At 45.3% G+C, this 72,089-nt stretch overlaps 1 long non-coding RNA gene across 1 annotated transcript; it reads left to right on the plus strand.

The window, feature by feature from the left end:
* Nucleotides 1-2,995: 2,995 nt before the first annotated feature.
* Nucleotides 2,996-55,651, plus strand: LOC133023318 (uncharacterized). The gene is made up of 4 exons (XR_009683047.1): nucleotides 2,996-3,522; nucleotides 38,364-38,427; nucleotides 52,482-52,546; nucleotides 54,844-55,651. It is a non-coding gene; the product is annotated as an uncharacterized LOC133023318 (long non-coding RNA).
* The last annotated feature ends 16,438 nt before the right edge of the window (nucleotides 55,652-72,089 follow it).

Raw genomic sequence — 72,089 nt, forward strand, 5'->3', positions numbered from 1 at the left:
GATAATTACCTCTTACTTACGAGATAATTACCTCCACTAATGCTTTAAATCAGCCCAGATTAATGAATAATGAGCCTCGGGAGAACTTTTGTGCAGGAAGAGGTCAACACAGTGAACCAGATATAAATGTCTAACCTTCCTTTTCTTCCATTCCCCCCTTTTTCTTTTCCTTAAAAAGAAAAAAAAAAGAATCCTTCACACAGCAGCGGTGGCTTAGGAATGTGAGACAGGAATGCTGTTCAGTTACTATAAAGGGGGTTTGATCAGTGAAAACAATGTCTTTGTGTTTCCATCCCCAGCTCTAGTCACGCAATGCTGTGTGCGCAAACCTCCAGCAACTGCTCAGCCCCAACACACAAGAAAGCCATCAAGTACCTGCAATTGACAGAATCGCGTGCAATTCAGGTACTCCTGGATTGTGCTGGCGCCGGGCCAAGGCGGAGCGAAGGAAAAGGCGGAGTGGAGCTTCACCTGCCTGAGAGCAGAGCAGTCAGAGTGGTGTGGAAGGTAAAGAAACAAACTGCTATCATTTGGATTATTGAAAAATATTGTGACAACACCCAGAACCGATGTGACATAAAAGCTGATCGAATATAGTTTTATGTAAGTTCTTTCCCCGAAAATAAAGGCTACTATTTTTCTTATTGGTTTAGTCTTGTTTGACAGACTATTTGGTTTCAGTGTATTTATAAAAGTGCATCAATTTATCAATGTGTAGGCTCAGTGGGGTTTGTATATATATGCAGCCGTGTTCCAGAATCTGTCTGTCCTGTATCAAGGGGATTTCGTGGATTTCAAATTTTAATTTCGACTCTTTTTTCCACTCTGAAAGCAGTTTGTGCTGATGCTTGAAAAGTGCTGTATAGATATGTATGCTATTATCACAATATTATTACTTGTTTAATGTTATGATTATGAGTTTACCTCCATATTATGTCAGCGTTTTCGTCAATTAAAGACTGTATTGCAGGCTGTACATACAAAGCTAAAAATATGTTTTTTCCTAAATATTATGAAATTTAGATATTCTTTTATAACCGTCTTAACACATGGTAAATCCAACAATTATATATATTTACTTCTACTACTTAAAATCATAAACTAACACTTAACAGAACTTTTTTATACAAGAAATGCAGCTTAAATACACACATTATAAAAATGTTAAAATGTAATTCAAATAAGAAGAGAGCATATTTTTAATAAACATAAGAACATGTTATAGTGTGCAATTAATGATCATAAACCTTATTTTCATCTCTCAGTCTATTCCTTTGGGTCTGCACTCCATTCCTGGGAGTCCAGCCCGGGTTTTGTGGTTTCAGCAGCGCTATGATCCCAGAAATACAAGCAAGCCTGGAGGTGGTTAGGACATGAAAGTGAGGTAAGAAAGACAAGAGATTCATTCATGGGAAGGTGATTCAAGGCACCGACATCCCTGTATCTGTGCTCAGCGACAGATGATCATTATTACTCACTCCTGCCGCTCACACAGGGCTCACACGCAACCCAGGCATCAAACTGACAGATGACAAGTGATTGAACCAAGATGATACCAGCTTATATACATAATAACTTACCTAGCTGGTAATACTACTACAACTTCTAATAATAATAATAATAAGACTAACTATACTTTTATTTACTCTTTGATGGCAAAAGTTATACACAACTTTTAACTATTACTTTAACGTCACTTTATTGTATTTTCAGGTAATTATATATGTTTGGTCTATATGTGGAGATCTATGTATAATCATTCCAGATAATGCGTTTTTTTTTTTGTTTTTTTTTATTCTGTAATACTTTTCTCCAGTTCAAAACTCTTTGGCACCAAGATGATACCAGCTTATATACATAATAACTTACCTAGCTGGTAATACTACTACAACTTCAAATAATAATAATAATAATAAGACTTACTATAATTTTATTTACTCTTTGATGGCAAAAGTTATACACAACTTTTAACTATTACTTTAACGTCACTTCATTGTATTTTCAGGTAATTATATATATGTTGTCTATATGTGGAGATCTATGTATAATCATTCCAGATAACGCTTTTTTTGTATTTTTTTTTTTTTTCTATAATACTTTTCTCCAGTCCAAAACTCTTTGGCACCAAGATGATACCAGCTAATATACATAATAACTTACCTAGCTGGTAATACTACTACTCCTTCTAATAATAATAATAATAATAAGAAGACTTACTATAATTTATTAACTCTTTGATGGCAAAAGTTGTACACAACTTTTAACTATTACTTTAACGTCACTTTATTGTATTTTCAGGTAATTACATATATGTTGTCTATATGTGGAGATCAATGTATAATTCGTACATTGCACTGACTGTTACTTTGTTTTTTATACTGTATTATCCTGCCTATAGTGTATTCATATTTATATATATTTATATTTTCAGCCTGCTCATAGTGTATTCATCGTCCTTATATCTTTCAATTCCTGTTAATTCCTGTTAATACTGTTATATTCCATATATATTTCTACTGTACAGATCCTATTTATTACATTTTCACTTTAATATGCACAATACTCTGCACTTTACTGCCTTTTTTTGCACTTCTGGTTAGACGCTAAACTGCATTTCGTTGCATATGTACTTGTACTGTGCAATGACAATAAAGTTGAATCTAATCTAATCTAATCTAATAATCATTCCAGGTAACGCGTTTTTTGTATTTTTTTTATTCTGTAATACTTTTTCTCCAGTCCAAAACTCTTTGGTTTGGCAGCAAACTAAAAAAAAAAAGAACTCCATGTACCGTCATGCCTTGCGCGTCTACGTTGGAGCAGAGAGCAGCATGTGCAGCAGCGCTCGGCTCCAACTATGGCTCAGTGCTGCTCGGGCTCTCCACGGGAGCGCACCGCCAGAGGAGCTGGGACCGGCACCGCACTGGAGCATCAGGAGGGGGGGGGGCTGGGACCATCACCGCACTGGATCATCAGGAGGGGGGGGCTGAGACCATCACCGCACTGGAGCATTAAGAAGGAGCACTCACTTTTTCTTTTTAAACTCTGGGAAATAACCGCTCGGAGCTTTCTGCCTGATTTGCCCAAATCCTTTTACGCACAGGCTCCCCGGACGCATCCGGAGGGATTACGCGCTGACCTTTACAGCCCTGACCCGTGTGGAGTTAATATTGTTATCGGTAGAACTTGTTCACAATGGAACCGGATGATGGATTCTACAGTCCGGACCCGGGTCTTCTTGTTGGATGTAAGGGAATCAAGTGCCGGGATGAGCGGTGTGTGCTCCTCCTGCTGCCCGGTGCCTGCTGCTGGACACGCTGCGTGGACTCTCCAGTCTCCTGGGATACTTCACCAGTGTCATACATGGACCAACACCATGATATTCTAATGGAAAATACTTTCTGGTGGATTTGAGGTACACTATCCTGGAGTATACTTGTTTTTTTTGGGGAGGGGGAGTGATGCTCAACAGATGTGCAGCAAATGTGGATAATGAGGGGACGCGATCAACTCATCCAGCAGGTTTGTGAGAAACAAAAAATCATACTTCTACCTCATGACAGTGAGATGTTGAGAACTGACTCAGGTTATGTTGGAAATCAATTTGTGTAATGAAGGGTTGTCCCAATGTGCAGCATGTGATCAGTGTGTTTTTTTCCCAAAGGGGTCCCAGTGAGGAATACATTCATTTCACTATTATCTTTTAGTTGTTGGTTTTTACCAGGGGTTGTTTTGACCAGAGTTTCTCTCCCTACACGCCCATCTGGCCACTTTACTATTACATTACAATCAAAGTTCTCCCATGAGAATAAGGTGGATCTTGTATCTACAGTCTGGGTCTGAGTAGAACCTGTGTCTGAGGTGAAGTTTGGTGTGAAAGTCAATCCTCTGCTGGGTGTGCTCCACATTCAGGTTCACCTGTTCACTGCTCCGTTACTCCCTGGGCTCATTAGGCGCTCTCATCTCTCTCTCACTGACTCCAACTGTCTCAGTTGTGTCATTGCCTGACCCCAGCAGCCCAATCCCACCCATTCAACACGTTTCACCACACCTGCAGTGCAAAGTGTCTCCGCAGCCCCCCCCCCCCAGTTCACAGAGACCTGACCTGTCCTGAGTCGTGAAAGTCCAGGTGCGAGTCCATAAATGAACAGTGTGGATACAGTGTTCCACAGAAAGCAAACCTGTACTCCAGCCACCTCTCGTACAGTGACTCCATTCAGGTGAGAGCAAAATCTGTTTGGGCTCAGGGAGACCTGTCATTACTGCGAGCTGCTCTCATACCTGGCACACTCACAGATCCAACCTGCTCTGTGGTTGATACAGTGGAAGCTTTAGATTTTCTCCTGGAGCTGCCCAGGGCCGGTGGAAGCTGCAGGTGCACGCCACCGTATCCACTGAACCTTTCCAGGGTGAGGTTCTTTATCAGAGAAGTGTTTGTACCTGCACATCCATCTTTAATGAGCACACATGTGACATAATGGCATAGATAGATAGATAGATAGATAGATAGATAGATTACTTTATTCATCCCCGAAGGGAAATTAAGTTGTCATAGCAGCCGGTATATTTGAATACAATAAAATTCAATACAATACAATACAATAAAATTAAAAATATTGAGGTAGAAAGAATAAAAAAACAGAAGCACAAGATAAAATACAATAAAATAGGTAGATAAGGTGCAGTGGCAAGATGATGGTAATAGTACTGGTGATATGATGGTAATGGTATTGTTAGACAGTATATAAGAATAGTACAGTATATATAGTATATAATATAACATATTATATATATTTATATATGATAGTAATTATACCAATATAAAAGCAGTATATGGTAATGGCAGCAACAGTATATATAATAATAATGGTGATATAATAATAGTAATTCACAGTAGGTGTGTGTTCATGCAAGTTATCTGATGAAGCTTCCTCCTCCTCCTCCTCCTCTTCCTCCTCCGGGGCACCTTCCTCTTCCTTCACTCGACCCCATCCACTACCTCCGCTCAAAGAATTCCAGCTATTGTTGGGCGCAGGGGGGACAGAGCCCCACTATATGTCTGTGCACAGGGCAGAGCACAGACCCAGGCACCCACCCCCCCCTCCAGCTCCAGCCCGGCAACCCCCCCCCCCCCACACACACCCCCTCCATTAAAAAAATCTTCCCCAAACAAGACCCCCTTTCTCCACTGAAGAGGGACCCTCTGTCTAATGCCAAGTGACTCTCATGGCCAGCATTGACGGTGGGACACTTGCTTCACAAAAGGAGCTGAAGTGTCAAATAAACTCGGTCAGAGCCCCCGACACACAAGAATTCCTTTATCTGGCGCCCTGGGAGGCAGACAAAGACGGACTTTGTGTCAGTGACCAGGCCTTGACTAAAGACTGGGCCCTTTTCTTTTCTTTTTTTTCCCCTTAACTCCTCTTCTCACAACTTCTGCCTCTTCTTCCTCCTCCTCCTTTTGTCATCCGAACGGCCGAGCGGGAGCATGTCTGTTGACGTGACCCCCGGCCGGCTCGCCTGGCATCTGTCCTGCACATGGCCGACATCACCTCCTGGGCCGCGTTAGCTCCTCCACACAAACACAGACGCAACCCCGAGCACGAACACGCCCACTTGCGTGCACCGGCGGCTCTTCAAAAGCTGCCGTGACATTTCCGTAAGGACGTAATTGCCTTTTTTTTTTTTTTTCATACTTTCTGTTTACGTCCTGGTCCACAGCTGAGAAGAGTGGAGCAGGAATTTCTCACAGGGCTGAATGTGCTGGCGCTGCCGTCATATGATCTGCTTGTGGTGAACCACAGCAGAGAGCCACACACACACACACCGGGGTCAGACTCACTTAACCACCCTGTGTTTACTCCACTCAACATTTCCGAGGAACTTTCGAATTCAGGTTCTGCTCTATTGTCTGATTCCTGTTGTTGCAGACACTTTTTCTGAGAGCCAGTTTCCATTCCCCCCTTGCTCTGTCACCTGGATGAACCGGGTCACGCACACTTCAGACTAAACAGAGTCACACGTTTCCCTCCTCACCTGAGGTGCTAATTCAGGGATTCTCTGGAGCTCTTTAGCTTGGCTCTTATATAAAACCCCAGACTGGATGAGAGAGCCCCCAAACTGCTGGAAAAATGACCTCATCCAGTGTTGAGGCCTCAGAGCTGCACCGCCGAGACCATGCTCTGTGGCCCGGAGCCCGAGGAGCTGGGCCCGGCCCCCCGGTGATGGACGTGTGCACCAGGCCCCCAGGTCTGCTAACACACGCCTGCTGCCCGGAGAGCAGTGGTCCCCGGCACAGTGGTGAAGGTAAACAGATCAGGTTGCTGTGGTGCAGCGTGTTAATGGCGTGTTTATGGGCTTAGGGTTGAGTGGTGATTCATCATGTCTCAACTCAACGCTCACCTCTGGTCCCTGGGTCTGGATGGAGCTCCGTATCTGGCCTGTGTGTGTGTGTGTGTGTGTGTGTGTGTGTGTGTGTGTGTGTGTGTGTGTGTGTGTGTGTGTGTGTGTGTGTGTGTGTGTGTGTGTGTGTGTGTGTGTGTGTGTGTGTGTGTGTGTGTGTGTGTGTGTGTGTGCGTTTAATTGACCTTGCACACAGGTGACAAACGCCGTCTGACCAGCCAGCCGCGACCTCCCGGTGACCTGTGTCTCGATGTCACGACCGTTTCCGAACCAGGGGGGTGGAGGAGGAGGGAGTGGAGGTGGGGGTGGGAGTGGGGGGGGTAAATGGTAAAAGCAAGAGAAACATTTATTGTGCATTAATTACACCCTGTTTTTCTAGCAAATGTGCCGTCAGCATTACCTCATCAGGTCCGCGGGGCACTAAGCTCAAATCGCAGGAGAGTATCCCCCCCCCGACCCCCCCGACCCCCCCCAACCTGATCGTTAGTGTCCGATAACCTTTTAATGAGCTCCATGAGAAATGTCCAAAAAAAGAAAATGCTGTTGTGTATCCCTTCATATAGAGCAGCATTTACACCCAGGGCTCTGTGTGTGTGTGTGTGTGTGTTTCTCAGTGTGTGTGTGTGTGTGTTTCTCTGTGTGTGTGTGTGTGTGTGTGTGTGTGTGTGTGTGTGTGTGTGTGTGTGTGTGTGTTTCTCTGTGTGTGTGTGTGTGTGTGTGATTTAGAAACGGGCTCTAAAAGTTTGTCTGAACAGGAGAACTGTCATTTATTAGTAGTGCAGGAACAATGGGGAGCTTGTCTCCGGGGGTGGTGGGGGGGCCAGAGGGGGGGTGGGGGCCAGAGGGGGGGGCCAGAGGGGGCCGGTGGAGCCATGGGGAGGGTGGCCTGAGATTGGGCAGCAGCCTCCGACCCAAGAACAAGCCCCTGTCTGATGGAGAGAACTGCTGACCCTTCCTGAGTAAAATGGCACCTTTGTTTCCGAGGTGTATGTGTTTGTGCCTGTGTGTTTATGTGTGCGGGGGGGGGGGGGGGGGGGGGGAAGGAGAGCGGGTTTGAAAAGCTGGGAGCACAGTGTAAAGTGTTTTTTTTTTTTCTCTCTCTCTCTCTCTCTCTCTCTCTCTCTCTCTCTCTCTCTCTCAGCACTTTGGTTATTCTGTGCTAGCTCCAGGTTTTGCTTGATAGATTCTTAGAGTATTCGCCCCTTAGGAAAAAAACTGAAAGAAAGAATATTGGCGGCAAATAATCAAAGTCGTCCTCCTCCTCTTCAAATGTGTTGAAGGTCAATTTTACAGCATTCACTCAAATCAATGTGCTCTGTGAGTGTGTGTGTACGCCGCAGTCCTCGGTGACCCCCTCTTCAGATTGTAATTAGCCATTTTGAGTTTCTCCTCCTCCTCCTTTCCTCCTGGTCTGTGCAGCATGTGAACAATTGTCTCTCCCTCTAATGATGCTCATGAGGGAGAGAAAACCGACGGGAGGCGAGAGGAGGAGTAAACGCTGGTGGTTTAATGGCAGCAGATTGATGATTTCCTCCAGGGGAAACCGCAGCTTAGTGGGCGAGTGTGTGAGTGTGTGTGTGTGTGTGTGTGTTACTCTGTGAGGAGTTATCAGGAAGTTGGGAGTTGAACATGAGGGATTCTTCAGAGTGACGCCTCTTCACCCGGTGCTTACTCCTTATGAACCATAACCATGCACACATCCTCTGACTTTCATTTAATATCCTGCTATCCTCTCTGCCCTTGACCTCCCTGGGTGAGCGTAGCCAGTGGGAAAGAGAGCACACAGGGGCGATGGAGAGCACAGGGAGGTGAAGGAGGGACGGGTGGAGAGGAGAGGAGAGGGTCTTGTCCTCATCGTGCCCTCGTCCACACAGGGAGGGTAAACAGTGAATACACACAGCGCAGCACAGGAGCATCTCTGTCGGCCCGGATGCCAACAGACGGAGAGAGAGAGAGAGAGAGAGAGAGACAGCACTTCATTCATGCCACCACCGCAGGACGGCTGCCTGCACCACCCACCTCACTGTGAGGACACTATGGATTCTGCAGGACAGCAGAGGTGCTTAGAATAGTCCCAAAGTGAGACGTGCAGAAAGGAGCTCAGGGTTTTTTTTCCCACGCACAAAACAAAGAAGGTGTATGAGATTTCAAGCAACCTCCCCTGGATTTGGGATCTTTTTTGTGTGTGTGTGTGTGTGTTTGCATAAGCGGAAGACAGGTGTGTGTTCAGGGTGGATCCTCAGGGTGTTTCCTGCCTCGCACGCACAAAAATCAAAATAATCTCCAGCGCTTCAGATGCCAGACATTCCTCCCTTGTTCTCCGTCCGTCTCCTACTGACCTCACTTGTTCTTTTCACACGTTTTTGGAGGGAAAATTCCTCCCTTTTGTGCTCAGGTCTCAAAAAAATGTCACATTCCACCGAACCTGTGACAACACTGGGTCCTTTACTCTCGCTGGGTGTGTGTCCCCATGGCAGCGTCACTGGGTTTCCAGCCGGTCACACCTCCACAAGTAAGCCATCCTCATTCAGGAGTTCGGGCCTTCTCTCTTTTTTTTTTCTCCTCCTCCTCCTCCTCATTCGATCCACTCTTTCACTCCTCTTCCCTTTTCTTTTCTTCCTCGGTGGGGAGGATAAAGGACACATTTTCAGTGTGAAGAGGAGCGTGAAATTTTCCTGTGTGACCTCCCCGGGACACGGCGGGACCACCAGGGCTCCTCCAGTTGACTGTGTGTGTGTGGATATGTGTGTGTCCAATCCTGCGCTTGTGTGGGACATCCGTGTGACACTGACAGCTTTTCAGTGCTGGTTTTTATTTGGCTTGTTTAAAAGGGAACTGAATGAGGCCCGGTTGCTCTTCTCTTCACGTAAAAAGTCCAATTAAGCTGGATTGTTAGGAGTCCTGACGTTTAGAAGGTTGCTCCCGGGTTGAAGGCGGTCCTCGGTGTCTCTGACCAGACGCTTAGATAAGCATTCAGGACCAAAGTGCTGTGATGACAGCCTCGTGTCTGGACAGCCTCCAGTCGTTTCAGCTGTCATCACAGGGCATCACTCGTCTCCCACTGAGAGACAGGCAGCCATGTTTCCCTGTGAGCTGTGGCTGATTGGATTGTGAGGTTTAAATCATCATGACTGACTGATTGGCTGCACCAATTCGATTTTTTAACATTATAGTCTTTTATATATATTTTTTTCCTCTAAAATGATTTATTGTGGCTTTGGGAGACTGTTGGTGTTGCAGTGCAGCCTCTGGTTGAAATGTGAAAACGACTGCGCTTATTTTTAACACTCTGCTGCGCCCTTGTGGACAGCGTGTGCAATAACAGAATAATAGTTTGCTGTGCTGCAGTTCCTCCTGTGTCCACTTAAGATTTGTGGTGCTAATGATGCTCCTTAGTTGGGACATGGGGAAAGTTTATGATAATAATCACCTATAGTAATAAAGAAGATAAGAGGAAGCTATTCTAATTTAAATTCGATTGTCCAGCAGTATTGAATATTGAATTGAATACAAACAGAGACACTGTTACTAAACTGCATTAAAACTACACCTCTTAATTATTTTCAGTGATTTTAAACTTATAACTAACCTGGAAAAAAATCTGAAATTAAACAGAATCTTACTGTATGTCTACATGGGCCACCATTGGGATCAGTGTACTCCTTTCATTTACACATGTGATGTGAGCTATCTTTCCAACCTTGACATTTGAAATGCAGATTTTATCCTGATAAACAAATACAGATAGATTAAAATCCAAGAAACTGGCAGGCAGCATCTACAGTAACACAAATCTGCAGTAGATGGGCTTTTCAAAATTAAAAAATGACACATAATACAATATAACATATAACATATAACATAGTAAAATGTTAATTTATCTAACGCATTTCCAATTATACTGAACAATTCATCAGTGTATTTAAAGTGGATTCAGTCTTCAGGATTTTTAAATTTGGAAAACAGTAGCGCTCTAGATTGGTTTAATACCACACTCTGGAAATTATGAACACACAACATGTGCTTTACTGCATGTTACCACTAGAGGTCGGTATTCTGCACTTCTGAAACATTACACTCACTGTAGGTCACATTACAGCACAGTACAATATAGTGGGATCTGGAAGATGTATATTTTATCTCCTCTTCAACATGTCTATTCTAACTTTTCTGTCATTTTATGCGCAAGCTTCAAAATCCTTAAAATGTTTTCATATTATTTTAGTAGTAGTTCTTAAAGTTTATCTTGCAGAGCACTCACTCGCTATATAAACTAACAGTATAATAATTATTTTGTATTATAATTATATATTTTCCTCCGTGGGGTGAAAGATATTGTGTTATTTCACCTGCTTTACACTGGATGAAGTCATAGACCATATTTAATTGAAAACCTTCTTAGATCAAATTGTTTTCATGTTCTTACCTTTTTATCCGTTTAGTTTTTTCTTCGTTTGACATCACAGCAGAGCTTACTTCTTTTATAGGTGTGTGCCGTATTATTATAGTTCACCTTGCTATGCACTAGGTGTCTCTCTTGCATAAGACTGTGTGAACATTATCCTCTACAGTTCATAGAGCTGTTGAGTTTGACACTTTTTCTTTCTTTGACGTCCACAGTGATGATATATTTATAAACGCCTCGACAGCATGTGTTCATGTCTTTAACTTTTCACTGTTTAAAATAAACACGTTAAATAGGAAATTTGTGGAATCTAGTAAAAGACACATCTCTCCTTTGCTAAAATCGTTTTTTACAAATTGCTTAATGCACGTGTATGACATATTTATAAATGAATACGTTGAGTCCAACTGTTTTTAATCTCAAAGTACGTACAAGGCATTTCTGTTTGACTCTCTGGTGGAGAAAGTATTGGTCTTTTATTTTACCACTAGATGGCAATGTGTAGTCACGAGACAAGCGGCTTCCCTGAGGAAAGCAAAACTGACTTTGCATGTGAGTAACCCTGTGATCTCTGGAGTAATGGATGCACACCGGCATTATTATCTCCTTATTGCCCCTCATTCTAGCTCATCTACCTTTGAAGATCAAAGCAGCCGTGTGCCTCTGTGTGTACCGACAGCCGTAAACCCAGAGTGAACTTCAATAAAGCCAACTGTTCACTTTGTACATCTGTCGCTAACCCTTTGCAGGGGCCTTACGAGATGAAATGCTGTTGAACCGAGAGAGTCAACTGTTGTGCACGGAGAGGTTACGCAAGAGCTTTCAGAATAATATCAGCAAAGTTGGGGATATTTATATTTCAGCGAGTGAAAAAGCAGCAAACAACTTTCCGCATCCAGTTTGTTTGTGTTGTTTGACTCATGGCGAGAAGACTTGGCAAGTGCTGCAGCTCTTTGTTGGTTCTCCTCCTCCTCTGCGAGCGTTGCACACACCGCAGAGCAGAATGAATAAATACACCGGTGACATGTTTAAGGAACAGGTGGGGCCGTGTGTGTTTGTGTGACAATAATACAAACTTCGTGTCAGATGCAGTTCAGTTCCTGCAGGTGTTCTGTATACGTGCGTTTGAGCTCTCAACTAAATCAGGTGTTAGTTTAGCACATTATGTCGTGGCCCAAGTGGTAAATCTTAATAACTGTTGTTTCTTGTTTCATGCATTTTACTGAACTAACTAATCTGCCAAAAAAAATCAAATAACTTCTCTGCCTTCAGATCTGTAGGTGAACCTGCAGCCTGTGTCGAAATATGATTTTGATTCATCCGCGTCAAATAAAATTCCTTTTGCATATTCATCCGTTTCTTTTAAGTTGGTCATTTTGGAAGATCCCGTCTTCCGAAACCTGTCAGTGTGTTGAATACATTGTTGAACTCGGACCAGTTTGCCTTCAACAAATCAAATGTGAGAGTATGCAGTTATTCAGGTTCCTGTCAGTTGCAGATCATGGGAACGTGTCTTGATGGGAAGAAGTCGTCGTCCTAAGAGAATTGTTCAGTTGTGTGTTGTGTGAACCGGTGCACATGTTGTGAACTCGATGGGCGTGGTACTGTTGCATCATGTTGCATTTAAGTTACAAGGTGAATTATGGCACAGCGTAACTTTAGTGCATTTGTTTATCAGTCCTGTGTGTGTGTGTGTGTGTGTGTGTGTGTGTATGTCAAGTTGTCCCCAATCTACCGCTAATCAGATTTCTCCTTAAGGGGACTTTAACCACCTTAAAGATCCGTGCTACAAAGTTGTGCGCGCACAAACAGAGGCACGGACCTTCTGTATAACCTTTGTCATATTTCAAACTCTCTGCACAGTTCCTCTGAATCCCTCGTATCTGCTCCTCGCTCAGAACCAAAATCAAATTTCGACCTGTGGCCTTATCAGAGCTGTTGGCCACATGCTTCTGCTCATGTTCCTTTTTTTTCATCTTTCTTTCTTTCTTTCCATTTCATTTCTATTTATTCTCAGTGAAAGTGCAAGCTTGCACTGCCCACGGTTTACTTTCAGCCCTTTGTGCAGAGCTTGTTGACATTAGCACCTGCGTCAAATCTCATTCTTTTCCACGGCGGCAAAATTGCTGAACACCACAGCAGAACGGTTGCGACACTGCTCCATAGCTGCTTATCTTTGCCAACTCCCTAAGCCTCCCGAGCTTAATCATCTCTTCATAGTAATCGATCAACTCAATCCATCAGCAGCTTCTGACACCAGCCACCGCAGACCAGTTGAACTGGGAACCTGACCAGACGTGTCAGAGACAGGCAGGCAGGTACTGAAGGAGCTCTCTTGCCTCGAGGGACAAACATCTTTGTTTTTCCCCGTCCTGCTCCTTGCAGACGATAGGTCGAGGCGTGGCAAAGCAGTTGGGGGGGGGGTGAGCAAGCCAAGGTGAGGCTGAGGTAGAGATATGGAGGAGGAAGTCTGAGTGGATATCTGTCTCGTCGACGGCTCAAGTAAACCTTCGTCTAGTTAATAATTGACTCTGGAGTTCACTGTCTCTCTGTACTTTGCAGGCGGGCGAGACTTGAGGAAAACCTTTGTTCATTAGCCTCCGTTTTCACATTGCAAACCGCCTAATGCATTTTCTGGCTATTGCATTAACCACATTTTTGCAGCTGTGCAATAAGGCAGGGCATGTGCGAGCGGTTCTCTGCAGCTTTTTCTTACTGCTCAGGTTATTTGCTCCCTGTGGTTGATGTTAATGGGGTGTTGTTAGTGGCAGCAGCTCCTTTACAGGCCTTCTCAGTATACGTTGCACCCCAACACTCAACACTTTTTCATCCTCTGTGTGTAACATCGGCAAAACCCCCAACTAGAATTTGTGGGAAACCCGAGCATAATGAAAATTAATAACTACGCTGTCCCCTCATGCTTTTACCCTCAGTCGGTGCTGCAGCTCTCAATCAGCAGCAGCCCAGATGGAGTGCATGGACGTTGGTGTGTGTGTGTGTGTGTGTGTGTGTGTGTAGCTTGACTGTTGCGTAGCTGGAGTGCAAACATAAACACATGTGCATGCACACATTATTACCTACTTACACAGTGAGGATCCATGGTGCACTGGTGTATGCTTGGTGTTTTGGTGATGGTGCTGTGAGGAGAGTTTGTGTTGATACTGCACTCCTCCATCATACACTGCACCAACCTAACCTTTTCCAGACCTCTCTCTCTCTCTCTCTCTCTCTCTCTCTCTCTCTCTCTCTCTCTCTCTCTCTCTCTCTCTCTCTCTCTCTCTCACACACACACACGTGCGCGCCGAGGCCACTTTCTCAGTTGATCCCTGAGTCGATACAAGCTGCAACTTGAAATCCAAACCCTGTGTCCCACAACGTGTGTATATGAATATGGATTATCCAACACCGACTATAACGGTGACATCCGTGGCCTGTAAAGTCTGGGAGGTATGTGGAAGCACCGATGTCCAAGGAGCTGCTTACTGCTTTCCCAGAGGCCTGGCAGAGAGCCGGGGCCTGGAGGACAGGGGCAGGAGTCACTCAGGTGAGGCTCCACTTCTCTCCGCTCCTGCCAGGATCCCGGCGCCACACACCAGACCGATTGGCCCGCGCTCCGGTGGGCCGGGTCCGGTCGAACCAGCGAGGAGAGGCAGCGAGCGGATCGAGGGGAAAGGTTCTGGAAAATGTGAGCGAGGTGGTCAGGGACCTGGTGGTTACTGATGGCAAGCGCTCCCCCCCCCAGCCAGCTGCCAGCTTATCGACTTTAACGATGTGAGCGAGCGATGGCCAGTCCCTGTGCCCCCTGGGTCTCCGTGTCCTCCGCGCCCGCCAAGGCAGCGGCGAGCGGCAGCGGCGCACCAATAAAGCCCCACCTGGTTCTGATTGAGAGGTATTACTGTTTCGGATTCCCTCGCTCGCGCTCGCTCGCTCACCGAATCGTGACGATCAAACAAATTGGAGCCGCTCAGCACGTTTGATAATCTGTAGGCCTCGCTGTAGATTTCTTTAATCATTTAAAGAACAGGTTTCCTAAAATAACGTAAACACTCTCCGAGGGCTGGATTGCTTTCCCGAACAGGAGTTTAGTCAACAATGAACTTTTCCTTCGCGTGTTTTCGCCCTAGGTTTGTTAGGTTTGACTGTGGAGCACTGTGGGGGGGGGGAAATCAGTTGCCAGTCCCCTTCTCTACTGTAATTTTCAGCCCACCTTCTCAATCCCCTCCTTTCCTCCCTTCTCCTCTATGACTGAGCTGTTTTGGAAGGAGCTCCAGGGCCAGCATTCATTTAGGAGACGCGTATAAACTGGCATTAAAAGGCAGCATGGTCTTAATTAGCTGATGCAGCTCATATGTTTGGTGTGATTGTGTAATGTTTATACTCCAGTGTGTGTGTGGGTGTGTGTGTGTGTGCAAGTTGTGTCAGGCCACCGTGCTAATTGCCTAGCCTGACTTTTATTACTCCGTACAATGTTGTAACACTGCCGAAATGAGACGAGCAGAGGACACCGCCGTCTCTGGCTCATGATCGATTACCATCGCCGTTGCCAAGAAAACGTCCAAAAGCAGCGATTGATTTACCTTCTCTTCCCTTGTGCAACAATGAGCTTGCACTCGAAACACCAGAACATGTCAGGAGTGGGAAATAAGTGGAATTGATCTGCTCGTCCTCACAAACTGGTCTTGTGGTGGTGGACTAGTGGCAGAAACTTGGACTATGGGCAGAAAAGGTCTCTGCTTCTCTGGTTCGACTCCACGGAGAAACAACAAAAAGACGAACCTGGATTGATCTGTCCAAAAATCCAAGAGGATTCTCCCTACCCTGTCTAGTGCCCCTGAGCAAGGCACCTTACTCCCCCAACATCTGCTCCCCGGGCGCTGTATAGGCTGCCTACTGCTCTGTGTGTCCTGCACCAGATGGGTTAAAAGCAGAGGTTAAATTTCCCTCCTTGCATGAGTGTGCTTGTGCATGTGTTTAGGACAAATAAATGTATCTTAATCTTGTCTGATGTGAAAGGCAACAGAAAACACACATGAGCTGGCAGTGCACGTGAGGACCTGGGCTGCAGCGTTGTTGAAGCTGTGGTGTTTAAGCACAAGCCGATGATCTACTCATAGAGCCCCCCCCTCGCCCCGACCACAGCTCCTCAGGTCTCGATGATGTCTGGCTCCTCCTCCGTCAAACTACCTGACCTTCTGTTGCCGTACAGTACAGCGATGACATTTGGCCCAGTCATAAAGATGCTACAACAGCCATAAAGACACCTTACGATGTCTGGGTTTCTGTAACCAGGTTATTAAGCTGTAAAGACCCATTGTAAAAAAAAAAAAAAAAAAAATCTAGATTGACTCCGATCTAGTTGAGGAGGAGGGAGCAGAAAAGATAAAAAGGGCCTCGCTAAGTTATACTTTCATAAACCTACAGTGGGCTTGGTTCTTACCGGTAAGCGCACAAGGAAATTCTTTGAATTCCCCGAACTCACACCCTCATTCTACTTTTGCCGCCCTGCAGCCAGATGGGCTTGTTTGTGGCACGTTTGGCATCACGGACGCTTCAATTACTAGTTCTGCACAGGAGTGAGTCGTTCGTTTTTCCTCCCTCCAGTTTTAGAAATGTATTTTACTTTATAATTTGTACATTGGACTGAATTAAGATTAAAATACATTTTATCATCCCACACACATGCACAGACATGCACAGGCACACTAATGCAAGGGGAAATTTAACCTCTGCTTTTAACCCATCTGGTGCAGGACACACAGAACTTGAGCAGCCATGTACGGCGCCCGGGGAGCAGATGTTGGGGGAGTAAGGTGCCTTGCTCAGGGGCACTAGACAGGGTAGGGAGAATCCTCTTGGATTTTTGGACAGATCAATCCAGGTTCGTCTTTTTGTTGTTTCTCCGTGGAGTCGAACCAGAGACGAACCAGAGACCTTTTCTGCCCACAGTCCAAGTTTCTGCCACTAGTCCACCGCCTCTCCAATCTGTCGAGGTGAAGGAACAGTGTGTGGGGACAGGCCCATTGGACTTGGCTCACACACAGTTCTTGCTGTGTAGGTGGGCTGGATCACACAACTGTCTGACCGTTCTGCAAGTCATCCACGTGGAAGTTTGGTCACGCCACTCTCCTACTCTCTTTTCCTTTTGTCCCTTCGCCTCCTCTATCTATCTTTCTGTAATTGTGTCCCAGACCCAGACACGTCCATAAATAAACGGGGTCTCCTTCTCCTCAACCAGACCCAAGCCATGTTTATGTTCCGGCCTGCTTTGGGGGGGCCATCTGGACCACTGGGCTCGCCTCGCTGCTCTCCGAGCTCAGGTGGAATCAAGATGTGCCACCAACACCAGCATCTGCCTAATGGACTAACACTGGGCTAAAAACACAACCGCTGGGTCACAGTAGATCTACTTTTCTAAACTTATGTTGGAGATTAAACGATCCTTGACACCAGTCCAACACATTCTTGCTTTAACACGTTGCAGTTTAAAAACAAGACACAAAAGATGACCTAGATCCAGTTGCACTTCTTGAGTCACTGTCGCAATATTGTTATTAACTCTGCATCTGGAACCATAGTGAATTAATTCATGTTGTAAAATGTTCTATCGTTCGATTTTCTAGCTCCTCCTCATGATGAATCATCAGTAATCCGACCAGAAGGCAAACTGTACTTCTCAGTCAGGATGGCACAAATCTTCCAGTTCCTTCTTTTACTTTTACCCAAACCTGTTGAGTAAGTGAAGAGAAATATTTCATTCCCGACATTGGAGGAGATTTTTGGGGGTTTATTTACATTAGCTGGATGTGGTCTCCTGGTCTTCATGTCATTTCGGTGCAGGAGCCAGGCCATTAAAACTAATGAACACTTATTACCCCGAGTTGGATCCTGAGCTCCTTGCTAAACATCCCCTCTGTAGCTGTTTGTTTTACTTGTACCTGATTATTCAAACAGAGCAGTAAAACATGTGGCTGAGCCTCTGGTCTTTACAGGTTGCGTCATAAACAGTCAGATCTGTGATACGCCATTGGACGTCAGAGCCACAGTTTTTCTATGAGCGAACACGGGTGGTCTTTAGTTTTCTAATCATCGTGGCTCGAGTCGAAGCCTTTTCCTGAAGCGCAGGACAATGCGATATCCTACGTGTCGGATCATTAGGATGTTGTGTAACTTCTAGAAAACAGTTTATTATTAGCTGGTTGCATTTTTGAGTCCCTCCTCTTGTTGAGGGTGGTGACAGATTAGCTCGGTATGCGCCAATCAATCACGTCAGTTTCGCAAATGTCGGAGCACATGAGGCCTCCGAGTGCTCGGCTGAAACTGTCCGATGTGCCGTGACGTCTGATGCTGCTGACAAATTCCTTTGCAGATGTGGAAATGTCTCTTGAATACACTGAGGTGGTTTTCATTTTGTTGGATTGTTTCTAAGTAAGATCAAGATAAAAACTACCGGATGCATTTCCTTGAAGCTGTAAGGATCTGGTATGGTTCAAGGAAGACACACGGATTAGGGGTTGAATGAGTTTCTTTCACTTCCTTTGATATTGCAAGGGGAATAATTCATGGTTCTTGAAACAGAATAAAAAGAATAACATTTAGAGAACTGGTACCTTTGAGTGTGTGAAATTTGGTGCAGGCCGATTGAATTTAAAGGGAGTATGGGCCTTGACGTGGGGATTTGCACTGATAATTAATTAATTAAGGGGAGAGGCGGTGGACTAGTGGCAGAAACTTGGACTATGGGCAGAAAAGGTCTCTGGTTCGTCTCTGGTTCGACTCCACGGAGAAACAACAAAAAGACGAACCTGGATTGATCTGTCCAAAAATCCAAGAGGATTCTCCCTACCCTGTCTAGTGCCCCTGAGCAAGGCACCTTACTCCCCCAACATCTGCTCCCCGGGCTCCGTACATGTCTGCCCACTGCTCTGTGTGTCCTGCACCAGATGGGTTAAAAGCAGAGGTTAAATTTCCCTCCTTGCATGAGTGTGCTTGTGCATGTCTGTGCATGTGTTTGGGACAAATAAATGTATCTTAATCTAAGTCTCAGAAGATATACTTTTGCTTCTATAGTTTACAATGTAAATATGTCGGTAGTTTCACGTCCGGGCCTTTCTCTTTTTATTATGGGGTTGGCGTGTTTGATGGATTTATTCTTGTTTGCTGATCACCAGGTGTCAGATTGAAGATTACAGCGACACCTGACAGATGCACTAGGGTGTCTAAATAAAGCTTGTGTGCACGATGTACATCTGTGTGCGTGACCTCCTCAATGCATCCGTGCAGATGAGTGACACATGAAAGTGTGTGTTTTCTGAGACCTTTGTGTTGCATGCATCAGCTCGGAACAGCTCGGGCATTGTTGAGGGGAGGAAGGAGCTCTTTCTTCTGACTCCTCTCCCGACACTTGTGGCTTTTTAATATGATCCGCTGCCTACGGAAAAGCACGGTCAAATAAACAGCGTGTTAAGTTTCCGCGTGTCTGTACCAATCCGTCAAAAAAAAAACAAAACAAGATGGAGCTCGACTTTTATTAATGCCCCCCCTCCTCCTCCTCCTCCTCCTCCTCTTGCCCCACTGCTTTGCCCCCACCGCAAAAAAAAAAACCTCCCACTACGCCTGCAGCCCTTGTCATCCCAGGCTGGAATTTCCCTGAAGTCAGCGTTGGCCATTTTTGACTTGTTTTAACGCTAATTAAATATTGTCAGAGGGCATGCCACTTAATGGCACCTTTGTTTGGCAAATACACGATAAAAGAAACATGCACCTCCAGCGAGAGAGAGAGAGAGAGAGAGAGAGAGAGAGAGAGAGAGAGAGAGAGAGAGCTTAGACAGAATGGAGTGATAAGCCTGCAAATGAGAGGCAGATTGAGGGAGAGACGGACTGAAAAAAAACAAAAACTCCCTATCTACTTTTCTGCCAGTCACATTACCCCTGCACCCCCGAGGAGGAAGCGTACCAGCCCTTTTTTTTTTTTTCCTTGGGTGAAACCCTATATGGCCAAATTAAAAGGTACAGCTTCATGCGCTGCTATGTCTAGGTCACAGCAGTGGTTCTAACACTCTTTGTATTACATTTCACTCAACATGCTATCATTGTAGAAATCTGTAATTAGATATAGAACACAAGGCACCACACCTATAAATCTAGCACAATATAATGGTCTGTGTTGGCTTGATACTGAGACTGCACCTACGTCAGTGGCACAGCTGGCACTCTGCATGTATGTGTGTGTGTGTGTGTGTGTGTGTGTGTGTGTGTGTGTGTGTGTGTGTGTGTGTGTGTGTGTGTGTGTGTTTACTCACAGGTTATGGACTATATATCGGTCCCTGTTGTACTTCGTCATTCTTCAGCTTTGCTCTAAAGAGTTTGGGGATCTCACAGCAGCACGAAAACCCATATTTTATGACCCTACTTACCCTGTTTGTACTAAAAAAAATCATAGAATCAACTGGCAGCCCGGCAAAACAATGGAAATAGCACTTTAGGACATTACGGCATGACGTGACGACAAACTATTTAGTACACGTATGGGCCCTGGGCAGCTGTGTGAAGCAACATAAAGAAGCAGAGAGAGAGAGAGAGACGCTGGCCAAGCATTGCGAGAGAGCAGGGACGACAGACCTATGGAAAGAGTTCCAGGTCCTCGGAGTGTCTTCACCGCAGCTCCTGGTGGAGGAAACACTGAATCCTCACTGCCGGGGCCTTCCTCTGCTCCCTCCTGCAGCGGGGGGGCCTCCGAGGTGCCTGATAGTGCATGTTGTTCTTGGATTCCTCACAAAGTCTTTCCTCCTTCTCCCCACACATCTGAAGATGTATTCTTTTTTTTTTTACTGCCGAACAGATGACAGGGGTAATCCTTTGGTGTCTTGCCACCCCCCCAACTGACTGTGCACTTCCTCTTTTTTGTTTTGCTTTCTCTCTCTCGTTCTTTACCCCCCTCTTATCAGCTAATCCCTCCGTGTATTGAGAGGTCAATTAAGACGCTCGGTTTGATAGAAACGTTTCGGAGGCATGGAGTGTGTGAAAACGTAGGTGTGTGTGTGGGGGGGGGGAGGAATAGGGAAACAGAGCCTTGTGGCGCAATTCGATTTAAAGTGGAAAAGTGGCAGGAACCTCGAGTCCGTCCAGGGCTCGGTTTTGTTGCACGAGTGGTTCGGATCAGATATTGTAAACGTCACAATCAAGACCCTTTTGTAATCGGAGAGTTGCTGACCTTTGCGTTCCTGACCTTTTCGTCTTGGATGCAGAAAAAGAAAAAACACTCTTGCACGGCCCACAAACACATGCAAAGTTCCTAATCTGCTTATTAAGATTAGACACAAATGACCCGGCTTATGACGCTGCAGAATGGTGTGACTTAAGATCCATAGAATTATGTTTTCTGAGAACATTTCACAAGACTAGATTAATTAGTAGAACCCCTTAGTTTTTATAACCGGTAATATAACTTAATAGCTTAATGCTGTGTATTTATGTGTATTTTTACTGTGTTTTTCTCTTAATGAAGATGCAACACAAATGGAAGTTGATTTTATAAACCTTTAAAACCTTTTTGCCGTTATTACACAATCATGCGAATCTTTATCTGACATTCATAAGTGATAACTAGAAAAGATTTGATTCGGAGCTTTTCTTTTCCTCCTCACACTGAAGAATTCTTACTCAGCGCACTCTTTTCCCTGCAACACACGTACATCTAATCCACCCTAAGTCGAGTGAGTGGCAGAACATTTCTGCTGTGAAGTTTGAGATTCGGCGGGGGGGTGAAAGAAACACTTTTCTGTGTACAAAACATAAACGAGATGTGGCCCGTGGAACAGAGTCCGTGCTGTGCTGCACGGGAGAGGAGAGGTGAGCGAGAGGGAAGGGGGAGTAATTGCCACATTAAGGGAGAAGGAATTCAAAATATATTTAATCTCCCAATCCCTTTCACCCCCCAAGAGGTTTACAGTGAGCATGCTCCGTCTTGTTATGAGACACAAGGAGAGCACAGAGAGCGTGAAATGGAGACGGGCGAAGAGAGAGAGGGTGAGATTCAGATCCGAGGTAACCCACTGGCTCCTCACCAGGGTGAACTCGTGTGGGAAGGTTCACACAGACCAGGGGCAACTTTGCATGCAGCCACCTCCGAGTTGGTTGTGCTGCGTTTGCATATGTGGGAAATAACACTGATGACTTTTGCTGCCGAAGCCTAATTTGCATATACTCCTCTCTGCCGAAACCTTTCCCACAGTGCCTCAGCTGAACAGTGTCACCCAGCCTCAGGAGCTTGTCTTCAACCTGGAGTGACTGACAGGTTGATTGAAAATCAGAGGTGGAACAAACCAATGACTTTCTCAAGCACGCACTCTCCCTTGTTGGGTGTGTTGGTCACATTTTCAAATCAAATGGAGGATTTTTGAAGCAATCTGAAATAACCTTGAGAGGTGGAGGGGCCGGGTTAAAGGCCCGCTGGACTCTACTGTATGTCATCGTGTGGTCTGGGCTCGCACTAGGACATATGGTGTGGTGTATTTTTATAATGTAATCATTCCTCCTCTTGCAACAACACTGTTAAAACTTTCTGCATGCTGGGGCAAGAATTCAGTGAAGAGCCCCGCTGCCCTAGACACAGCAGAGCATAAACAATGGAGGGAGCTAGGGCCTTGGCAGTAACACACACACACACACACACACACACACACACACACACACGCTGCACACATGGACACACAACAGCACACGCATTTGCTCCATGCAACTTATTTTATTACCTCAAAGCTGTTTATTTCCTTGCAAATTGTGCAACATTTTCCCGGGAATTCTCATGGACGTCGTTTTATGTCTCTCAGTTTCCCCAAAATGATTTACTCGATCCTGAGCCGAAGACGCGCCGCCTACATGTGGGCCCTTTCGAGTGGTTTTTATTAGCATGGCGTGTTTACTTGGCCAAATGTAACCTGTGGTTTTCTGAGGTGAGTCATCTTCCGCTGTCAAGGAGGGACGGCGAGGTCAGCCCGAGTTCTTTCCTCCAGGAGCAGTTTCTGTGACATTGACTCGCCTTTCAGGTAGTAAAGGTAATTGCACCACCCATGCATATCCTCTCTTTACTTATCAGCTGTAATTACCCATCTACTGTATGTAGTCGAGCCAGGTTACCTCATGTGTTTCGAGACACTGTTTGTTTATGGTGTAGCTGCTTACAAAAAAATGATACCTCTGACACCGACACTCCCAATTTCCTGCGTATTTTCTCGGAGTGCTGTTATTTATTTATCAGCGCTTCTATTTGAAAAGACAAAAAGTCGCCTAACCTGCTGCTCAGGCACAGGAGCATCGACAGCATGATTGAATGGGTTCGGCTCTGCTGTATCCTCTCGTCTCACCAGGGAAACACCAGCCCGGTTCTTTCGGGTGCTGATACGCTGATTCGGTGTGATGGGGTGCCCTGTGTTCATGAACATGCTAACCCCTAAGCTGCCGGCCCGGACACTGTGCTCTGTGTTGATGGAGACGACGGGCACCGGGATCGTGTTTCCAGCAGAAGCAGGAAGTGAGAATTGGAGGGTTCCTGCTACCAGGCCCCTTCTTTCCTGCAGATCCTACACGGAGCTAAACTCAAACCATGTGTGGTTCTCGCCCTGTGGACGTCCGCGCACAGCCGGGCCTGGCCGCCTGGCTGGCTAGTTGGCAAGTGCTGCGGTCTTCTTGTGATCTGAGGAAACATTCATCCCCTCCCTCTCGCCATTGTTATTTGAATCCCCTCTCTGTGGAACTCCACCGGGGTCTTTTGGGGGAAAGTGGTAAGTGATTCCTCTCTGTGTCCGGTCTCCAAAGACACACCCCTCCCCTCGTTGAGCTTTCATTCGCGGTTAGACGCACGATGGATGTGATTGGGGAAGTACAGTAGTCTGTCCCCGGGGTCAAAGGTCATTTCCTGATACTCAAGCTGCCAACGGGTTAACTAGGACCAGATTAAGAGAAATGGCTTTAACTCACAACGACAATTGGAGGAATAAAGCCACCGATAGTTACTCAGTAATTACATAAACTCATGGCTGCATGTGACTTGTGTTAAGCCAGTGGGAAAAATCATCACAGATATTCATTCATTTTATGATTTATGGTTATTTTTTATGACAGAGGCTTTATAAATGCCTGAGAGGGCCTCTGGTGCTCATAACGTCTCCTGCCTAAAACACATCATTCCCTTTTAAATGCACTTGTGTTCTGAGCAGTGATGAAGAACACAGGATAAGAACAGACATCAACACAAACACGCTGCTAGATGGTGACCAGCTCCTGAGCGTCGCTGTGTGAAGTGTTTCTGTCCCCCGGTTGTGTACAGTGTTGTCAAAGTCAGGGTGTTTTAGTCCATGGTGGCATGTTCTGGCACGGGAATGCCCCCAAGACGAGGTATTTATGTTGATGGCAAGCGAGGGTGCATGAGGCTGGTTCGGTGAAATACCTGTGTCTGCGCTCAATCCTTCCACTTCAAAACGGCTGTTTACAGAAAACACAGGGTGATGAAGGGATAATCTGTGAAAAATACACGTGTCACTTCGCTCTTTCTCTCTCTCTTTTCCCCTCTCTCTCTCTCACCGGCTGCTCCTGCTCTTTTGTCTTCAGGAACAGCAAAAGGCATGTGACGGATATGCAAACGTACATTTGTGTGATCCGTTAAATGGATTGCGTAGTGTTTATAGTCTCACTCTCCCATTCACAGACACACATTCATTCACTTTGGATCAAACTAAGAGACTTTTGTTTTTGTGAACGACCGCTCTTCCTCCTCTCTACCTCCTCCACCGCCCTGTGTTTGCATTCCTGTAGTCTTCCTCACGTGCAAATTCACCCCCGAGCCACCTCAAGCCACCATTTTTCCCCGATGAGACACATTGTATGGACACCTGTGGGCTTCTTTTTCCACTGAGGAGGGGTGGGGGGATTGAGAGATGGGGAGGAGCGGCAGCATTGCCAGCTTTTAATCGAGATGCGTTGACTAATCGCTGAGGGATTAGGCTCTTAGACAAGGCCTCTTTCATTCTGACACTCCATACGCCGCAGAGACTCAGCCTGGAGATGGAGAGGGCCGGGGAAAGTACATTTCTCAAGGACCGAGGAGGGGAGGGGGAGTACAGATGGCATACTTTACCTGGATGTGCTTTGTTTAATCATGCCTGAGCCCTCTGCATGTACACACACACACACACACACACACACACACACACACACACACACACACACACACACACACACACACACACACACACACACACACACACACAAAGATTCACCCTCAGGCTGGATCTTTCCCCAGCTGGAGTCAGCTCGGCCCATTCCTCACAGCAATCACAATCTCAGCCTCTGCCTGCGGAGGAGCAAAGGGACACTGGCTTTAGTTGTGTTGTACGATTAACTGCAAAAAAAAAAAAAAAAAAAAAAAAACATCAAATCGAGGAGTGCATAAATGGTTTTGAACAATGAAACAATTGTGCCATTCCACTTTACGCCACACCCTGCTCGCCATGTTGAATGAAGATGACATGCTTTTTGGGAACCGGGCCTTCTTTCAGCCCGCTTGCAAACAAACACTCACACACACACTCGTGCTCTGACTCAGATTGAGTGTAGCGTGCCGTGTGTAGTGTGTGTGTGTGTGTGTGTGTGTGTGTGTGTGTGTGTGTGTGTGTTTGGGAGTGGGCCGTGGACCTGTATATTGTTGTATGTAAATGAAGCGGGGAGACACCGTCGTGTTCTGTGCTGCAGCTCGGACCTGATGTTGCCCAGACCTCTCGGCTGTGTATTGTAGTGTTTGATGAGGTCATTCATAACACACAGTTTATACACAAACACATGAAATTGTAGGCAGAGAAATAAGGTAAGGGCAAAAAGAAAAAGGGGGATGCTGAGGTATCACAGTTGTATTGCCCTTTCTCACGATACGAGATTGAAGACGTGTGTATCACAGTTTTGTTTTCAGGCTCCTTACGGCACAAAAACCAAAGCTCACGATTCATTATGAAGCAGGTAAAAGTTTGTTGAGGCAACCAAAGAAGAAAGTGAAACAAGACAGAAAGGTGCGATCATTTCTGACGTCCCATGTGCTGCAACTTCCAAAAAACAGGCTCCCACATTTTGGGCTAGGAAGACGTAGGCAGCTTTGCTTTTCCATTCTGCAGAGAATTGGACTCGGCTACACAGATAAACAATAGTGGAGCTGTAAGAAAAGGGGGACACTCAGTTTCGGGACAATTTTGGGATAACATGATGAAGCTGAAATTCAGTCTGACTCTAAAATGAGTCATGCGGAGAGGAAATCGAGCTCAACAAAATCCCGTACAGTGTGTGTGTGCGGCTTTAGAATTAAATTCCCTGTGAAGATGATGCCTGATCTGATTTAGGATCAGCTGCTGTCATAACCCTCAACAGATTACTTCTTCCATCCACTCCGTAATTCAGAGATGCGTCATTAAACAGCTTGCTTCCATTTGTCTTCCTTTTTTTTGGAAGTGTTGTCATGTTCTAGAACATTACATTAGATCAGAGGTCTTCAACAGGGGGTCCGCGACCCCTAGGGGGTCCGCGGAGGTTCTGCAGGGGGGTCGCGAAATCTTTGGTTGATAAGACAATTTTTATTTTATTTTTTAGTTTTTATAATTTTTTATTTATTTTCGAGCCAATTTTTTCCCCACAAATTTAAATGTCTTTAAATACACATTAACATGCATCCAACATATTGTGAGGCTGATTTGACCCTCTGCCTGGCAACCTCCATCCGTCCAAGATTAGATAAGTTGTGTGCTACTCATCAGGGTCCGACATCTCACTAATGTGGGAGTATGTGTGCCATCCACAGATGGCTTGAGGATTCACTGTCTCTTCTACATGCATGTTTAAAATAAAAACATGAATCTGTGAATTACTTTAATAGCTCAGTGTTGTATGCAAGATGTATGTTTATAAATGGCAGTGGCATGGCCACCCTGTACCTTGCACATGTTTAAATTACAAACATGAATATATGAACCCGTGTAATATTTGAATAGCTTAGTATTGAATGCACAATAACAGGGTAGCTATGTTTACACATGGCACTAAGCCCAGTTTAATATAAAACACATTTTTATGCAATATATATATAAGGGGGTCCCTGCTCCATCTCTCCACCAGTTTGGGGGTCCTTATCCTGAAAAAAGTTGAAGACCCCTGCATTAAATTGTATGAATTTTTTTTAATACATAACCTGCTATTGGTTTCCTGGCATTGTAGCTGGCAAGGTGTGACTTGTCGTTTTTCTGGATCCTCCATTTGCACAGTTTGCCTCTAAAGCCTCTAAGTTTCAGGCTTCACACACCTATCGGAGAAACCTGCTACACGCTAAGCCCTCTCTGAATAGAGCCTGGTGCAGAGCAAGCATAGGCCCGGGACAACCTTGTAACATGACTAAGAAGGGCAAACACCACAATGATTCTTGTCTTTTTCAAAAGGCTTTCTGTCAGGGTAGCACGTTCCACGGGTCCGTCCATTGTTCCCTCGATTAACTCTGCCTCTAGTGTCTGTTTGCACTGAGCGGCCTTAAACCACCACACTGGGATCTTCAGAGTTCCTTTTTTTTGTTCCTGTGTCTGTTTTGTCACGGTGACAGCGTTTGTAAAGTTAATGCATGTGCAGCAGGCAGGCCGGGGTCAGGTGTGCAACGTCAGCCGCGTGTTTGCTCAGTGGACTCGTGTGTTCTCTCAGCCATGTACACTCTCAAGTAGCGTTGGCTCAAGCAAACACGGATGAAGCAACTTGAACGAGGAAGCCAAAGATTCAGTTCCATGAATCCTACGCTGCAACTTGACACTGGATTAGAAAGTGGAATTGTACCGTTCACCTCAAGTCGAAGCACAATCCTACTTTCCGCACTGTGTTTGTTCTCAAACACATACTGTGGCCTGTTGTTTGTGTAGTCACTGGAGCAGCATGGAAGTTGCTGCCAACCTGGCTGTGCAGTGTGTGCGCTCTCTGTGATAACAAAGGAAATAAATTAAATAGCACTAAAGCATTTGCGGTTGGGGAGATAGAAAAACTGAGACATACTTTGCAGAAAATGGGAGGGGCCAGGTAGAAGCTGAGGCTGCAGGATATGAATAGGTGTCTGTGAGTGTTAAAGGGGCTGTGTTTACGAAGCACAGGGCTGGGAACTAAGTGTTCGGGCCTCCAGGTGTGTGTGCTGGTGGTTGTCAGGGCTTGTGAGGCCCGCTGCGGAGGTGGCTACGTGACAGCGGTAATGATAGGTTGTGGCGGGTGAAGACATGAGTGTGTGTGTCTGTGTGTGTGTGTGTGTGCATGTGCGTTGCTGCAGGCGTTCGCCTGGTTCCTGATGACATACACATTCACAAACACAAAAGCCCGTGCACACAACAATGTGCCTTATAACAGACCATCCCACGCAGCGCGAGCAATTAGACACATGACATCAGGACAAGTGAGCACTTGCCAAGTGAGGAAGGCAACGTTCTACAAGTCCGGGGTCAGATTATCCTCAACGAGCGAGGTGACAGAGAGGTCAAGTTCAGGTTGAGGTGTGACGTGGCTGAGAGGGTCAAGTGCCTCTGCCTGTCTGATTCTCCTCCGACCTGTTGCCTAAACAAGGTGATGTGTATTTTGAGTTCTTCAAGGTGCGCTTGTGCAGATGAGAAGGAATTAATCATTGTTCACCAATATATCCTAGTACAGTCAGCTTTACTGAAAACACACGACCTGCAAACCCAAAACATGAAGCAGTGGAAGAACATTTTTAGGACGAAGAAGGACATAGAGAGAAGTCCATAGTTAAAGCTTGTAAACTACCAGAATGGCAACTAATACTGCATCCAATAAACGTTTGCATTCATAAAACCTTTTGGTTTCCAGCCCTGTTCATTGGTCATTGCCATTGAGAACCTGAACAAACATTTAATCAATGGTTTCGGCCAAAGAATTGAAACAGTTTAAAATAAAAAAAATATGCATCCACAGAATCCAGTTTCAAATCCCAAGGTGCTTTTGAGAGAAGCTACAGCTAATCAGATTTTGTGGATTTCCTTTCCGCGCTGCAAAAAAAAAACAACCTTGACAATGACATTCTGGTCTCAGCTCCCCAGATGTTCGAATTCGGTTAATGTTTTACGACATGCACATACCTGGAGCTCATTAAATGGGATCTTCAGTGCACTACCCTCTGCTGTCACTTACAGTAACGTGTAGGGATAATAGCGCTGCTCCACAAAGATGCTCATTGTTGTGGCTCTCAGCCGGGCCTTGCGTCTCGGGGAAACCGAACTGGGCTGCGGCAAGCTGCTCCACACAATACCGCTCTCAGGAGGACCTTCCCCGAGCCGGGGCGTTCCACTACGGTCTCACCACTCCGGCCGCATCCGTTTGGCGGCCGCTGCTTTTCTCTGTGCTGTGATACCGCAATATTTGAAAACACACATACAAACAGAAAGGAGAGAGAGAGAGAGAGAGAGAGAGAGAGAGAGAGAGAGGGCGCAGGAGAGACAACAGGCAAGCCATTGTCTTGTCTCACATAGGATGGACTCAGAGCTACTCATGTCTGCGCGTCTGATCTCAAAGTACGAGCTGCGGTTTCGTGTAGGACGATTGAGTTGCTGCTGCTTTATGTCAAGCAGACTCTTTAACATGTCAGCCACCAGTAGACCTCTTAAAACTGAGACGTAATAACGGCAATGACGCAGGAGACAAATGACTTTGTCGAGAGCACCCAGTCCTCCTGAGAATGGCAACTCGCCACATACCATGCTCAGGGAATAAAGAAAAGTAATAAGAAAATCGCTCCATGACAGATGAACAGTGGGCAACCACTTGTTTGGTTTGGTAGCTTTTGTCCACAGAGATCAGACGCTACTGTCAGGTGCATCCATAGAAGTCCTCGTGAGATTATTTTTCTATTAGACTTCATAACCGGGAATTGGACACTAATGGGGCCGGGTTCAAAGAGGCAAAGAGGATATCTCCTGCTGTCTCAGGGCTTAGCGCCGGTTCAAAGCTATCCAACTGTTGACAGCAGCTGCTCTTCTCAGGAGCTCTGACTTTGTCCGACTGTATAAAGAAGCTACTGCCTAACTGCTTTAGTCCATCCCTAACAATACGACACTATATGTCTCCCCATGCGTTGCAGGAGAACGCTTTATGATTTAGACAGTGTTAAGCCGTCTGGAAAGATATCAAAGCTCCCCTCTTCCATCGCTGACTCTTGTTGTTTCTCTTCAGTTAATTTACTTTCCAGTCCCAGAGACGGCAGTGCCCAGAGGCAGCGTCAGTGCTTATATTTGTGATTTTCTTGGCAGGGGAACAATAGTTTAGTTTAAGCAGTGCATTCCTGATTATTGACACACTGGTATGGAGAAGGATTAGTGAGCAGCCTTGGCTTTCTGAATCTTCGGCGTTGGCTGGTGAGCAACACCTGGGTGTATCCATGACAACAATGAACAGTGATTTCGCCACCAACCGGTTCGACAGAGAGTGTGCGGTGGCGCTTGTGCAAGGAGGGTCACTTAAGAGCGCAGAGGTTGGGACAGTTTTTTTTCTCAGCGTTGCAGAATGTGGCACCGATCGAGACCTGGCAAAGGTTTCCAGGTGTGAGAGGAGTTTCAACTTACCCCTGCTCCTGAATGAAACTCGTTAAATGCCTGTTTGGATCTTTTTTTCTCTCTCTCTCGCAAGTTTCTCTCCTGCACGTTCAATAGGAAAAGCATTATGGTGTGCAGATTGTGGTTTATGGTTTCTGCAAGAGGAGCTGGTACCATTCTGAAAGCCCTGATTACCTGTGTCCGGCGAGCCCACACGTGGTCTGTGGTGAGATGGCCCGATAGCGGCAGGACTGAGGCAGCATTGTTGCACAAGCAGGTTTACTGAGGGTCTCCTGCTCTGAGGGACCTGCTCCTCAATCTTATCAGCAGGAGCCCACAGGACCCGTATCACGCAGCACGGAAAAAGACTTCCACTGACATCATGGCCTCTGAGGTCTACCCAGGATACATTTTGATAGCGGAACCTGCTACTTGGTTTCACATGGAAGCATTAAGATATGAAACCACATCTTGCATCAGTTATGATTTGCATGTGTTGCCTGCAAGTTACTGGCTCTCTTAAATCTAACAGCTAAAGTAGAAGCTCTGGATGAAAGACAAGAATCTGAAATAAATAATGTGCAATAAAGAGTTTGTTTGAAATTTAAAGATAAGTATAAAAGTTAAAGGGATAGTTCAGCCAAAAATGAAAATTCACTATCTACTCACCACATTGCCAAAGGAGGCGTGGGTGAAGTGTATGAGCCCAAACTTTTGGAGTTTCAGAGGTAAACAGTGTTAAATTAAGTGGGGACCACTTCTTCAAACCTAAAAATAACAACATCCAAGTGTCTGTAAGCCACATTCGACTTAAAAAGGCATAATTTACACCATGTTTACAGCCTAAATGTCCTCTGATATCCTGGAGCTGTGTTCATAGGTGATCACAGTGGACATTAAGACTAAAAACATGGTGTAAATTACCTTGTTTTGAGTTGAATTTGAATGTCGGGGCTAACAGACACTTGGATGACACCAAAGGAGCAGCATGGAGGCATTTTTTAAAAACGTTTGAATAAGTCATCATTTACTTCAATTGTATTGGATGTGGCTGCAACTCTGTTTAACCCTGAAACTCCAAATATGTTTTGTGTTAAACTTTTCACCCATCCCTCCATCAGTATAGCGGTGAGTAGATAATGAAGGAATTTAAATTTTTTTGGGGCGAACTATCCCTTAAAGTCTCGACATCTTCCCAGGAATATTATAGCAAAGTAGGCCCAAGCTTAACCTGCCATGTGTGATTGTTTTGCCTGAATATACATTTTGCTTTGCAGTTAATTGTGCTTGTATTTTATTGTCTTTTCCCTGGCATGTCCTGGGAAACATAATGCTCTCAATCTCTCCGGGAGCAGCTGCTGTGGTGTCGTGTTGTGATTCTCCGCTCGGTGTGTAAGCCTCCCCGAGCGCAGGTGTCAGCACTGGTCAATTACTTGCGCCCGGATAGAGACGTTGATTCATTCATGTAGCGCCTGTGCACAAACCTTGAGAGTTAGCAGATAGATAGGAGCGCGTGCTGAGAAGAAAACAGCCTGTCCTCATAAAGTTACTGTCCATACGTCCCAGAGGTGACTGCGGTCGGCAGCAGAAACTTTATCGCAAACTTCTCAAACTGTGTTACTAACGAGCACTGATAAGTGAGGTATTTAGGGCATTAGTCTGTTGTGTGCTGCCAGAGGTGATATTGGCTGGAAGGCCAGACAGCTGACAAATACGCCAGGAGGGGGAAAATCCATCAGTTTGCACGAGTCACTGAATTATCGAGCTGACTCACAGTTAGCTCACCTGGTGTGTGTATCATAAACTAATGATTTCCAGTGAAGTTTTTACTCATACGATTTTCCCTTCTACACCTTTGAACCCAGTCTGGTATCTTGTTCTTTGAGACTGTCAAGGCCCTTTCCCATGATCCTCCTCTCTCTGACTGTATAATCATGTACATCATTAACATAGTTGCTATTTTCTTTTACACCCCTATTGGCATGAGGAGAAGGTGCGCAGGCATAATTGCATAATTTTTGACATAACGTTGGTAATAACGTTTTAATAAAATAAATGAGCACCTTTTATTTACCTGCTCATCTTTCCAACAAGTTGTGAGTTTAAATCAGGAAAAAAGGCCCAAACTGGTCTTGTGAGTTTGTCACAAGATCAGAATTAAAACAATGAAAAGATTTTTTCCAGAGTAAACGTGGGCGTCTGCCTAAAATAGCACCGAATATGCGAAACCAAAACAAACACTGCATGTTCTTCCCGATCGCTGAGGCGTCACGGAGACGGCTGCAGGTGATGAGAGCCGAGCGGAGTGCGGTCCCGACCAGACCAGGCCCGCGTGTTCAAGAGCCCACAACGAGCGGTTTTGTTTGGCGTCGCCCCTTTGTCGACAGCGTCAGCTTCCCATGCCTATTAGGTTGCTGCCCACGAATGGGCACAACGTGATGACATGCCCCCCCGCCCGCACAATGCCACTGGTTCGCACTGCGTCATTGTCAGATTATCGCCCCTCTTGCTCAACTGGAGTGGTTCTAGCAGAAAGGGACACTCTGGTCTTTATGCAATAGCTGTCATAGCCGGGCACATTTTCTGTGAGATACCTGTGAAGATATTTATTTTCTCAGTCTTTCTTGCATCCTGGGTGTGTAACTGATGTGTTATCCTTGTCATGCCGATGAGAAAGTCCTGCATATATATATACATGTTTTCTGATTGCTCATCCCTGGGTGGGCACTCCTGCTCCGGCCCTTTTTTGGGGGAGAAAAAAAAAATTCCCCTGCCAGTAATGAAGAGTGTTACGGGCTTTACCCATGGTCCTCTGGTGTGAGGCAGCGTGGGAAGTTTGGTGAACTTCCTGACCCCACGCATCACCGCGGCACATTGACCCTCATCACGTGACAAAGGAATGTTCCGCATCTTTTGTTTTAACATCCACGGCACTCATGGACTTGAGAGCAATTTTGCATACTATAGAATAATCACTAGGCTGGCATTCTGCCTCACCATTCTCTCCCCCCAGTGTTATTCTCCAACAGGATTTGAAGGCAGCCCCACTCCTGCATCTTTTAAATCACTTCAAGCACTGCTGAAGCCTTTTTCACCCAGAGCGGGCACCAATCTAATGGCATCATTTGGGCCTGCACACATCCAGGGAATCAACCCCTTTTTTTTCTACGCTTACGTTTTTTGTGAAGAGGGGAAAACAAAAGGCCGGCCCAGTGAAGCGCATCTCGGCTGGCGGGCTGAATAGAGGGGCCCCTTTCATGGCTGTTTATGAGCACCCCTCTTCAAAAACACACATACAAATCACATCCAGTTCTCCCAATGGCTCCTCTGATACACGGATGATGGTGGGGAGGGGAGGGGAGGTGCCCCTCTCTCTCTCCTTTTCATGTGTTCCAGTTGATGGATTTCCACCCGGTGTCACCTCGACTTTACTATCGGGTCCATCAGTTTGTTTTTGTGGGTTTAATCACTTGTTACGTAAGAGCACGTCCAGCATCGCGGCCGAAAAACATCATTAAAATGTTGCTTATAACAGATGCTGGACAGAAGGCAGAAAAACAGGCTGTTATCAAACTGTCCCGTTGCCTTTGGTGTTTTCAAAATGTAAGACACAATTTATAGGGGGAATAATCCATCATGTCACTCCGAGGCATTGTGAAGTATAAATCGATGCAAATACCGATTCATTTGTAGGATCAATTGTTTTAGTTTCTTTTGAGTGATGAGTCCAGAAAGATTCGGGAGAATTTCCACAGTTTTTTAGAGCTCAAGTGACACCTTCTAACAAAGTAAAAATCCTGAAGTTGTTAATGTTACAATCATATAAAGGAATATAGAATTAACAGTTGCTTTTTGCATGATTTAAGGATTCATTTCCTGTTAAGATATATGCTGATGATCACCTGGTAGCCGGCATTCCCTTTCTCTCTCCTCATTTTACGCTTTCTCTCCCGTCAATAAAATTAAATAAAGCCACAAATATGAAGTGGCTCATATGTTTTTTTTGCCATCATCAATAAATATAAATAAAGATGATTCAGAGGAGAGGTTGTGTTCCTGTTTACCACCTGCGTGTCTCTGTATTACCCGCACATGTATCTGTTTACTGGCAAAAGGAAGGAGGATTCTTTCTATTCCATCATCTCTGCAGGTCAGACATGAAGGTCACAGAGCTGACAGCATTTTAACAAATTGCAAGTCACCCCCCCACCCACGAAGTAGATTCTTCTAGCTACCTTTTTCCAGCCTGTGTCATATCTCGTTGAACAGGTAGGGTTTGACGGACAGGAGGAATGCAGGCCGAGGGATTTGTTTTGTAATGGCACTCCATTCTTTAGGTGTTCTTGAGCAAACAGAGCGGCGCTATGTCCTGTTTTCACGGGTTTCACACGTCACTGTTCAAACTCTCAAACAGGCTTGTCCCCGGGAGTACATGGAAGAGGGTAAACAGTGCTGTAATACTTCACCATTCTGACCTTCTGCTAACTTGATACACACAGTTAAACACACACTCGCCTTTTCCTCACCGTGCAGCGCGAGAGGATGTGTGAAAAGTTCGTTTTTAATCTCCGACTCTTCTGGTTTTGTCTGTTATGCGACTGAATGAGTGAAGCGACAGAGACAAGGATGATGTTGACGCGAATTAAATCCAAGCTTTTGTTGCATAGCAAAGTTCTTCAGAGTGTAAATACTGTGAGCATGTCGATTCATGCTGATGTTACCAGGACACTCCAGCTGAGTTTAACTCTTAGTTGGCAGCTTTTGTAGTTTCTCCAAATATGAAAAATTCAAATTGAATGATTTCCTATTGGCTGCATGTCAGAAAACAGTTTTTTTTTGCACATGGGCGATATGTCCTGTTATGAGTGCAGCATTTGGTGCTGCGTGTGGCGGCCCCTAATTGAGTGCTACTTTGGGTCAAATCTACAGGGTGGGGATTCTGTGGGAAAGTTTGAAAGCTCGTAAAATGATGGATTTCCAAGTGCTCCCTGAATCCCAACAAAACATACTGGAACAGTGCAGTGTCTAGTTTTATTAATGGCGTGGAAAAATATGGAGGAAACGTGTAGTGCTCCCCGGCCGGTGCACGGAGCCGACTCTCTCGGGCTGATTGAGTTTATGTAAGCATGTGTGAAGCAGTCAGGGGCGTAAGTGTCTGGACTTGTGCGTCTTTACAGTAGTGCCAAGCCCCCCCGCCATGTTGTCCTTTTATACAAATATAAAGGAACCAAGCACCTACTGCTTGTGTAGATCCCTCCGTGATCCTCTCTTTACTGTTCTTTTCTTCTCCGCTTGTTTTAAATAAGTCTCCGATGCACAAGGCTTTTCTTTGTGGTTGTGTAACACGATGTGAGGCGAACACGGGAGCGAGAGTGAGACGAGGAGGAAGAGAAAGGGAACGGAGAGGGAGAGAGAGAGAGAGAGGGAAAGAGAGAGAGAGGGAAAGGTTCGTCCTGCCGGGTTTCATGTCCTACTGTGCGCTCGTATTTCTCAACCAGCTTCCCAGTTGTGGGGGAGCCGGCCTATCACCGGCCTCCTCAGCTCCCCCTCTGTCATGCATGGCGTGCCCTAATCTCTCTTGTGTACTGTAAACTGGCCCCTAATAACCCTGCACACGATTAAAGCAAACATCTTAATAACGGCCTGCCTCATTATCAACTCACACTGGGATAATGAGTGGTTCGGCCTCACCTCTGTGCAGTGTGAGCCTGAGGACGAGACAGCACCCGCAGATCTGTGCGTCTTTGCAAATAAATATGAATAATCGTACGCCGTGTGCGCTTGTCAGATTTCCTCATTATGAATTGACGAGTGGTAATTGTTTCGGATGAGTATTACTTGTTGGCAGCTCATGTGGAGACCATCAGCAGCAGTGGGAGAGAGCAGGTCTGACTGGGCCAGCGGCTCTAGAGGGAGCTGTTCACTGAGGAAATGTGTTGGATGATGACTCGCTTCCTCCCTGCTGCTCTCTTTTCTTTCCCTCTCTCACAAACATAAAACTTCTTTGACGGCGTAAACAAAATCTAAATATTTCCTCGCAGCTCTCTGCTTTATTGCTGTCGGCAGATATATATAGTTTACTGTATACATTCAAAATTGATGGATCAGATCCGAGTCAGCTCTCGAGGGAAAGTGGGACAAAAACACCACCATGGAGAAGATGGCAATTTCTCTAAGGACAGATTTTCATTCTCTGACAGATATTGTGGTGTTGTGCTGCAAGGCTTCTTTTATTTGACATTAGGCCAATGTAATCCCCTCTTTGTGTGTGTCCCTCACCTGTGGCTCCTACACATACACACACACTCAAACAGACATACAAATGCCTGCAGATGTTTACACAAGTTTCACACAGCCAACAAGAGCAGATGAAGAGCTGTCAGTCAGACCTCCACGGGCAGAACGGAGATGGAGAGGAATGCGGCCGTCGCCGTGTCATGGTTCCACCTGTGCTGTCTGTGGTTTCCTGCGGCGGTATTGCAGGGTGTAATCCTTAACATCGCCTGTGTTTATGCCTGTGTTTTAGTTACAGGCCCGATACTCGCATGCTTTAGAGCTTAGATGGGACCTCTGCTTCACTTACTCTTCAGCCCGGCCCAGGGGCATCCTCCCTTAGACTGCCACACACAGGCTGATCTCTGGCATGTATGGATACAGTCAACAAACACAGTAGCGCTCTACATGTGTCATACATCCTTTATTCACTTTGGGTACACAGAGTACATGAATAGAAAGGCGTGTGGAAGGCTTCTTGGCCATTACTTCCATTTCTTTATTACAAACTAGACTCTGTGCTCTGTCTGAGGTTGTTATGTAAAAGGTCCTTTATTCTCAAACGCTGCTCTAAAAATAGAAAAGTCAAAAGCATCTCTTTTTTTCTGTTGAATTGCCGTAATAGGATCATTTACAGGGAACATTAGGCTGTGGTTGCTTCCTTATGTACTCTGAGTATTTGAGGAGGTCTTGTGTTGTTGTTTTATATGGTCAGCGTTTTCGTCACGAGTGACGCCGGCGGCTCCGCTGAGATCATGAATGGGGAGGAGAACGTTTCCCTCTGCCAGGGACTGAACTCATTTTTTATTTTTGTAAATATGCTAAATTTAGAGCTCGGCCGCGGCCAGAGGTTCGTCCCAGGCTCCCTGAATGACACACCTTTCGAGAAGTGACTCAACATCTGGTATTTTTATCACAAGTCTGCTTTTTTTCCCCTTGTTTTTAGTTCTCGTTTTCCAACAGACGCACGATAAATGATGCGGTTCTGTTTTTCATTTGCAAGACTTGTTGGGTAGACGCCTTGTAGACGGGAGCCTGGTTCCCTGTGAAGGGGGAACATGCTTCAGCAGTGCTGGGGAAAACACTGCTCTGACGTGCGTTCGCTGGAGAACCAGTGACGGGTCGTCTCTGCTCACACACCCTCCTCACACAGCTGCCTGGTAGAAGCGCTGTTGTGACGGTGGCGTTTTCAACCCTTCAAAGTTAGACGGCCAATTAGATAATGGGATTTGGTTTGCTTTTCTGGGGGAGCAGACCCGGCCGTGACGGTGCATAAAGTTACACGGCCGCTTGTGCTGACTGAGACAAAACCTGACTCTGCGTAAAGTCGAGCCGAACGTGAGTGCGGCGCTGAGGCCTTGCGGTTCTTCTGCCGTACGAAGGTGACACTGATGAGATCCACCCGCCGCCCGTCTGTTTTTTCTGTCTCTGACCCATTATTGTCAAGCCGCACTCTGCTCCGCTGCAAAGTGGTCAGTGTTTTTGGATCCAGGTCTTGTGGGCTGAGGCTTTCAACCATTTTTCCATTTGTACCTCATATTACATGCACTAACACCTAAATGAACCCAGCTGTACAAATGGGGAGTGAAGAGTTAACCAGATATAGCCATGGAACACGATATAATGAGTGTGTGAAGTGACGTTTGTCCTCCTTTGATTTTTCTTTTCTCCTCTTTCTTTTTTTTCAGAATGAAGGAATCCAAATTCATGGAATAAGACGTGAACCTTTAATTGCTTCCCAGGGATCTTCTGGTGAGTTTATAAAGACACTGGAAATATTTAAAGATTTGCCTGTCGTGTTTTCCTGCAAACCTCTGGGTTAGCCTTCTATCTCAGTGGATACATGCCAGAGAATCATAGGGTTGCTGTGGTGAGCGCTTATAAAACTGGCGCAACTGCTATTTTACTCTTGGCACGGCCAGCCACCGAATGTTGTTAAGTATTAAGCTTAACATGAAGAATTTGAACAGAATTAACAGGGCGATGTTTGTTGTGGTGTACTTAACAGAATGTTCCCATCCTCAAATTGGCATCTTAACACAAATCATTTAATTACACTGCTTTTACAAAAACCACAGCCGTCAATAATGTGTTGTGACTGTGCCTTTGGTACTCGGTGTACTGAGCCACTCTCCCACATCTAATCACCCCCCCACTCCCAATCTGCCCTCCCCTCTAGTGCCCCATATCCCTTCCCTATACTGGTCCAGCCTCTACCCACCAGTGTGTGCCTGTCAGCGTGTCCCCCCGGGGTGATGCCCCCTCTCTCAGACCCTCGGAGGCCTTTTGACTCCGCAGCACTCCGTGTTTGCCCAATCATTTGGGAGCCGGATACGGGGATGAATTGTTAACTACAGCAGGTCAGCCTGTGCCCCCCGCCCCCCCCCGGCCCCCGACCTACTGTTGACTCATCTCCATGGCGATGTGGCAGGAATTTGTTTTCTCTCATGCGTCCGCTGCCAGCCAGCTCCCCGCCACCGCTTTCTCCCCCCCCGCTCCTCTTCATCCTCTCCGCCAATGAGCGTCCAATCAAAAGGCCGCTGGAGGGGAGTCACATGGTCAGGAAGCGCCGAGGGGTGCGTCCCACTGAGTGGAGCGGTGCCATCGGGCCTCTTGGGGAAATTGTGTGTGATTTCTTTGCGAGTACAGTCATCAACGATTTTTCTGACTCACAAAAGTGCCGAGTCATTTTTAAATATTGTCACGCGCAGACAGAGGTTTGGAGGAGGCTGCAGCGTTTGTGGACCCGGACCTACATGAGGCTTATAACGTGCAATTTATTCTAAAATGGTTAAAAGCTATATATTCTAAATCTGTTTATTTCTGCTGGGCACAACCCTAAACACAGTGCACAGGTCAAGTGCCGTGGCGAGAAATAGATCTCTTGTATGTTTGTGTAGTACAGTGATTTATTCATTGGGAAAAATGCTATATTAGCTTGATTTTAATTTTATTTTTCTAATCAAATTTGGTCCTATCTTCATACATCATCTCAGCATATCGACACGTTCCAGTCAGTGTGTGTGTATGTGTGTGTGTTTGTCTCCACATGTGTTATTAGCTTAGGGCAGGTGAGTGTTTGCCTACCTGTCTTCCTTTATGAGACGAGTGTTTGCCCAAGGAATGCACTATGTCCGATTTGTCACGGACTCTTATTGTTCGGCTCATCCAACCGCTGCCTTGAGGTTGAGCAGTGCGCTGCCCCGGCAAGTGAGAAATATGTGCCTTTCTTCCCCTTTTCCTCTTTCGCTCAGTGTATTTGCACATGTTCACTTTTCTTGGATGAAAATGTGACTTGGTGGGAAAGTATGAAGGATGGTAAAGGCATTCCGAGTGAAAATGAGAGGAGTCCGGACCTGCTTTGAAGAAAAGTTGAATGTCACCCATTATAGATAATTTAGAAAAAACTCGGGTAGAAGCCTGAAGTCTGATTCTCCTTCTACAGCTATCTGTGACTGGACGGCTCTTGTTTTATAGTTTGGTCTCTTTAAAACGGAAAAAACTTTAATCCTGCTTTACCGAAACGTAGGTGAGATAAACATTGTGACTAAGCAGAATTAACCAGGAAGGTCCAGTAGATACATATGATCTCTGATGAGCAAAGCCGGCTCCCTTGCTTTATTATAATGAGGAAACCTCATTGAACTAATCCCACTCACTGCACTTGAGTGGCTAACGGAGCCATTACAGATTGAATGTGCAGCTTCTCAATTTATGTGGCTTTCTATGGACATCTGAGTGTGAAGGTACACAATGTGCATGTGCGGATGTTGTAGTACATCTGAATTTGCGTTGCGTGTGGCGACTGTGTGTGTGTGTGTTTGTGCTGCTGTCATCCTGTGCCACCATCTGGGTGGTCCTCATGGCTGGTTTGATGGTAATCCCCCTGTCCCATAAATCAGTGTCCGGACTCGGGCCGGGAGCTGAGGCTGTGTGACCACTGGAGCGAGGGGCTTGAGGCACTAAGCCGAGACCCCAACCGCTGCCCTGCCCTGGCCTGGCCACACGTCAGCTCTCCACACCACCTTTAAAATAACTCGTCACGCATGGCCGACTTTGGGAAATGGCCTCGGCTCCAAGTACATACGAGCATAAGCCGCAGTAGAACTGGAGGGCAGCCCCATAAACCCAAGCACCGAGATAAAGTTTCATGATTCACAAACCTGATTCAAAAACCTTCCTCTCTTTATTTTTTCATTGTGGCTCCTTCACTTTTTCAAATATTATATAAATGTGTTTGGTAATAACACAATTTGTTTGTTCTGACTAGTGGCTAACAACCCGAAGTGACTTCTGATAGCCTTCCAGAGAGCTGCTCTGAGTTCAAACGCTCCTGCCTGCCTGAAAGTGCTAAGATTAAAGCCATATCTCGGTCTTTGTAGGGCCCATAGCTCTCTGGGAGGATGAGGAGTGGGGATGAAGGCCTGTCCAGGCTGTCTGGCTTGCACACAGCTCTCCACTAAGCTTTTATCTAGGGAGATTGGTCCCAGCTCTGTCCAGACCCGGCTCCCGGGGAGTGCACAGTCCTGAGACCTGTGGCATTAATATAGATAATGCTGTTTGGAATAATAACAGTCAATTCCACCAAATGGAGGAGAGAGACAACAGACGGACGTGCAGCGGAATACAAAAGAAGCCGAGATGAAAGGCTGAAAGGTAGGCCTGTGCACCTCTCCGGCTCTGGGAACTATATCAACATGTTGCTCACAAACAGGACCGAGTGGGACTCCGCCGATTTTGACCCTTGGGTGCCGTGATGTATAAATGCAATTTGTTCTTTTGTCTGCCAAGATCACAGAGGGAGAGCAGTGACTTTGTCTTTCTTTTTTATTCGTACTCGTGTTTTTTTCTCTCTCTCGCTCCCCTCCTTTTCATTCTCTCTATTCTATTCCCCATTGCCTTCAGTGAGTGCAATTTAGTTTGATGAGCAGGTGGTCTTTTTTTTTTTCTGAATCTCACTGTGCTGTTGGCTCCCACCTCTGGCGTGTGGGGCTTTCAGATGGAGTCAGTCATGTAGGCCGGGATTAGAAGGGCGGGGGAGAAAGAGGAGGAGGTCCGGTGCAAGTCTTGGTATTGGCGACCTCAACGCCCCGCAGTCAGAACCATGCAGCGTGCAGATTGAAAGAGTTATTTTGTTGCTAAAGCTCTCAGCTGCACCCCAGATGGCTTTTGTGCTGGCCAGGGACATACTTAGGGACAGGGTTAACGCAACGGAGCTCCTCAGGCGCTGGTGAGTCTCGGCGCTCAGCAGGTAAAGCACTGAGGGCCAAACACACAGAGGAGGAAAAGCATCGCCGTCTCGGCACTTTTCCACCTTGAACAGTGGAGCGAAACAAAATAAGTGGATTAAAGCAAAGGGAAGACTTTTTCTTCTTAGCATTCTCACAAACACACACACACATACAGAATGAGATCAAGGCCTCTTACCATCCACCTAAATTAAGACTTAGTAGAGCATTTTTATCTGATGTCAGAGAGGACAAAAGGGAGGAGATGGAGTAAACATGCAGTGTTTGCATTTCCATTGGACGCCTTTTCTCCTCGTGTGCACTATTCCCCTCGTTGCAGGAAAGTGCACCGGCTAAATTACAAGCTGCTTTCACTGCGCTACCTTTGATCTCCGTTTCATCACACTGCTAATTAACCCACGGCGTGACTACAGAGGGAATTTATGGCCCATTACTTTATCTGTATAACATTCCTCTGCAATAATCTCCATGGTGATGCCTAGACAAGTAATCAATATTTGTCAATAATATGAATCCGGTGCGCTGCTCTGCTGTCATCGCAGGTTGAATTGTTGCGTCGTAAAAAATCCCTTTTGCCCTTGAGCAACGACGACACTGTGGCCTGGTTTTAAATTTGCCACCTGCCTTAGAAATTTGCTTCCAACAAAAACATTTTGAATCGGGTCAAATTGGAACACGCAAAACAACAGCTTATACACAACAGTTATCCAATCGTGTTGTATATTTGCAATTAATTTTAATTTATTAAATAGTAGAAAAAGTCCCATTAAAACTTGTGACACTTCAGAATCGTCTATTACGTTTCAGTCTATATTTATTTTAAAGTCATATAAAACTGAAAAAGCAGCAAAATCAAATCTGAGAAACTGGAACATGTGAAAGTTATTATCAATTAATAAATCAATGAATCACGTGATTAATTTTTTTATCTCATGGTGTGTGATATATTTAACTGTATCTAATCATATAACAAATAAATTCATAAACATTCTTTAAATCAAAAAATAATCATTTGTGTCTTATCACTTGTTTAATCAACACATTGGCTTTGCAGTGTGGTGCGTCACTGTGGTCCAAAAGTCCAAGACCACTTTCCCATTCGTTTCCCTTTTAAGAGAGTGGGAAAAGTGGTGTCTGACTCTCAATCCCATTGTATATGTGCTGTCACAAGTGTCTTTTTTATTTATTTGAACCTATTCAGACACTCGGCTGTCTCAACACTGCCTCTGTCTCCGCTGAAAAGGTCACAGGCGATATGTGTCAGTCAAAATCAAATTATCATCCCACAGAAAATGGCTGACCAGAAGACAGTGTCAGCATGAATAATGAAGCGGTAACAAAACGGCCATTACCATCAGAATATTGGGCTCTGGTCTTTGAGCTCTGAGCTGTAAATCAAATCTGGGCGGACTGATTTGTTGGATTGCTCTGTTCCCCATTCTGGGTTTGTCCCCCAAATGCTTTTCATGGAGGTTTGACAAGTGGGCGCTTCTACTCGCACTGATAAACAGCAGGGATTGGATCCAGACCCTGTTTTGCTCTCGCTGGGGCCCGGGGGGCTTGAAAGCACACAGATGAATGTTAGTCATTTGTTTATTATTGGTGATATTTGCCTGCTCCTAATCCCTGGCCAGATTAGCCTTGATATGTTCCCCATCCCACCTTTTTCCACCATTGCATTTATGTTAGGAGTTTTTTTGAGTTAAGTGTGTGTGTATGAACAACATGTGCACACCGACACACACACACACATGTATGCAGAGGCATGAATCTGGACTTTTGCATTTACAAATTAGAGAATGTTTGCAATTAAGGGAGTTTCACAGATTTCCTACATCGCATGTAACACTGGGATCAGTACCGATAGGAAAACTTTATTTTATTATCCCCTTCCAGGGCATCTTGCACTGCAGCCGGAGTCCTGTTTGTGTCTTACAGTTTAGAGCTCCGGAAAGTGCTCTAGTTTTTTCAAAACGGAAACTCTTAGAACCCCGTAGGAACCAATTAATCAATGACACTGAATGTCAGTGTAGCGTCATCGGAATCGGAAATTATTGACGTCACAAAGAAGGAGAAAGTGGTCAGGCTGGTGTTTATGTGTCCGTCCTGTGTGTCATGAAAGTATTGGCCGAGCGTCACCTGGATCAGAGAGAGAACAGGGTTTACAGAGGAGAGCGACCTTTAAAGAGCTGATCCCGAACACTGGGTAAATCTGTTTCCAGTTTCAAAACACAAGTACGCACATGGTCATTAACATGCTCTTTTTCACCACACAGGGTTTTTGTGGGTGAGAAAGTGCTGCAAATCTGCACAAACACTTCTGCTCACAATCCTTGTTGCCCCAGTTCCTCCCCTAAACACAGACAGAAGCAGATACACCAACTCTGTTAGAGTGACAGACGTGTAGCATGTAATTATCTATGTTTATGTGTGTGGGCTTTGGGGCCAGAAGGTTAAGAATGACAGTTCATAACTTTTCTTGGAATGCTCGAGTTAAACTAGACTGGGTGAGAGTCCCTTCCCACTGGGTGGAGCGGTTTGAAGTGATCAAGGTCACATCCGGGTCAAGTCAGAGGTCAAGATGCAAGTGAATTGAACAGCATTTTAAAATTCCGATTTAAGTTGAAAGTTTTACATAGTTAAGTCCAAGTATATTCAATTGGCCCAATAGTAACAAATGAACGTTAAAAGTGACAGAATTTACAGATACAACGGTTTCAATCTATTTAACTGTCACTGAAGCAACTTCCATCCATGCTTTACGTTGGCATTGTTGTTAAGCAATCCCCTAGAGGGCAGCGCAGAGTCGAGAGTTACAAACAACAACAAACTGGCTGCGATAATATACCTCTTACGAATCAGGCAAAAGCGGGTGTCTTGTAAACGGCCTTGTTCTAACTAACCAACTCAAAAGTTATTTTTTTCATCGTGTTCTTTTGTCCTGTAGTTGAACTATTGTCTACACTGCCCCCTGTGGTTTCCAGAGGGATCTCTCTGTTTTTGACTATTCGATCCCGATTTGAAGAAGTGCGCAATCATGGATTAAATGAATACGAACACAAGACTCCGTCTGTTTCTACGTATTTCTACGTTATGCATCTGATGTTAAGCATAAATTAGCCTTCGGGGTTCCTTCACCTCAAGTTCGAGTTCCGATTTCTGAGAAACCCTCACACAATAGATGACAATCAGTCTCTAACATGACTCAGTAGAGACACTAATATTTGGTGAGACTTGACAGGCTGAATGCTTGACCCTCCGTCTACATCCTTTCCTAACCGAGTCCTACTCACTGCACATGGAAGCCCTCCTGCCGAATCGGTCACAGCTGAGCTTCATGGGGTGTTGGTTAATTGGCAGTTTTTGGGTACGTGCAGATATGCTCCACTATGCATATCTTCCTCAATGTCCCTTGCGTGATTTGCCTCTTTAAAGTGTCCTTTAATTGGCTGCACAGTCACAGTCCCCTGCTTCAACTGTCCCCCGTGGTACCTGATTGTGGCCTATTTGACCCCACAGCCCTGGGGTGAAAACCTCCTATCTGGCAGCCAAAACCAGTCACCAGTAACTTCCTTTTCTGTTTGTTTTTTAGTCTAACCCAGGCTTCATCTCTTTTTTCCTCCCTTTCTCTGTTTCTGTTCATATTAGTTATGAAGCTCATCTCTTTTCACAGGGGCAATGTTGGGCCTCTGAAAAGTGAAATCTGCTCTGTTTCAACACCCTTTCATAAACCCAACCTGCCCTGTGTTTGTGTGAATGTCAGGCAGTTCCTTGGTAACGTGCCCGACTCCTCAGCCCCAGAGAAAGGCCTCAAAGGCTCCCCCCCCCCCCCTCAGACTTGGCATTCACATCCGTCCTGGGTGATCTGCAAGTGGAAAGCTCTAAGTGCAGGTGTGAAGAAACATTGAGGACACGTATGAAACCGCATTTGGAGGACGTCTGGGAAGCATGTGGCCACATTCTTTCAGCAGTGTGAACGCAAATGTGTCCTGTGATGGACCGCCTGCTCTGCTGACGTCCTCTGGCTCGCCACAGTTTCATAATGAGCTGAAAATATTTTAACTTTTTCCCATGCATTGATTTACTTGTGGCCAATGCTGCAATCAACATTGACCACCTCATATTGAATAACTGTTTTTGTACTGTTTCCAATCTTATCTCACTGTAGAGCAAACTGCAGACTTTTCCGTCACAGTCAGACTTTCGAGGATAATAATGCATTTTGCCTTTACAAGCAGCTGTTAATTAGCTTTGTGTTTGTTTGCATATAGAGCGAAGGGAACGGAGATGTGGTCACTTGAGATGCTTGTGTGGACATGCTGTGCCGGGTGTGAACTGATGCTGTCCACCAGTGGATGGATCACCCAGATTGCATGTTAATGTTGGTTTGAACGGGACAAAATTCAGGCTCTTGAGGACCCTGACTTGCCCATCTGATAAAACTGGCCGTGTCTCTCCCTATACACACTACCCACTTCCAACTGGGCTGCATCAGCAGTACTGAAAGACCTGAAAGTACTGTGATCCCACCGTGGGGTGTATGGGTATGGCTTCGGCTGCAGTACACTTTAATCCCCTTTCCTTTTAACCACAATGGGAAACATGTGCTCACTCTGTGTAGGGTACAGGCCCACCAGGGGAGAGGCTGTTTACCTTCACTCTAAAACTAACATTTCACGGCTCCTGTGACCACTCCTGGTCACTACCTCTACTGGGTTCAACAGATGACAGGAGATAACTTGGTGGCATTTTCGTTTAAGACGAGACAATTCATTGCCACCAATGCTTTTGAATAGAACTGTTTCCTCACTTCTCACCTTGTAAAACACACAAATTAGGTTTTTTTCCACAGTAGGGGAGGAGGGTTTTGCTGGTTAATTTGTGTTATTAAGGAGTTGCTTGATGTAACTTTATTATCCTCATAAATTTCCATTTTAAAAGCTGTAGTTTTGCTCAGCATATGACGCTGATGACTTGAAAGCAAAACTGGGAGCGGTACCCTGGCAAAACGACATCCTCAACCAGAATAGTCCTCCATGTTGGGATTTTTCATGCGTATGGATCATGTCCCGCTGCTGAAGATATTCAAGGTCAAAGTCCTTATCACTTCAAGGTGTCAGCTGTAAGTCGGCTGTTCTGTGCAGACAGGGTGTAAAAGGGGAACCAGCCGCCATATGCTAACCCCCTCGAAAGGAAATGCACTCAAGAAGACAACGCTATCTTTATTTTATGGTTATGTGCATGTGTGTGTTGTCAGGAATGTGTGCTGTAACACTGACCATATGTGTTCTGAGTAACTCTATTCCATTTTTCGCAAACCTTTTAGCCTTGCAAGGTTTTTGATTGATTTATTGATCAGTGGCTTGATAATCAGCATTGCTCATCTTCAGTAAATGTCCAAATGATGATGAAAACTATGTAAATTGTGAAATTTGAAAGCCTGTAACGGTTATGCACTGACATTCACCTTTACTGTCATATAAAATTCAGCCCGCAGCCATTTGAAACTAGATGTTTCCTGTTTTTAAAGTATTAGTTAGTACTGCTGTTGTCACATGGTCCTGTGGCTACAGAAACATTCCACATAGGAGCTGCAAGCAGTGCATTCACTTACTAAGCTGTCACAAAATTTGGCACAGAACATCAAATCATGGACATACTTGTTGTCGACTAAACTTCTGATATTTGGAGTTTCCCAAAGGTCAAAACAAATGACCACACATCAATATGACTTCAACAAAACAACAAAATGCCAAAGTAGCTTTCCAAGTTTTGGTTTTGTACTTTAATAAACTTGAAACCAGTGGCTACCCGGAAAGTTCCAAATCGAAAACCTTGATATGCTTTGGGAAATGACTGCCAGTTATGTTGGTGAGGGCCAGATCTTGTAAAACCACCAGCACAATGATTTATTGTCCAGTTGCTGTACGAGTCACCATTGGAAGGCTTTGGCGACCACTTCCCAGCTCCTGGCTGGTGGCACCGTGTTACAGATGCCGGCCTCCGCAGGTGTGGGAGGTGATCTGAGGGATGAGTGAGCTCTTCCTGAAGGTAACAGGAGCCTCAGCCAGCTTCCCCTGCTGACCTGCCTAAATCTGTCCTTCTTATCTGAGCATCCATTGCAATCTAACCCAGGGCACGGTCCCTCCGCTCCTCCATTCCCCTCGCTGCTGGTGTCCGTCGCTGGTGCTCTCAGATATCACGGTGAAGAGAAAATGACCCGCTCGAGTTGAACTTGAGTTGGGATGACTGACAGAGTCCTGACACCCCATTGTAGCCACGACTATCTCAGCTTCCTGCCACCCACGACTTCCCACCCTCTGACTTCCACAGGATCAAGGGCAAAAAGGAACACAGATAATGAGCTACTTAGTTTATTTATTTATTACAATGAACACTGAGGCAGCAGTGGCCGGTTTTCCAGACTCGATGGAGAAGTAATTGACATTTCCTTAAAAAAGTTGCAAAGACAAATGCGATTTGCTTGTTGGTTGGGCCAGAGGGACATGCTGATGTATTTAAAGGGCTTTCTGATTAGCAGAGTGGAGACTTAATGTAGATCCTGTAGGGACAGAGACTTGTACTTCCTCCAACTGTCTGGGTATGATTAAGCGGACCAGTCCACCATCAGCCAGCCAGCAAGCTGCTTTCGCACTATGACTGAGAATAAAAGAGTTGGAGCAGAAAACTCGGATAGCTGCACATCTGATCACTAAATCTAAAATGTGCAAAGACGTCAAAAGCGCCACAGAAGCGAACAGAACCTCGTACAGTTTTATTCATAAATTCATGCACTTATTTGCTTACTTGTTGAGCTCAGTTAATGTTAAGAAAAACCCCTGGAAAATGTTACCATAATTGAAGCAACTAGCTTTCTAGAGTTCCCTGCTTTTGTGCACCGGGGCTCGGTAACATGAAGAGGACTCGAATCATTTGCGAATCAACTATCATTTGCATTTCTGCCAAACACATAATAAACGTGTTAGCACATGTGCTCATTCCATAGCGAAGCTGCCAAACAGCAGTCGAGCGCTGCTGAAAGGATGCTTATCACAGCCCCCTATGATTTTCTTTAACAAAGACCTGGCTTTGTTTTGATCCTATGCGAGGGAATCTGTGGCCTGAGCGGCTCTCGTTTTTTTACTTTCACTGTTCTTGATGTCGGCCATATACATGCAGTATATATCTCTGGGTCCTGTAAGTTTGTAGGTATTTCTGGGCCATGCTGATACGCGCAGGGTGGCGTACATTCACAAAGACGAGAAGGTTTGTAGGGCAAAATCTGATTAAGCCGTCTCTCGATGTGTGTGTGTGTGTGTGTTCATGTGTGTGTGTTGAGTTGCGTGGACCTGAGCCCGGAGCTTTATGTGTGCGTGTGTGTGTGTGTGTGTGGACTTGCAGACCTCAGCTTGGAGATGTAATCTGATTTGCAGAAAGGAACGGGTCATTTCACATGACTGGTTTAGAGGACCACTGGCGCAAGGTTGTGCCAGTGCCCCGTGTGTGTGTCTGTGTGTGTGTTAATATATATGTGTGTGTGTGTGAGAGAGAGAGAGAGAGAGAGAGAAAGAAAGAAAGCGCTTGCTTTTGTGCTTACACCTACAAGTATTTATCTGTTTCCACATGGTGAGCTGCAGAAATATGATCATTTGTTAAAGCAGGCCCCTAAACAGTAGAAATAGGAAGGTGTTGATGTTTGCTGTATGGTTGAAGGAACCAAAACGCTGCAATGATTCAGTTGTTCTTGGTTTGAAATGAGATTTATTCGGAAAAGGTTACATGAAAGTGAGGCCACTGCTAATTAAGAGTCGATTACGCATCTGGAAAAAAGTACAGCCCTGCATCAGATGCAGGTTTTCTTTGCAACCTTCTGTTTACACATCACATATAATCAGAGCCTTATTTTGAACTAATGGACCATCAGAAATTATATCAAATAATTGAAATCATCCTATAGCCTCAGCCTTCGTTCGAGGACTACAAGGATCAAATCCCCTGGAAGCTTTGCCTCCGATTCCCCTGTGATTTCTAACATTGTTTGTTGATGTTTTTTCGGGGTGGAGATTCTCGGCTGTTTTTTCAGAGCTGGATGTGGTCCATCATGTGATTTTCATTGAGGAGTGGCCGGAGGAGACGACCTCAGGAAAAGCAAGTGAGCGTGCATGAGCTCGTGTTTGTGTCGCATCTGGCCTCGCTAATAAATGCAGGTTGCTTTCCTTCTGGGGGTCATCAGTTATGGTCGTTACTTACAGTTTGCAGCCATGTGTGTGCTTGTCGGTTGTGTGTGTGTGTATGTGCATGCTTGTTTACACGTAGGCATGCACAGTACTTGTGAGTTGTGCACATGATCTCTCACTGCACACGCCTGTCTTCTCTGAGATGTACAGATGTGTGTTTGTGGTGTTTGGCTGTGTGTTTTCTCTCCCATGTGTGGAGAGCTCATAAGCAGGACGATGCAGCAGGCAGGAAGCTCTGATCCCATCAGGCGTGTCGGCAGGGGAAGTTTTTTCATAAGGCAGTAATCTCACCACACAAAGGGGTGTCCAATATTAGAGAGAGCCCCGACCCCTGAGCTAATCAAGACCTGACCAACCCTTCTCCTGGCTCGCCAACCCTGTAAACATTACCTCATCTGGAGGCTTAGCCTAGCCACATGCTGCTCCAGCCTGCTGGTGTACATGATAACTCACTTAGCTCAGTACGATAGTGAAAAGAAACGGAAATATGAGAGGGGAAATAAAAGAAATGGGACCGGCACAAAACTACCTAGGGTGCCTGGTGCCAGGGAAAGGTATTTTAAAAGGGAGAATTATTTTACCATGTCCTCCAGAAACTCTGGGAAGCAATTTGCCGGTATTCAGTTTCTCTCCCCGCCGTCCTGTTATTGCTGTTTTCCCCTCAGCTCTCGGAGCCTTCAACCTGAAATGAGGTTCTTAAGTTCGGGCTTTGTGTCACTCGGAAACAGTGCATTTGTTTCCACGGTAACTGGTCTGGGACAGTGAAACTCAGGAGCTGAGAGCACCTTTGTCTGTGATTGGATGAAGACGCCACAGCTTCATTCACATGCTTGTATGAGGAAACCTGCACGTTTTTTGGTTCAATATCTAACCGAACTTGTTGACCTTATAAAATAAAACCAAGTACATTTAAAATTGGTAAAATGGAAAAAGCCACTTTGAATGCTTCCGTTCTTCTGAACTGCCAGGTGCTGCCGAACTCCACTGAAACCTTAGATTTACATAAACCAGAGTCACGCTGATCTATGTTGCTACTCCTGGTTTGACTCTTTAAATGGCCTGTGAAGATACTGGAGAAGGTCTGATTCATGTGGTCATTATGAACCCGGGGCCTGAAAAATGATGCATCTCGAACGTAGGGCAGCTGATCGTTACTTAAAAGTTCAGTGTGAAGGTGAAAGGGATCTATTGGCAGAAATTAAATATATAATAATCCTAGGGATGTTTTCCCTAGTATGTTTCATCTAAATTTTACAAATTTACGTTATCTTTACCCTAGACTGGGCCCTCTATATTTTAGAACTTTGTATGTACAGCGGTTTCTCTTTACGGAGGCCGCCATGTTTTTTACAGTAGACCAGACTGGACAAACTGAACTAAAGTTCTTAAAATTTGGTACAAATGTTCCATGTAGTCTGGTTGAAGGTCAAAGATCAAGGACATGGTGACCTCATGTTCTTTTGTTAATGATACATCAGGAGCACCAAAAATGAAATAACATCTGGCCAAACATTAATTTGGATTCAATGATGACCTGATTTAAATTTGAATGTCAAATGTCAAAGTCACTGCAACCTCACAAAACTCTTTTGCCTTGTGAAAATATTATCTTTGACCACTTTGAGGGAATCATTTCAAATTTGGCAAAAATGTTCACCTTGACTCACAGATTCACTGAATAGATTTGGGTGGGCTCAGTCAAGGTCCTGGTGGTCTCACAAAACATGTTTTCGGCCTCTTGAACGTTAAATATCTTATATCTGCCTTTCTTCTCGAATCTACCATTTGTGGATTTCTTTTGAGTTTTGACCTGATCTCACTCGGACTCAAAGATGAACCAATCAAAGTTCAGGTTAAGGTTAAGGTCACAGTGACCTCATATGAGTCCTGAAAAAAGTTGATGTTGACCGAAACTGCCCTGGATGGTGGAGGCAACCAGAGCCAGTTAATTTCCCCATGTTTTATTTTATTATTGTTTAAAGATGTGAACGTCCAGGAGTTTACAAGAACAAAAATACAGGAATGTAAAAATAAATAAATACAATTTTTTCCACCAAAATAGAATATACTCCTGTTGTTTGTTAAGTAATGGAGGTTTGAAACTTTTAACTATAAACTTCCCTATGAAAACAGACAGCGGAGGTATCTCCTCTCGTTGTACCGTGGAGAAATAAATATTTGTTGGAGTGTTAATGCAAGTTTAGGCAGAGCTGGACTAAATTAAATCTGATTCCTCCGTCTTTTTGGTTGACGTCTATGTTTACACTTAAACGAGCCCCTCTGAATCATTTCATTTCCCCCCGTCCTTTATCTTTCACAGATGATCTCAGAGGAGCAACAAGAAGAGGCTGAGTAATGGAAACACGATCGTCAGTGATTCAACAGGTAAAGATGACTCTGCTTTTCGTTTGATATTCATTCAGAGGAATAGATGATGCATTCTTATTAATGGACACTGACAGTTGCAGCCAGAGGTTTGGTCCGTCCACTGACCGAGTGGAGGCAGCAGTGGTTGTTCACATGTTTAAGAGACATGACCCGGGTGCTGGCACTGGCCTCATGCCCGTGTTCTTGTTTTTATTGTGTAACTCCAGTCATGACAGCACGGTAAAGAATGCAGTTGCACAGAGATATCACTTCAAACACTGCTTTTCTCAGGAGCCTCAGATCCTTTCAGTGGGACTGAATGAAGATATGCTTTGATGGCCCACCACAGAGTCGGTGGCCTTCAAAGAAACCTGTTGACGGGCTTTTGCGCAGCAGCCAGCAAGCTGAATGAGTGGCACTGTATACGTGCTCCTCTCCAGGGGTAGCTGTGGGTGTTCTCAGTGGAGGTCAAACATGCTTGACCTCAACATGAGTAGTCTCCTTTTTTTTTGTCATGCTTGCATTGTCTCTTCTTTGATTTCCACTACCTGGTTCCCTCAGTAAATGAAGTGGGCCTGTGTGTGTGTGTGGATGGCAGGGAGCCAGCAGACAGGTACAGTAGATGTGCTGATGAGGGAGGGAGATAGGGTGGGGTGGGGGGGCCTCGGTGGCGGCCCCAGGCGCAGACAGGCGAACACGGGCAGGCTGACGCTCAGAGGCAGGTTGGGACGTGGTTCTCTGTGCTGATCCTTCTCTCCTGGCTCTGCTTCCCCGGTGAGGCATAGGTGAGAAACGTGGGAAGGGAAAAACCAGAATGGAGGGCAAGGGAGAGATCAGGTAAAAAATGATTTTGTTGAGAAGCGAAACTGAAGAAGTATAGAAGTATAAATAAGTTTAGACAACATTAATCAAATCTTAAAAAGTGTGTTTGGTTGAAGCTTATAGGCCAGAGGTAGAAAGTCGGTATCAGACGGTGATGTTTGAGGCCCGGGGGAAGGAGGGAGGGAGGAGTGCAGGAGGAGGTGGATGAAGAAAGAGAATGAGGCCATATCCGGTAGACGAGTGGAACGTGACTTCGAGCAGGGAAACCAGCTCAGAGGTGCAGACAGGCAGAAAGAAGATGAGAAACACTGATGGATGACTACTTATCCTTTGACATGTTGTTCCTTCCCCGGGCAAAGGACAGGCCGGACGGGCCGGTCCTGCCACTTCGCTGCCATGACAACCACGAGCACTGAGTGGGCGGTGTGTGTGTGGAGGCAGACGACATTATGTCATTGCGTGGGAGGTTGTGAACGCAGGCACAGGTAGAGCAGAGCAGAGGTTGACAAGAGGCCACCTGCCTGCATTACCTCACCTCGGGCTGTTCTCACATTGTTGTGAAGAAGCTGATGTTATGCACCGATAGAACGTGTGCATCCAGCTGTCGCTCTGGATATAAATCAGGTTTCCAAAGCTTCCCACACTCATGCTCCAGACAGACATTCTATGTCATGTCTTTAAACGCTGGAATCAGATGTGTCTTTGTAATCAGGGTGTTTGTTATCTTTTACTGTTCTGTGTGCCTTAACAATACTAGAGTGACATCTTTAATTCTGCTATTGGACTGAAAGAGCCACGCCGCTGGAAGCAAAACGCATCTGGGAATTTGCCACCGCATTTCAATGTGATGATTTGATTTGGATGAGGCGCCGGGTGCTTCATCTGCAACTTCTTCATGCCAGGGTTGAAAGACGAAAGTTAGCGAATAGCGACAGCAGCCAAATCAGTTCAGCTAAAGGCAGTGGCGGAGAGGTGGTGGACTAGTGGCAGTAACTTGGACTCTGGGCAGAAAAGGTCTCTGGTTCGTCTCTGGTTCGACTCCACGGAGAAACAACAAAAAGACGAACCTGGATTGATCTGTCCAAAAATCCAAGAGGATTCTCCCTCCCCTGCCTAGTGCCCTTGAGCAAGGCGCCTTACTCCCCCAACATCTGCTCCCCGGGCGCCGTACATGGCTGCTCACTGCTCTGTGTGTCCTGCACCAGATGGGTTAAAAGCAGAGGTTAAATTTCCCCTTGCATGAGTGTGCCTGTGCATGTCTGTGCATGTGTGTGGGATAAGTAAATGTATCTTAATCTTAATCTTATCTTATCAGCTGATCAGTTTAGCATGTTTTATGAATCTCTAGTTACCTTTTGATATTGTGAAGAAGAAAATAATACCAGCAAAGCCTCTAACTTCTTTCGAGAGGGTATGAGAAACATGTGTCACTGTTAAAGCTTCAAGTGGTTGCTGGCTTCCAACAGTCATTAGTTTCTGTATTATGTTTCTAGGATCATGTTAAATCCCGGCTTGGACTGCGGACCAGCATCCCCTGCAGCAGATGTTTGCTCTTGGCACGGCTGCTGACAGCATGAGCTCCATCACTGACAATGTTGCTGCTCAGGACCCGCGCCAGCCGCTCGGACTTGGAGGAGCTCTGACATAAACTCAGCAGGACAGCGGCGTGTACTCCACCGCTCCGACATTATGGAACAGATCAGTCAACCCTGTCTGGAGAGATGCAGGAGTAGGAAAGCCAAATCAATGACTGTGCATTCGCTGTAGTTACCACAATGGATCTACATATTATTTGACTTTTGCTAAATTGAACCCGGATTAATATTTTCCTGTATATGCATCTGCTTTTGATATCCAGCGCTTATTCAGACTGTTGTTCATACCCTGTACCGTAGTTGTGACATTTACTGTGTTATTCTGGGACAAGAATCAACAGGCGCTGGAACTGTAAATGGAATATAATCAGATGTTATTTTCATTTTGTAAGACTTTTTTTTTTTTTTTTAACAAACCGGTGGCAACGCTTTCACCAGCGCAGGCACACATGAGGTTTGTGGAGTGAAGAGCTCCATAAATTTGTCCTGTGGTGTAATAACTAATTAATACACATGTGATCGAGATTCCTCAGAAGGATCAGTCCATTATCATCACCGTGTTAATGAATGTTAAACTCTCCCACTAACCCTGCATGTCACTGGGACACTCTGTGTGTGGTTAATATTCAGGCTGCGAATTTCCATGATGATTTATTGCAACATAACTTTGATTGTGTTATTTGCTGAAATAAAAGAGTGTCTCCAAGCTTTGGTATGTTTTTGTTATTGCAGCTGCAGATGTAAGATCATTATCAACTAATAAGATGATTTCATGATGTTACTTATACGTCTGCAAACGCGTGTGTGTGCTGTTTCTGTTTGTCATGCTGGCTTCGTTACTGGTTTGGCCAGTGTTTGCCGATCTGTTACCGTCTCAATTACCGTCTGTTATCGTCTCTCTTTATTAATTTGGTTCCTTTTCAGCTCAGTCAACAAAGACGTGGAACAAAATTAATGTTCATAGTGGCAAGGACAAATGTAGTTTAAATGTTGATATAATGAAACGTTGAAAATCAGAGGAATTTACTCAATAGTGTCACAAACAGGCCCGGATCCAGAAGATCATTTGAATCTGCCAATCAAAACTATTTCAGTCTCCCTTTCTGAATTGCTGGTTGGACACAGGGCTGGGTTTCAAAAAAGTGTTCACTGATTGAAATTGATCCTTATTTGAATGATCCAATATCAATTCATAAAAAAGATGAGTCGACCACACTCTTGGAGTTTTGGTGCTGCCTTTAGGTGCTGTCTAAAAACCACTGCACAGAGGACAACCAGGCCAAAGTCTCCAGGTGTTCACAGTTTGTTCACCTACTAAAGTGAACCGGGCTGTTGAACTTGTTTTTTGACATAATTTAAATAAATGACACCTGTATCATTAAAAATATCGTCCGTTCACAGCTTCCTTAATGGAACCCATCACCTGCTTCCATGGGAGATTAAAACAGGTTCAGTTGCGCTAATCTGTTTGCAAAAAGAATCATTCAATATAATTAAAATAATAATAATCCTTATAGTTATTACAGCACAGCTTTGTTGAACTTCCTATTGTGACGCATTTTTTTAAACTGTGAAAAAGTGCACATCCCAATTTTTGTTCCCCCGATCTAAGCAGTCTAGATCCAGGCCTGGTCAATAATGGTTTCATCTGAAGTGATCCAGCGTTAAAAAACACATTTCCAATTTGTCACAAGGCAAATGACATCATGGAAAGTAAGTCTGCTGACTTTTACTTTCTGTAAACCTGGCCTGTATGATGTTGAGGGAGAAGTGTTTTAATGTCACTCTCTGGGTCAAGCTGCAGGGAGTTTTCACCGGTTTGTGAATATGAAATTCCCTGCAACTCCTTCCTTTCCGCAGAAAGACTTTCCAGTGTCGGCCACAAATGCATTTATTGTTTTCGATTGGTTATTATTGTAAGTTCAGCGAATTCAGCGGCGACTTCCCCCTTCAGCTGTCTCTCTCTCGCTGTCAATTTGGAGCTGGTGTTAAAGCGTGTTCGTTTATCCTTTTAAGAGAAGAAGATATAACCTGGTTTGCTCAATCAAAGTGTTTATTTAGGAAACAATGAACAGGTTACGGCAAAGCAATGGGCTTCCACACACTAGTTGTATCAGAGCGCCACGAACATCCGACATTTTATAACAGTAGATCTTCGTTCCTCCCTCCTCGGAAGTGCACAGGCGTAATCCATCTTCCTGGTTTTTGGAATACGGAAGTGAACAGGAGACACTCCCAATGACGTTCCTACTACTCTGATAGTTGCTAGACAACTCTATCCTGATGTTGTCTCCTAACCTAGCCTTGAGTAGGAAATGTCTTGCTCCAGCCATCTTGGCTGCACCAAATTAACCATAACAAACTCTCTCTAGACTCTCCTATCAAGACAGCTGTGAGACTGACAATCGTTGTGACGCACACACACATTTCTAATTTGTAGATTAAACATTAGGAAGGAAAAGGTTATTATTAAATCATTTGTACAAAACATAATATCTAGCTAAAACTACTCATATCTTTATTGTTAAGAGTTCTGTCAGCACAGACTATAGTTCAAAATTTGAAATCCTAACACTGGAATTCAATAAAGTTTGGCTGAGGGGGTCGGGCGGGAGGGGGGGCTGCAGAGGGGGAGGGGACTCTGGTGGGAGAGTGCGAGGTAGCGGCGTTGCTAAGGAGGTAATTATTCCTCAAGAGGTTTGCGTATTGTCGGGGTTTTTTTTCTCTGTGATAAAATAAAGTCGGCCGGGTCTCGTCTCCATCGCGGGGAGCAACTGGCTTAACGAGTCGCTCAAAAGCATCGTAGGGATCATATTAAGAATCACATTTGTGGGGTGGGGGGGCGAGGTCAGCGCCATCTGAAAAAAGAAAGAGGGGGGGTGGGGTGTGAAGGCCCCCGGGCGCTGATGTTTTGGAAGTGGAGCTTCATGACATCCTCATAGCGCTGCTTACGGTCAACAACATTAGCATGGCGACAATGCACTTCCCCTGCTCGCCGGGACCCCCCCCCCCCCCCGCCCACCTCCCCTCCTCCCCACTCTTTTTTTTTTTCACACACACACACACACACACACTCACACACACACACACACACACGGCTCAGGGGGAGAATGACCTCGCTGCAGCTCTCAATTCACTGCACTTCTATAGCGCTGAATGGAGCGGCTCAACAAAAGGTGACATAATTTTCTCAGGGTTTGATTGGGCCCACTCCATGCTACGGGATGACATCATGCAACCCCCCCACACCCCCCTACCAAACACAGCACATCAACCAACACCCCCCCCCACACACACACACACCCCTCTGCTCCATGTTCCTGGATGCTGGGTTGCCAAGACAACAGAGTTAGGCCCAGGCTGTGGGACGGGACTTGGCTGTTCATAACGAGCTCAGGCTGCGTTGCTCTTGTGTTTGCAGTAAACAGTCTTGGGAAATGATAGTGGGAGATGGGAAAGGGGGGTGGGGGGGATGGGGGGGTGACGGACACTGTCTTGGATACAATGGCCATTTTTTTTTTTTGTTTCTTTCTTTTTCTCTATTAAGAGTGTTGATGTAACTCGTACTGTAATTGGAAAAGTACTTCAGCAAATGGTGTCAAACCACAAACTTTTAATGTCGAGCTTTGTGTCGACTGGTTTACCCCTCACTTGAAGCGCTGCCAAGTTTCATTGTGTTTCACTTTCTCTCGCCCGAGTTTCAAGTGTGTGGTTGTGTGTGTGTGTCTGTGTGTGTGTGTGTGTCTGTGTGTGTTTATGGTACGGAAGATGTGGGGGCACATGAACAGGGACGTGGGCTCATGCACGGCTCACAAGCCTGATTCATTTTCTTTTTTTTTTTTTTTTTTTTTTAAATATTCTTTTTATTGTTTTTTAACCGTTTTATAGTACAAACATTAGAAAAACAAAACAGACAAAACAAAAACAAAAGTCCCACCCCAAACTAACAATTAGCACTGCAATATATATCCTTACACATATATATATATATACATACATACACATATACAACCATGTATACACAAACATACATACATACACAATCAGCAGGATGACAGGAGACAGGCAAGGGAATAGCGTGTATAAAATAAAAAGAATGAAACAAAATAAAATAAAAAGGCAGTCAGGCCTCCCCTTCCAGAAAAAGATTATGAGTTATGAGTTATGGTTTCTGATTCATTTTCTAAGGGCAGTGTGGCATCTTTAATCTGCCCTCAGTTGAGATTTCTCTTCACCTTTTATTTTGTACGTTTTTTTATAATACCCAGTTTGATTTTTGAAATGTAACTTTTAATTTAACTTTCCCCACCTTTCATGTACCCACATTTTAGGGCAGTAGTGGGGGTGTTTCTCCATTCACCAGTATATGACGTCAAGTAACAAACACCGGGTTCTCCCACAGTGTCAGAGCCAGAAAAGCTGCCATTGGCTGCCGAGCTCAGTTCGGTACAATCTGCGACCCTGACTAATAAATGCCACTTTTCATGCTGGTGCGCACTCAGGACTATTATAGGCCCCGTACACCAGAGTATCACACACATACAAATAGCTGTTTCCCCTTGGAATCGTCGTTAATGAGGATAATTTGAAGTGAGGTTGACATGCAGCCCGGAGCCAAACCTTGTTGGTTCCAAACAGTCCTGCAGCATAGACGCCTTTAAGCACACTCCAAACCATTTCCTCAAATTGGGGCTGCATCCGAAGAAAGAAATGACACAATTACCACTTGGTCTTGGACAGAGTCCACGCCTCATGTAAAACGTTACCGAAAAGAGTAATGCATGACACATGGTGGTGCTCGTCCTGCTGCATACTGGTTTTAATAGACAAAATAAGATAACTTGCTTCTTCTGCTCTTCTCATACAGCTTTCTGTCTTTATCTGGTGCATCATGCCAGGTCCCCTACCCACTTTAAAGTGCCCCTCTCGGCAGGCTTCATGCTTTTCCCTTTGGTGATGTGATTGCCTGTGGTGTGCCGGGCTGGCCCCACCTTGGACTTCGATGGAAGAAAGCATTTCTTTCGTGGGTTTTCGAGCTTGGACGAGTGCTGACGGGATATCGGTTACCTCTGGCATGCTGAGGCTGCGTGGGCTCCCAGTGACCATGACGTCGATCCACTCAGCTCTGCCTGCGCTGGAGAAATTGTGGGAATCCGCTCCGTTCCCTTTTCTCTCTATTTTTCCACAATTGTTCTTTATAGAGGTAACCTATTTTCCAATAGGGTTTTCACTTTCTAATGTGTCATGGGACTTACCTTGAGTTTATTATGACTGTATTTTCCATAGTAAGAACTTTATCAATGCATCAACAGCAAATTGCTAGTGACATTCGGGGTTAGGTGCTGCCTAAAAAACCATAAAACCCTAAAGCAGGGTTTCTGGTTTATTCCGGGGGACAACCTTGATTGGCAAGGTGACATAGATGAGGCAGTTGCATGGCAAAGCATCCCTCAGTCTGGGCAAGCACCCCTCTGTCACCCTCTCCATCGCTCGCCCGCGCTCCCTCTCTCTTAATCCCCATTGAGAAGGAGACGGGGGAGACTCAGGAAGCCCGGAGAGGACGATGAGGAGGAGGGGAGCAGCGGAACAGGCCAAAGGCTCCGCTGACATCCATGGGAATCTGCTTCATCCATTCAGCGGTAATTATCAGCATCAATGCAGAGAGGCAGTGGCAAGGCGAGAGGCGGGGGCAAGGGGGTGTGGGAGAGTTTTGGGGGGTGGGGTTGGGCGGGATGTTCGAGGAGGAGGAGGAGGAGGAGGAGGAGGAGGAGGAGGATGAGGGTGGTCGGGTGGGTTAGGTCAAAATAGAAACCAATGGCGTACCAGGAGAGCCGAGAGGTTTCGAGGTGGAGAGCAGTGCGAGTTTACTTTCAATTGTGCTTGAGATGACGTGAGCTTGACCTTCTGGGTAGAAGCACATTTTGATTCAGAGCAGCATTTCCCCTTCTTACGTGTCTGGTCTCTGGAGAAGTGATGACAAGAAATCACCTATTTATAGACAGAGGAACTGTACGATACATCATCACAAGTAGGGCCAGTAATCTGATTTTGTTTCCATTTAGATTAATATGTTTTAGGTCACACACATTATTTTTTAATGAGTTATTGCAAATAAGCAACAAGTTAAGATTTCAATTTAAGTTGATTCATAGGGAATTAAATCAATTTCTTTTTCAGTGGCTATGTGAGACAGTACAAATTATTCCGATAGTCTTCCTGCTGCGGGAAACGAAGGAGCATGACGGCCGTTCACGAACCCGGGATGCCAGCCCGCTGTCCTCTCTGCACCATACATCACTCTGACAGGCCATTTCACTCCTTGATTCAGAATTCCTGCCGAGCGACCACCTCAAACACTCTGGGTCGTCCCCGCTCGGTGAGAGCGTCACTCTCAGACCACGGAACACCACGTCTGAACTCCTGCCGACTGGCTGCGGAGCCAGATCCGTCCAATCGGGGAAATTTTGACAAATGCTTTTTTTTTTTCTCTCTCTCTCTCTCTCTCTCTCTCTTTCTCTCCCTTTTCACTAGAAATCTGATGAGTTTCCAGCTACATCAGAGGCCTGACCTTTTCTGACTGGCGAAGAGGAAGGATCAGTTTTGAATTCACGACACTAAAAATGTTTTTTCCTTTTTTTTTAGAAGCGCATTTTTTCCCCCGTCAGTGTTTCTCATTTCTTCTCTCTGTGAAAGAAAGGTCAAGTCAAAGGTCGGGTCGGTACTTGTCCTCTTCGTTAGAAAGCCTATTGATATGCTGGAGTTTACCTTGGGAAACAGTCAGATAGAGATGTCTCATTATGCCTCTGGTGAATTTAGACAGAGGGTGTCAGCCTGTCAACCGAACGGATAAATGTCTTCATGTGGAGCTGTCACAAAGAACTGTCATAGTGAGTTGGTCACGTTGTTTGTGCACCAAGCATGTGTCTGTGAAAAGCCCTGAAAATAAGGATATGGCCAAACCTCTACTGAGTAAAGCATCAAAATAAATATCTTAAAAAACACAAATATTTCCGTCAATATTTTTAAACTGGTAATTCGAACGAAGCCCCAAAATGAAGAAGTGAAAGTTATGTGGTAACGTGTGACGCGTCAGGCTCTACACAGTTTTAACATCTTAGAGAAAAACCTGTTTCACCTTTAACAAATGGATGTTTTCACAAAACCTGTTTATTCTCAAAGATTGTTTTAAAATAAACTAAATATATTTTTCTCTATAGTCATGTTTGCCTCAATGCACTGTATAAAAAAAACTATTCCTTTTTAAATCCACATTAAAAATAAAAAGCACCTTGTTCTTTTTGTCTCCATTCATGCAACAGGCTTTGTATGCACATCCCAAGAAATGTTCAACACAGCAATTGTTGATAAAAGTGTGTGTCAATGCTGCCTCCAGTCACTGGTATTTAAAGTCTGTTTGTTTTCACCTGTTGAAGCAGGTTTATGCTGATTTCTGGTGAACCAAGGCTTCGGTGACTGTGCTTTTTCCTTGTAGTTACAGTGTATTCAGTATCATAATCTCACTATTTAATCCCAGCAAATCTGACGAGTGCACAGCGTCCCACACTGCAAGAATCCTCCGGTCGGGGGGGAAAGCTCCGACCCTTTGACCCCCACACACACAAAGTTCCTTTTTACATGCACCACTTGAATTTCGTTTCCTGATGTGTAGAGCTGGCGGAGGGGTGAGGAACAACGTGAACCCACACAACCATCTGTCACAATGATAGCACAAACAAGATGGTGCTGGTGTGTCACCGATGTCGCGGCATTGTGTGCGACGCGGCCCCTTTCTCCCACGTCCTGCTGCTCAGAGCCCGGACTCGTTTGAACAGAGACGAGCCTCAAACACACTCTGCTGATTCTTCACACACACACAGACGTGTATCTCACTCAGACAAACCCAGATAAGACCTTGTCCTTCCTGGGCTCGGCCGGTCGATAGCTATCTGCCTGCAGTGCAGTTGGGTCCTGTTTACACACACAGTCAGTGAGGCCCTCGGCACCAACACACACTTGTGATTTGCACACAGCCAAGGGCACAACACACACAGAGAAAATCAACCCCATCCACTCCTTTCCCACCTTCTCTCACTGACATGGTTTTATCAACCAGAGTTTGTGCAGAGAAATGAGAAGTAAGGCCAAAATAATTCATTTGACGGCGAAATAATAATACTGCGATGGCTCGTGGGATTTTGACAATTTTACATATAAGCTAATAATAACACTAAACAGGGTAAAGGGTAAATCCAGCCTGAATCCTACAGGCAGAAATCTGAGGAATCCGAGACAAAATTAGGCCTTTTATCTTGAAACAGAGGATGATCAAAACACTGCACACTCAGCCCTCTTCTTCTTCTTCTGCTTCACTCGTGTTTGCATTTCAAAGGCGGCTTTGTCTTCCTGTTCATCCCACTTGAAATGTAGCCCAGAAAGTTGACAGTGTGCGATCTTATCGGAGAGCCCCAGAATGCTCCTGTCCTCGCCAGAAATTCTAAACGCTTCCTTCTTTCATTTCTTTTGAAAGTCCCAGAGACACCATTCATCATTATTATATAGAAATGATCATGTTAAATCAATCTTAAGGCCATTTCACATTGTTAACTGTTATTGATACATTTTGATGATAAGCATTTGTTGTAAATTATATATCTTTAATTTTTTAAATATTAATTTGAAATTATTACAATTTCTACATTCATGCACATCATGATTCCTTCTGCAGCCACAGATATAAACAATTTAAAAAATATATATATTTAACGATAAGCAGGAATCTGCCTTTCTTTTAATCTTTAAACGTGTCGTTTGGTTCTACTTGCGAATCTGTATGCATAACTTTATAGCAATGCTAGGGAGAGAGATGATTATCAATACATTGTGGAAATAAAAAAGTAAAATAAATAAATTAACATTCATTCATGGTGCAGATAAGTATTTTACATTGGACAATTTGTCTATTACCGAATTAAAATCTGACATTAAGATACCTTTTTGTTGATGAGATTGCAATCTGATTGTTCTTAACCAAACAAAAAGACATGTGTAAATGCACCAAATGTGTATTGAGGCTGTAGTGTGATCCGATTGGCCAAACCATCCCCGGAGGTGGTCAGGAATGCACCCTGACCGCGTTGAACCCAAATGTAAATGTGTTGTCAATCCACAAATACAAAGGCTACGTGGGTAGAAATGGTAACATATGAATGTCTATTCCAAACCAGTAAGAAAAACAAGCAGTTCTCTCATCAGTCCTCACATCAATCAAGATAACAGCTTGTTCTCTTCTTCTTCTTCTGTTGTTTCTGTTTTGTTGTTGATCCTGTTGGGTCAGATCAAAATCAGATCTCAGTGCAGACGCAGAGGACTCGTATGAACCCCTGGTGTAAATGGAATCAAGTTAAAATCATATGTAGATACAATCTAAACACATTTTAATGCCAGATGTAAATAGAGTCCTATGATGGTGACTATTTCATCTTGGGTCAAATCACATATCATGTTGTGGTTAATTTGAAAGTTCCTGTACAGTATTTCTAGAAGCTCTGAACATGTGAGCAGCGTCGAGGACTCTGGACACGAGTCAGCAAGTACATTCGCTAAAACAACACCGAGCCGAGCTTCTACCCAGAGTTTCCTTTCCCTGTTCTCAGAAACAAACATGAATCCACTCATTTCACCAAACTTTATTTGGATGTTGAAACTAAATTTAAAAAAAATTGCACTGGCCTCCGTCCAGTCGGTGAGAATTTCGGAGTTAAGTGCAGATGTAACGTCTGTTTGCGGCAAACCTACGTCACACAACACGACCTGTTCGGGCAAAAAATGGAGAACGCAAAACCCCCCTTTCCAGTCCAAAAGGCCAGACATGATGAATATGGATGTTTTGTGTGACATGTTCGTATGCTGAGGCACGTTCAGATTTTGTGGGGCCCGCACTAACACACATCAATCACTGACCATGAGTGGTGTTTTTAGGGCGGATGCATGATGTGACTAAGTCGAGGCTGTGCAACATTTTCCAGCGGTTGTGCTGCATGCGTCCTCCCTCCGGGGACGTGTTTGTGTTTTGGAGAGCAGGATCAGGGGCTGTGTGCTTCCCGGTCCCACTCTGGAAATCTTGGTCGGGACACAAAATGCCGCCCGGCGCGCTGGCTGTCCGTTCTGTGTATTGTTCAGCCTGAGAAAACGCAGGACCGTCTAATTGGGCCTTTGTTGCTTTGTTTGTGTGCTTCTGTCAGGTGTGTTTCAGCACAACTCCTTAGCAAATGCCTGCGTGATGGGATACAGCTCTTTTCCATTAATGTGAAAAGTTTCATTGTGCTCACTGGTGGATGAAGAGCGTTCCCATGTTGAAACCTCCTGAGAACAGCCACAGGCGAGTTGTCCCATCTCCGCCCGGAGCCGTGTGAATGACCTTGTCATGTTCGCAGGTGAGTGTAACGCAGCACCTGTTGGGATCGAGCCCATTTCTCATTTCTCATGGGATATAATGCAAAATTATCGTCTGGTCCAATTACAAATCACAATTGGTGCATGATGGAAACTCGAGCTGGATTCATGCAGCGTCCTTCAAAATTGAAATCGCCGTTTATTCCCACCCTCAGCTGCACAACCTTTGTTCAGATTACACCTAGCGCTATCCAATAGGAATACAATGCTGTCTTCTTGTTTAACATCCTCAAACCATTAACAGGCATTAGCCAAGTTAGTCAAAGTCAGGCCGCCTGCTTCCTGTTTTCCTACAGTCAGATTTCAACCCATTCATTCCTCTATAGAACCTGGGAACTCCCCCCGAGAGAAGAGAAGTAACGGGAATAATTTTTCTCAATAATTGAAATGAGGACATGACAGTGACTTTGTTGTGTGTACCGGGGAAATCTCAGATATTCAAAGAATCCCACCAGCGTGGCGATGTGTCTGTGCTCTTGTTTACGTGTTTACAACCCGGGCACGTTGGGTGTGAAGCTGCGGTTTCACAGCTGGAGCCGAGCGTCGCCTATCACATGATTGGAGCTCTTGTGATGGCCATAATGACAGCGGTGGCGGCGGCGGGGTTACCGAGAGGTTACGACCAGCTGAGAGAGTGCCACAGTTTATTGCCACTGATGGGGAGGGAGGGGGAACCAATTAACTGTGACACCACATTGTTTTTTTTCGGTTTCACATCCAGAACCTCCTCAGGAATTGGTGTCATTTAAAAACCGTTTAGTGCCGGCGTTATTTACAGCTGTTTTATAAAATGTTGAAACTTTGCTGTTGGGGGGGGGGAATAACTTTTAAAATGAACATGGAAAGTCTGGTGTGATTTATAACAAACACAGAGTGTGGGATGGATGGATGGGAGTGAAAGGAGTGTCCTGGGAGGGGAGCACATCCTGTCAGCTGAGCTCTCTCTCTCTATCTCGCCCTCCTCTCCTCTCAGGCCATGTGTGTGTTGGTGGAGACGCTCCTCGGGGTCTCCAGCTGAATCGCGGGGCTTGGCCTGGAGATGTGCTCCGGGGTCACCCGACCCTTTCACCCCCGGGGTCGACCTTCTCAACTTCATGTCTCCCCAGGGTCAGACACATAGCCATACTGAACACATTAACCCACTGACCCCCTCTGTCCTGCTTATTGATACACAGAACACTTCATCCTCACTCAGGAGCAAAAGCTGTGATAATGCCCCCAAGACGCTCGACAATAGTATGAAACGTTTTTTTGGTGATGAGGAAGCGGAGGTCCTGTGATAGAGAGAATTCCGAGCATGTTAATGCTGAGTGGACGGGGGCAGTTTGGGACACACTCATGCCAGCAGCGGGCTCAAAGTCTATTTAGCCAGACTTGGCCATAACTGTTCAGCAGCTCCTGATCAAAGTTGAACGCTGAGTCTCCGGGGCTGCCGGGCTGCCAGGCCGGTCAGGTGGACGGCTCGGGGCTGGGTGACTGCCACGGGGTAGCACCACTCCGCCCTCAGCCCCTGATCTGCCCAGCATGCACAGGGCTTAGGGCAAAAGCCGGGGATTATCTCCACTGCACTTCCACCCCTACCACCCACCGCCTCCCGGCAAGGCAACGACCATGAAGTAGTGCTTCACCTCCTCTCTCCCTCCCTCCCTCCCTCCCTCCCTCCCTCCCTCCCTCCCTCCCTCCCTCCCTCCCTCTAACCCTGCACCTGCATAACACACACACACGCACACAACTTAATCCACAGGAATGACACTTTTCTGGAAATGCATCAACATCTTGTGTGCAGGTCAATCAATGATTTTGCAGCATTTTACATAGAGTTCAAATTGAGAGCAATGTTTGCTTCTCACACACACGCACACACACACACACACACACACACACACACACGCACACACACACACACACGCACAGACACACACACGCACAGACATCACCTGATTACCAAGCAGCCTCCATAGTCAAACACCTTCTTTGACATGAATGGATGTTTGTTAAAGGTGCATTGCAGGAAGTGTTTGATAGTTTTTTTTCCTTATACTTGTACTATACTAGTTTTTCATGTTAGGTCTAATTCTTCCTTGGCTTCTCATCCACAGTCTTTCATCAACTCAGACACTGTTTGTAAAAATCCTGTATCCGATCCGGGTCTGCTCTAAAAGGTTCTTCCAAAGTGAACCTTGAACGCACCCCAATGCTGCTTTCATGTTGATGCTATGTTAATATCAGCCTTTCAATGTGGTTTGCATGATTATACAGACCCTTGTGTTTGTTAAGGGGGAAGGATGGATCCTTGTTGTCCAAGAGATGACAGAGGGCCACAGAGGCCTCTACCCGGCTCGCTGTAGGACTCCTCTCCACAGGATGTGGCTTTAAAAGGAATCTTATGTTTCATTTCCCCGTAACTCATGTCCTACCGAGTGCTCAACCTCGCTCCCTGATTCGGATTCTTTCACTCCATATCCCTGCTCCTTTTTTATTGTCTTACTTATGCACAAATAACACTTTCCCACCTCGGCGACATCTCACCCCCTAATGAGCTGCCTCTCCCTCACGTTGAGTGCCGACAGGAACCTGGTCTCTGTGTGGGCCTGGGAAGCAGACAGTAGCTGAATGAGATGACTGCTGATAAGGACACTACAGAATAAAATAAAAATAATCAGCCTTCACAATCAGATGACGTCAGTTAGCCTGTGGCTGACCCTGCTGTGTAGCAACACCGACCCGCAGAGATAAGAAAAAAAAGACGACAGTTAAGATGAAGTGATACAGACGGAGTGAAGGGAAGGGTGTCTCCAACAAATCAGTTGGAGGAGAGATACCTGTAGAGATGGGAAGGGGTTTGATGAGATGATGGCTCAGGGGGTAAAGCGGTCATTGGTTTTCTGGTTCGATCCTCAGCTCCCACAGAGAACATGTTGAAGTGTCCTCGAGCATGACCTTTGACCTCTAACTGCTCACGCTGCTGTGTCATCAGTGTGTGAGTTTGTGTGATTGGGTGAAGGATACACTACACTGATCATCACATTAGAGAAGCACTATGTAAATGCCGTCCACTTCACACAATGAGACGCTTTCATTCAAACGTTTATAGATAGATAGTTAGATAGATAGATAGATAGATAGATAGATAGATAGATAGATAGATAGATAGATAGATAGATAGATAGATAGATAGATAGATAGATAGATAGATAGATAGATAGATAGATAGATAGATAGATAGATAGATAGATAGATAGATAGATAGATAGATAGATAGATAGATAGATAGATAGATAGATAGATAGATAGATAGATAGATAGATAGATAGATAGATAGATAGATAGATAGATAGATAGATAGATAGATAGATAGATAGATAGATAGATAGATAGATAGATAGATAGATAGATTACTTTATTCATCCCCGAAGGGAAATTAAGTCGTCATAGCAGCCCGTATATTTGAATACAATAAAATACAATACAATAGAATAAAATAAAAAATATTGAGGTAGAAAGAATAAAAAAACAGAAACACAAGATAAATAGGTAGATAAGGTGCAGTGGCAAGATGATGGTAATAGTACTGATGATATGATGGTAATGTTATTGTTAGACAGTTTAAAAAATAGTATATATATTATATAATATAACATAAAATGTATTTATATATGATAGTGTTATATTGTCTTTCAGGTGACGTGGGGGGGGGGGGGCAAACCTCTGCTCGTCTCTGAGAGCTTCCACTGCTGATGTGTCTCTGCCTCAAACACAGGCCAAGAGCTGCAGCTGGGGGGGGGTGGGGGGATCAACTTGGCACAGTGACATCATTTTTGTTGTAAATCTTCGGTCGTACACATGTATACCATTCCTCGTGCGTTGCATCGCCTGGTGTTGCTGATGGCGGGATCAAACGGATTCCTGCTGGAAGACAAATGCAGAACAGCTTCGTACGGTTTCCTCCGCTCAGGCTCTGACAAGATCAACGAGCCAAAATGGCCTCCGAGAAAGTGGATGTGTGGGGACATGTTTCCACAGCGCTGCCTGCTGCAAGGCTCCGTCTGACACTCAGGGCTAGAGGTGGAGATGTGAGTGTGCACATACGTGTTTGTGTATTTTAATGGGGGATCGGGGGGGGTGGGGGCATGAGGCACAGGCAACAACTCACGGGCCCGATGCCAGGTGAGATAATGCCCCTGCCGAACGGGATTTTGGGTAATGGGGACGATAGTAGCTGTGGAAACAATGATGTCATCGGGACATTTTGCCAAGAGCCAGTGGTTTCATAAAAAGGTGGTAGCCTCAACTTGAGGACAAGGGAGGGAGGAAGGGGGACGGGGGGGGGACGAGAGATAAGGGTTGGAACGTGCTGGAGAAGTTGCAGGTGAGCTGGAGGGGAGTTTACAGGAGCCTGTGCACACAGCGTGGGGCCGTGATGGATGTGATACGGGAGGGTTTACGTGTTATACGGCTTGTTCTTCGTATGCATCGTGCAGAACCGCTAGGGCATATCTATATGCACAGCATGGTGGTAGAGCTTAGTGCACTGTAAAGGAGATTTATCATAGTACATTCTCTCCTCCTTCTCCTCCTCCTCTGTCCTACCCCCATAACCTGGCCTCTGCAAAAACCATTTTGCAGGCACGTAGCCACTGCACCCCTCCCTCCACCGACCTGTGTCTGCAACCACACTGCTGGCAAACGGCCATGAAGCCAGTGTGCAGACCGCTGGTGCCTGCATGGGTGACTGCCCACACCTGACAGACAGAAGGTGGTGGAGAGTAATGAGCATCAAAGTAGCAGCTGCCGTACTTTACCTCTCAACAGCACGCAGCGTGTTCAATCTGTCCACCGACTTTACATCTCTTCAGGTTTTCAGGAGGGAAACCGTGTAGATGACATTCAAAATTTGGATTAGATCAGCCTGACACACAAAGTACGCCTCGAAACAGACAGGACTGCGGCTCATACAGGAAGTTTGGGGAAAGACTTTAACCCAGGTTCAGCAAGATCAGGATTTACAAAAGACAACAACACATATATCTAGATTTGAAAGGGCCCGCTTGAGTTCAAGTTTTACATCCCTTCATCATTTTAAATCCCGTATTTGCTGCCTCTCTGGTTGGCAGGGATTGAGCAATCCGCTTTGTTCGAAGCTTACCGAGTATTTAACAAGAGCAAACAAACTCAGTCCATATAACTATAAGAAATATGTTTGAGATTCATGGTGCTTGATGGAAAGTAGATAGAGTTATAATGCATGACGGGGCATGCTTGTACAAGGACTAGCCTGATTTAGCCGCAGCGTTTTTTATGATATAGTTTGGATCTTTCAGTGAGGGCTGCCTGCGGTTTGAGGTGAAACCCAAGGCCTCGCAGTCTAGGTGGGCCTACTGTGCTAGCCTAGCTCTGGCAGCACCTGGGACTGGTTAGCATCCTGGCTAGAGCTAGATAGAGCTGCTGGACAAAGTTCAGCTCTGTGGGAGAGGAGTAAATGTTACAAAGGGAGACAGAGCTTTCCTAATGTAAGCATGACGTGAACGCTGCCACACATCCCACGAAGAGCCTTAAACCTACAAATGGATTCACACTTGTGCCGCCTAATCTCACACTTTAGACAGAGATACCTGTGTGACGTACTCGATACATTATGTAGATGACACATTCATCAGACATCTGCTAAAAACAGTTGACATAGATATGTAGCTGTGCAGGGGGCAAACATCATTTAAAATAAATGGGCTGGAAAAAGAGTGACAAAACAGCTGTTAGGTCATTAAGAAGCCAATTTAACAAGGCAAAAAAATCTGTTTATTTATTTTTACATCCCGTTAATAGACAGGAAGGTACAGCTCAGTTGTTACCAATCAGTCAATTGTTTTTGCTGCTGCAACAAACGAATCAACAGACAAAAGCTATCAACCGAATGATGATATCTACCACATTGTGTCAAGATGGCCAAGTGTAAAGTATACTTAGAATAGCAGCTCTTCAAGGTTTCTCAGGAGTGTTGCACATACTGTGGCTACCAGAGGATGAGACGTGTTTTAAGATCCAAGCATCGATTTCCTGCCCGGAACATATCCTATTCATTTCTCAGACGTTTATCCATCATCATTCTTATTTTTGCCTTGCAGGATGTATTCTATCAGCACTTCTGGGTATTGTGCCTTAATCCCCAAATGGCCCTTCTCCTTGCTCTCACATTAATGTCGGTTTAGAGCAGTAGTTCCACCTCCGAGGCCAGTTGGCTGTGTTCCTTGTTCTGGCTCCAGCTTCTGCACCAGTTAAAGCAGCATGGCAGCTCGGTCCAAACGGGTTGCACAGACGAAGGGTCTGGGTCAGAAAGAGGGGTTTCTCTGTTGTGACTCAGTCATAACACAAGCCAGGGTAAGCCTTGTTTGCTGGATGGATGGGCCGATGTTCTGCCTTGACCAGGGTTGACCTGACTAGACGACCACAAGCACTTGGCTGTCTCCCGCTCATTTTTGGGCTGCCAGCCCACCTCCATGTTCTGTGCTCCATTTGGGCTTTCTTGATCCATCCCAAACAAAACCACAAAAGTGGAGGGGCTGATGCAGTGAGGTTGCTGAGCAGCTCTACTCTGCCGCAGAGTAGTGAGGTCATAGACTGCATGCCCCAGCCGAGTACTTGGCATGATGTATGGGAACTGTCTTTGAATCTCTCTCAGCACCCATAGCTCCTTT

The sequence above is a fragment of the Limanda limanda genome, chromosome 17 (assembly GCF_963576545.1).
Source record: "Limanda limanda chromosome 17, fLimLim1.1, whole genome shotgun sequence".
In the NCBI taxonomy this organism is placed as follows: domain Eukaryota; kingdom Metazoa; phylum Chordata; class Actinopteri; order Pleuronectiformes; family Pleuronectidae; genus Limanda; species Limanda limanda.